This window comes from Poromitra crassiceps (assembly GCF_964638095.1).
Source record: "Poromitra crassiceps genome assembly, chromosome: 1".
Classification (NCBI taxonomy): Eukaryota; Metazoa; Chordata; class Actinopteri; order Beryciformes; family Melamphaidae; genus Poromitra; species Poromitra crassiceps.
Window position 1 is genome coordinate 84,933,072 of NC_139623.1, and position 72,089 is coordinate 85,005,160.

A 72,089-nucleotide genomic window follows, 5' to 3' on the forward strand; every position below is an offset into this window, starting at 1 on the left:
GGTCGGATGGCCGAGGCAGGTAGCCCAGCCAACAGAACATTGCAGTAGTCCAGGCGGAAGATGACAAGTGCCTGGACCAGGAGTTGAGTCGTGTCCTTCGTGAGAAGCTGGCAGATCTGATATAAAGAAGGAAAAGGAAGGGGCCCAGCCAGGACAGAGCCCTGGGGTACACTCGTGCTAAGAGCGAAAGGTCTGGATAGGGAGCCTCGCCATAGGACCTGGTATGAGCGATTTGAGAGATAGGAGGTAAACCAGGAGAGTGCAGATCCTGAGATACCTACAGTAGGTCAGAGAGGATGGAGAGAAGGATATGGTAATTAACTGCATCAAATGCTGCAGATAAGTCGAGGAGGACAAGGACAGAGGAGAGGGATGAGGCCTTAGCAGTGAGTAGGGCCTGAGTGACTGAAAGGAGAGCTGTTTTTTCCACGCTCCGTTTTCTCCCCAATTGTACTTGGCCAATTCCCCAGCTGTCCCGGTCGTTGCTCCACCCCCTCTCCCGATCTGGGGAGAGTTGTAGACTAGCACATGCTTCCTTTGATGTGCAGTCTTCTTGATAGAGAATGGAATTTTAACCACTCTACATCCGCAAATTGTGACATCCCCGCTGAATATTTGACTCTGTATATCGTATCAGAATGTGTACATTGAGATTCAGCCCTCTGACACTTCTTTTCACCTTTCACCGGTAGGGTGTAGTGCAGGGCGCATGGGAATTACATGGAGGCCATCAGGCCATGGCCTCCGTTGCCCCTCCCTCTGGCCGTGATGCCCTGAGATCCCTAAGGCCACCTTGGCAGTGCGCTGCTACCAGCCTGCTACTGTCAGTTGCTTTAAAAACATCAGTGGTCTCAGTTTAATGTAGCCTGTCCTATGCAAAGCTAATTGGCTAATTGGCTCATTTTAACACACATTTCAGAAAATCGCTCTTTATGATGTCAATAGAGCAATGGCCTTTGTGCCCTGACATGTGGCCTTGTGCCCTAAAATTTTTTTTGATGCTGAAGGCCAGTTGGCCTTGCCCCTAAAATGACGAAATTCCCACCCTGGTGTAGTGCATGGGAGGATCGTGTTATTCCCCTCAGTTCCCGTCCCCCCGACCGACCAGACGAGGCACTAGTGCAACGACCAGGATACATAATCTTAATCGGGCTTCCCACCTGCAGACACGGCCAATTGTGACTGAATGGATGCCAGTAACACTGGGACTCAAACCTGCGACCCTCGTGTTGGTATAGGCACTACCCGGACGCCCCGTTTCAACCTATCGTTGAGATGATAAGGTTGGATTTGTTGATGTTGTGATGTGGCTGGTGTTGCAGTGTATTGTGGGTAAGTGTGATCTATACAGAGAGTTTATTCAATGAAACATCTGTATCCAGCAGTTCCCCACATGATAACCCCAATGACATGACTCAAAGCCTAGTCTCGCTTCAAAGCCAGGGTCATATTATACACAAGTGCTCTAATAGCACAAAGCACAATTACATCATGCATTGGTCAATACTTTCATCTTTCTCTCCACTCCTTCTGACGTTTTCACATTCACGGGTACTGTGTCCCATCCACTCCATCAAACATGATTTTTGAACGTATAAAGTTCTACCTTCTCTTAAACTCTCTACACGACTGTAAAGGTCAGAAACAGATCTTGCCATTGCTGCTCCAGGCTGTCCAGGCTCAAGCTAGCAGCAGATTTGAGGCTGAAGCACAGTAAAAATAGTCTTGCAATGACAGAGGCAGCAAAAGCCACTGGCGGTGACTCGCTCATTTGAAGTGGGCCACAACCATCGTGCTCAACAGCATGGCTTACTCAAGGGGTGGACCAGACAGACAGACAGAGACACACACACACACACACACACACACACACACACACACACACACACACACACACACACACACACACACACACACACACACACACACACACACACACACACACACACACACACACACACACACGTACTTACGTTTGTGCAGCTATCTTAGTGAGGACTTTCATTAGCATGATGCATTCCCTAGCTCTTAACCCTAACCTTAATCACAACTAAATGCATAACCCTAACACTTACCCTAACCTTAACAATCACAACTAAATGCATAACCTAAACACAATTCTAACCTAACCCTTAAAACCAAGTTTTAAAATTCATATTGGTTCTCACTAAGATAGTTGTACTAAAACATGAACACACACATTGGCCAGCGCTCAGTCCTGGAGGTCTGCTCGCAGTGCCATCTGGGCGCCTACATGCTCCCAGATGTTCTCTCTGTAATTAGAGCCAGGCCCGGCCCGGCCCGGTCCAGCCCAGATCCAACCTCTCATTTAGCGAGGCCCTCCCTGAATACTTAAGGAGCTCTCCAACACCATGCGGGCCCTTAGAGGAACGTCTACTGGAACTGCAAACAGGTTTTTCTATTAGCTTCACTTAAAAGAGCTGGACGACTCGAGGTAAGGTGGCAATAACTGTCCTCTCATGGTTTATGGTGTGCAAAATGTTTCAGAGCAAGTGTAATGTATTGTGGAGAGGGACATTTTCCTTGGAATAATATTGTTAATTGCAAATGTGATGGGATTTTCCTTGTGGTTGGGCAGTATAGAGCAAAGGGAAGGAAAAAATAAAAGGCACTAATGCAATATACTGTTCTAAATGCATTGGAGTTAGTTCTTGCGTTTGTTTTAGGGCATTTCTGCTTTATTAGATCACCAATGTTTTTCATGCCATTGACTAAATGGATTTGATGAATATTTTTATTGTTAGATACAGTATATCCAGAATTCCATGACCAAATTTGCTGGGGACCCCCTGGAATCCATCAAGGACCCCTGGTGGTCCCCGGACCATACGTTGAGAACCACTGCCCTATAGGTCACAGGAAAGATATGACAGAGGAAGAGGGGGGTGAGGTCCGGTGCGAGCTTCCAGCACTGCGAGCAGGCGATGGTGCCCTATCAGTCCTGTCCTGATGGTGTGAATGTCTGACTAAAAGGAAAGCTACAGTAAGCCCTCTCCTTATCGCCGGTTGTAGGTGTTCAAAATGTCCATCGCCAACGTAGCGGCCAAGGCCATGCTATCTGATGCCCTGCTGCAGGACGGTCCTGGGTTCCAGCGGCTCAGCCACCTGGAGCTGGAGCTCCCCCTGGACAAGGTCATCAAGTTTGTGTCCGTGGGCCTGCCGCTACTGCTGGTCTCCATGGCCTTCGCTCGCGAGGTCTCCCTGGGTGAGCAAGCCCTATGTGCTTCTATCAGCTTTTTACAGGATACTCCCCCTACAGCCTACTGCAGTGACTATCATCCTTTTTCATATCAATGACCCCTAATTTAGTCCACAACTCAACACAATTAGGGCCACAGACCCCCATTTGATGAGATTTTGTTTCTCTGACCCAAATGAGATTTTTTTTTAAATTGTCAGATGTGATTTTGTCTAGACTTTCATGACTATAATTATGGTAGCAAGATAACGGTGAAACTATGATCAAAAAGTAATTTGTCTACATTCTCTACTATAGCCTAACTGAAATAATTGTGAAGTTTAACAACCCCATGTTGATTACCACTGCTCTACTGTATGTTCATTTTTATTCGTGTTTTTGTCTTTTTGTGTGTTTCTTCTAAGCTATTCTGTTATTCCGTGCAGTTATTCTCTGCAGTAGCCTATAGCCTTCTACTGTTTGTCAACTGCACCTTATTTATTCTTAATTGAATTCAGTTGAACTTATGAGAGGGAGTACTACTACTAAGTACTACTAATCTAACCATACAGTATACATCATTCCTGAGGCTTCATTAAATGAGGAACTAGACAAGAATCAAAATGTACGTGTATTGAAAATCTACAGTAGATGGATAGTAGCCTACAGCCAGCTACAACTCTAATGGTGAGAAATGGGTGAACTGTAGAATATTTGGCTGAGTGGTTTGACCCAAATTAGTTCAATTTTATTGTAGACTTTAAAGTCCTGAACCATAACCAGTAATACCATAATAAACCATAATAAGTAAGCACAGCTGCTCTGACACAGCAGGCTCGCAGTTCCATCTCCTCATCACCATCCATTCGTTCTTGAGGAAACATTGCAGATGAGAGCTATAATTACGTGGCACTCTCCTTCACAATGTTCCAACGTGCTATAAAACAAGACAAAACACTCAGAAACACCCAGGTTTTAAAAGAGGAAGATGAAGTGAACTGCTGACGACAACAAACTACCACAAAACACTGTAAAAGGCTTAGACAATTGACAATGCAAATGTATGGAGAGGACACACCATAGAAGACACCATAAAGTCCACTGCTCTTCTGTTTCTGGACTGTTTCATAGCAGAGGGGGCGGCATTTGACAACTGAAATGTCATTTGGTATTTCTCTTTAAATAGAAATGACCCAAGATGCACCCCCTACACACTACATCCACGGTCATCCCAAAATGGATGCAGTTGTCGGAACTAACAGATCTTCAATTGGCGCAGGGTAATTTTGTGTGCGTTCTGGCAGTCTGTGGACGGGAAACGTCTGGCAACACTGGTAGTCAAACTTGTTCCTATACTCCGCCTACCCACTCCCTGCCGGACAATTCTGGATATCATTAGTTTCTCTAAACTTTAGGGAAACCAATGTCCCTTATGAGAGCTGAATGGCCTTCGGTGGCAGCAACACCGACTGGAGATTGCTGCCACTGTATCTGTGACACCTACAGCACAGTGCCATTATAAATGTACTGCCACTGAGGGAACTGGTGGGAATAGCGTGATCCTGCTGGTGAAGCTCCTCGCTGTCAGGTGAAAAGAAGCGGCTGGCAACTGTGCATGTGTCGGAGGAAGCATGGTGCTAGTTTACGGCTCTCCCCAGATCGGCAGAGGGTGGAGCAGCTGCTGGAACTGTACTGCCACTGCATCTGTAACATCTACAGCACAGTGCCTTTAGAAATGTACTGCCACTGCATCTGTGACATCTACAGCACAGTGCCTTTAGAAATGTACTGCCACTGCATCTGTGACGTCTACAGCACAGTGCCTTTAGAAATGTACTGCCACTGCATATGTGACATCTACAGCACTGTGCTGTTAGAAATGTACTGCCACTGCATCTGTGACATCTACAGCACAGTGGCATTAGAAATGTACTGCCACTGCATCTGTGACATCTACAGCACAGTGGCATTAGAAATGTACTGCCACTGCATCTGTGACATCTACAGCACTGTGCCTTTAGAAATGTACTGCCACTGCATCTGTGACACCTACAGCACAGTGGAATTAGAAATGTACTGCCACTGCATCTGTGACATCTACAGCACTGTGCCTTTAGAAATGTACTGCCACTGCATCTGTGACATCTACAGCACAGTGCCTTTAGAAATGTACTGTCACTGCATCTGTGACATCTACAGCACTGTGCCTTTAGAAATATACTGCCACTGCATCTGTGACATCTACAGCACAGTGCCTTTAGAAATGTACTGCCACTGCATCTGTGACATCTACAGCACTGTGCCTTTAGAAATGTACTGCCACTGCATCTGTGAGATCTACAGCACAGTGCCTTTAGAAATGTACTGCCACTGCATCTGTGACATCTACAGCACAGTGCCTTTAGAAATGTACTGTCACTGCATCTGTGACATCTACAGCACTGTGCATTTAGAAATGTACTGCCACTGCATCTGTGACATCTACAGCACAGTGCTGTTAGAAATGTACTGCCACTGCATCTGTGACATCTGCAGCACAGTGCTGTTGTAAATGTACTGCCACTGCATCTGACATCTACAGTACCGTGCTGTTAGAAATGTACTGCCACTGCATCTGTGACATCTACAGCACAGTGCTGTTAGAAATGTACTGCCACTGCATCTGTGACATCTACAGCACAGTGCTGTTAGAAATGTACTGCCACTGCATCTGTGACATCTACAGCACCGTGCTGTTAGAAATGTACTGCCACTGCATCTGTGACATCTACAGCACAGTGCTGTTAGAAATATGCTGCAACTGCATCTGTGACATCTACAGCACAGTGCCGTTAGAAATATACTGCCACTGCATCTGTGACATCTGCACTGTGCCTTTAGAAATATACTGCAACTGCATCTGTGACATCTACAGCACAGTGCCATTAGAAATGTACTGCCACTGCATCTGTGACATATACAGCACTGTGCCATTAGAAATGTACTGAAACTGCATCTGTGACATATACAGCACTGTGCCATTAGAAATGTATATGACTCCCTTGACTAATAATGTCTCTCCAGAGCTGGTCTGCAATCAGCCGGATGCTCCTGATGCTAATTACCATGGGGATGATTGAGATCAGCATTCACAAACACTGACTGGTGTGCTGTAATTACAGGCGAACTTCTTCTGCAGCAGCTCCCATCTATTTGAGTCAAATGAGAGGATATAGTTGATTAATCGGGGATGGGGGTGGGTGGAACATGACGTGGTGTCTTGGCTGCCGATCTACCGGGTTGTCAGCTTCACAACACTGCTTGATTGCGCTGCTGTCTGCTGTCTGGCTTACTTGCACCTGGATTCTCGGCCAAGAATTCTCATACAAAGCACAAATATGAGTATGATGATCTGCCAATGGTAATGGGGGAGTGGGTGTGTGAGATAGGAGCAGTGGCAGAGATCTAGGCACACACTCGCTTTGCCAAATTGCTCACAGGAGTGAACAGTCACTGTCAAAGGGGAGAGTATTTTAGACAATGTTATGAGAGGGCAGAGTCACACGACACAAACATATATATGAATTTCCCTGGATGGATGCGTTTCTTTTTTTTAAGATGACTTGTCAATATACACATGCCCACATACAGTATGCACACCCACAGACTGGAAGAAGTCATATCCACTCTAAAAAGTCACAGGAGAAATAGTCTCTCAAGCCAGACTATCTCTTCTACAATCTTCGAATGCTCCACACAGGTACATTTGCCCATTAGAATTTGGCCAGAGGCAGATCGGAAGGAAGTTCAATGGTATTCGACCAATTACGACACATGTAAACATAACCGAGGCAGGTGATTGGAGAAATGGGCGGATGTCCCGCCTCGGGAGGATGTCCCGCCTCAAATGTGCCTTCAAATGGGGTCGTGTTGACCGTGTTTACGACATGAGTCCATATGAACCCCTCATGTGGTATTCACAACATAAGCGGAAATTTTCGGAAAGCTTCGAGTTCACGACTTATGTGTCTTCTTGTGACATTTTCAAAAAATGGACATGGATGGAAAGTTAATATATTGTAATTTTAGCTGTATAGGGCTTTTCATAGTCATTTTATGTCTGAGGAAAATGATGATATTCCCAACGCTCTCATCTTTTTTCGATTATGCCTTTGCATTTCCTGCATTAACGCATTACTCGCTCCCTAGCTAGCTAGCATTAGCCTATCTCAATTGTTAGCCTCTGTGGCTTAACTGCACATGCTCACAACGTGACCACTTGAAAGTTGATCCTATCATGTAGGCCCCACTGCCCTACACTGCCCCCAGTGGCGGGTACGCGTAGGCCTACCCCTATCAGAATCAGAATAACTTTATTGATCCCCGAGGGGAAATTGAGTCATGCTACAGTTGCTCACACTCAGGCATGAAAAATATAAACATCACACATTGTAAGAGGCATAAGGATATATCATAAACAATAACATTGAATAAAATAGAAGTTACTTAGCCTATCTGCTCAGGAGGTACTAATTGCAACTCTTTCACTCCACTTCTTATTTTGTAATGTTATATTCTCAAGAAGGTGGGTTATCATTGATTCATTGTATCATATAGTTTCCAAACATACCAAATATGCCAGGCTGGATTATAGGGAAATGTGTACAATGATATAGCATTGGATTGGAATGAGTACAGAATATGCGACATATAGTATGGGGTGGGGGGAATCTAACTTTGAAGCTACTTAAGGAGATGGGTGCAAAATCAGGGTGCAAGGGGTTTGAGCTTGATCAGTCGTTTGACTATAGGCTATCATATCCTCAGAAATCTATCTGATACAGTGTAAGTAGGTTGTGAAGTTTCTGAGGTAAATTATATTCAGTGCTGTGCCACCTTAGGGTTTAGTGAACTGACAGGAGTCAGAAGATAAACTGATAAGATGAAGATAGATTGCTTGAACAACTGGCTGAGGAAGGAAAAACATAACACTTTTGCACATTATGTGCAAGAGCCAACAGTGAAACATTTTTTATTTACATTTTTTACAAAATGTATTTGTACATGTAGAGGACATTCATTTGAAATGTTGTGCATGACTGGTACGCCCCACCCTTGGTTGGCCCTATGGGACGAACAACCATTGACACAAGCCTTACCAAGCAAACACCTAAAAAAATTTAAACAAAAAAACAAAAAAACATTATTTATTAACATAAAAACATATAAAAGAACCAAGACACTAAGGCACACATGGGCAAAATGCGGCCCTGGGGCCGGCCCTGGACCATCTCAATCTGGCCCCCAATGTCAAAACAACCCCCCAAAACTCAACAAAAGGCAGAATTATGTTAGTAAATCTCATCTGCTACAGCCATTGGATTTCGGGAGATTAACGAGAAATTACCAATAACAGCGGGAGAGAGGGTTAAAAATAGGGAGACCCCCGCGAAAATCGAGAGTATTGGCAGGTATGATCTCCAATGTGTGGCCCTTCGCTTACTTTATGTAAGGCAGTATGGTCCTCTGGAAAAAAAATGTGCCCACTCCTGCACTAAGGGCTCTATCGTCGCAAAGACGGTAATTTTGCATTAGCGCCCGTCTTGTGCTGGAATAGCGCCACGCAAAGCCCTAATTGTGGGCGTGTCGGGGCGTAATCATGTCGCGCAAACCTCCATATAGGCGTATTTATGCCCAAAACAGTATTCACACGTGTGAGCTCATGTCCAGTCCACGCCCCTTAAAAGCCACAGTCTACGGCAACCATTTTAGGGCATCCTCGTCATTCAGAGGTTTGGCTGGCATTCCTCAGTCTAAGCGTTGTCAGTTGTCATGCCTCCTAGTAAACCATGTCAAGTGTGCTCTGAAACACCTTCAGTACTCACACGAAAACACTGTCATTCTTCCTGCATTACTGTTTCACTCCTCACACGTCAGTCATCGCACATTACGGCGTCACTCGTCAGTCATCAGTCCTCACTCGTCAGTCATCAGTCCTCACTCGTCAGTCATCACTCCTCACTCATCACTCGTCAGTCATCACAAAAGGAATGACACTACAAAACAGGCAAGACAGTTAAATATAAAATGGAGAAAAACAATGTTGAGGGTGCAAGGGTGTCACCGAAAACCTGCAGTAGCGTTCAGTAGTATTCGAGCAACAACAATTCAGCAAATTGTCCCGGGAACACCTTGTTGAGGACTGATTATTTGCATGCAGACATTGGCAGAGCTGGGCTGGACAGGAGAGGAACAGGGAAAACACAGGGAACACATACACAGATAAGACCAATATACATCTTTGCAACATACATAGCACATAATAATAATAAATAATAATACAGTCATGTAAACACATTTTTTACTTTATTTCTAAACAAGTACAGGCTACATGTGAACTTTGCAGAATACCCAGACAGCAATGACACGTTGGCACAGCAGTGGCTCAACAGTGGCTTTTAACGGTGGCAGAACGTTGGGAGCCAACCCACTGGCGTAGCCAGACTTGGCACATTGGGTGCGCCACAGAAAGACAGGGTGTGCCAGGGGCTGAACCATTTGGTGGTGGCCACCAGGCCGCCACACAAAAAAAGTCTGGGCCTTTCAAACCAGATTTAGAGGAATATTAAGATAGGACCATATGACCATAACCATCATTGCTCCTTTTCACACTCATTATTAGCAGATAGAAGCACTCAATTAAATTGTATTTTTTGACAACATGTAAAACCACTTTGGTATCTCAAAAAAGTCTCACCTACTTTTTCCAAAGAGTGTTCTAGTCGGGAAAGAACGCAAGTTTGGTTGGCATCCAGGTTCGTCTACGCGTCAGTGTCCCCTGACTGCTGCTGCACAAACCACCGGTGTGTTTTTGGCTGCGTATATATATATATATATATATATACATATATATATATTATATGTACACACACACACACACACACACACACACACACACACACACACACACACACACACACACACACACACACACACATCCTCTTTTGTTGTCCTTTTGCAAAGCAAATTGTCCCCTAATCTAGAAAATACATTATTTTACATCTCCAAATGTAATGTGATACTGTATCATAATTAATAATTGATTGGATTTATGTGTCCGACCTAGTGCCACCGTCGGCCCAACCATGTATGCCCAAACATTTATACAGCTCATCGTGCCAACCTTTGCCAACCTCGTGCCAACTTGGCCCAACTCTGGCCCAACTACGTTTTCAGCTGCCGACCAATGCCAACCATTGCCAGCCTATTGCCAACGTTGTGCCAACGTGTCATTGCTATCTGGGTAGGTTAGTTTTGTCCTACCAATCTGTTTACAGCTGTTAGCATTACAAAGTTGTCCATTCTTTCAGTTTATAGTCTGTTGACAGCTGAGACTGAGAACGTGGCAAACATCACAACAGGCTAACCAAAACACACAATAGATGTTTGTTTTGGTTTAGTGACTAAATATAAAGGCTATGGGTGAGAGTCTATACAAGCTAGAGGCGTGTGTGAACCATGTTAGCATGTTTTTCCCACTACATGTAGCTCCATCTGTAAATATCTTCATGTAACATGTATTTAAAGTGAAATATGTTCCTGATATCCTCCACAATGACTGCAATTCGAGGTTTCACCCCCAATACAATATGGCTGATTTATTTAGTGGTGTATGGATGGACAATGTAGCACAGCAGCAATGGAGTAGCATCTTTACAGTAGGCAGGGAATGTCAAGTCAAAAGACACGCGCAGTATAATTGGGCCACATTGTAACATTGCCTGTTATGAGTGTGACTGTCTGGAGAGTTCAGGGCCTGACAGTAAATGAGTGGCAGCATGTTTCCACTTCCACAAAGCTGGGCAGATGTGGAGGCAGCCTGTAAAAAATAGAAGCCCCATGTTTCTCTTGTAAAGCTCAGAAGTGGAGGGGGCCACGCCCCTGACGTGTCCCTCCCAACCTCTCTGCAAGGGTGGAGCAGCCTTGGGAGGTGACAGATGGGTGTGGAGCACCGGTTCAAGCGGTTGCACCCATATGTGGTAAGGTGAACTAAATATATGGTGGAGGAGTCCAATTTTGGAATGGAGGGACCCACGGCTTTCAAATGCCAGGTTACCGTTGGGAAACATATGATTTCTCTGGCAAAATACTGTACTAATGAAAGGCAAAGGACATGCAGAAGCTCAAATATATCTGGCAGTGGACCTCCAGTACTGTGTGTGTGTGTGTGTGTGTGTGTGTGTGTGTGTGTGTGTGTGTGTGTGTGTGTGTGTGTGTGTGTGTGTGTGATATCAAGAGCTAAATAATTGCTTACAGGAGAATTGATGAAGGAGGACCAAAGGTCGGTGCAAAAAGCAATTGGACAATGTAACAGATTAACACTTGATCATTCTCCAGGGCCTCAGATCAGCTGTTTCCCTCCCAGCAACTTCACCATCAAGCAGGCCAGCTATGTAGACACGTACTGCTGGGACTCCCTCATGCACCATGAGTTTGACAGCAATGGGAACTTTGAGGAACGCTCTCTCTGGGTACACAAAGTAAGTCGAGAGATTCAGATTCATTGTTTTCCCCCTTTCATGTATGAGCAAATACTGTTAAACTGTTATTGCTGTAGGTTCTTAGGATGGACAAATCATGAAACTTTCCCCTCATCTTGTGGTGTGCAGAACTAAAATGTTAATGTAGCCTAAAAAAACACAGAACACAACACATACTTTCTTGCTGAAGCCATTCAGAAACTATTCAGGCTGACATTTTAGACCCAGTCATTAAATGGGTAAAGTAGTCCTATAAACAGAACTTGCGGTTGTTCATGTGTAATAGTTGGGTTATCATTGTCTCTCATTCTACCCGTCCATCCAGATGTTCCCCTACTCTCTCCTGGCCATGGCGGTGCTGATGTACCTGCCGGCTCTCATCTGGCGCCAGCTGGTCATGCCCACACTGGGCTCGGACCTGCTCTTCATTATTGAAGAGCTGGACAAGTCGTATAACCGCTCGGTCCGAATGGCCCAGAGCATCCTGGATATGCGGCAGAACACCAAGAACCCCCTGACTTTCCAGGCCGAGCTGGACAGGTAAGAGATGCTCAATGGTCTCTTTACTGTAAATAAAATGCTGTGTATGTTACATATTATTCATGATGTTTGTTTTTCTTATTATTCATGATGTTTGTTTTTCTTGAATAAACCTGTCTTGAGCGAGTTGATTCCCTCAAAGCCAGATTAAGAGTAATTAAATGCAACTTTAATGATTCCCCTGGTGAAATTGGGTTGCTGCAGCAAGTACATTAAGAGGATCCACCAAGGAAAATTATATAGCCCATGAAAAATATAGCCTATATGGATTAGATAAGGAAAATATAGCCTATAGGGATTAGATAAGGAAAATATAGCCTATAGGGATTAGATAAGGAAAATATATCCTATAGGGATTAGATCAGGAAAATATAGCCTATAGGGATTAGATAAGGAAAATATAGCCTATATGGATTAGATAAGGAAAATATAGCCTATATGGATTAGATCAGAATCAGAATCAGAATCAGAAAGACTTTAATGATCCCCGGGGGGAAATTGGGACAAGTTACAGTTGCTCGCACTCAGGCATGAATATCCACATAACACAACATAGCATAACACAGTATCACACAGTATCTCCCTAAACGAAAAACAGTCAATACAGTAAAATGCAATAAAATGCAATGCAATAAAATAGAATAAAGTAGAATAAAATAAAATAAAATAAAATAAAATAAAATAGGGTCAATGGGATAGTAAAAGTAAGAATTGTAGAATAGCATTCAATAAGTAGCTACAGTTACAATCTATGTACAGTACGTGTCAAATTGCAGTTATTGCACACTGGAATTAAATTAAATCAAATTGCACATTACGTGTGACGTACTAAGGCACAGCTATCCTATCAGCTGACTCAATCTCAGAGAGACTGAGTGTCTCCGAGGTGCTCTTCTTAGTGAGGCGTTAAAGAGTCCAATGGCCACAGGCAGGAATGATTTCCTGTGCCTCTCTGTGGTGCATCTGGGTGGGATCAGCCTCTCACTGAACGTGCACCTGTGTGTGACCAGCACGCCGTGGAGTGGGTGAGAGTCATTGTTCATGATGCCTGGTCAGCGTTCTCTTCTCCGACACCGCTGTCCGAGAGCTCAGCTCCAGCCCCACAATGTCCCTGGCCTTACTGATCAGTTTGTTGAGTCTGTTGGCGTAGATAAGGAAAATATAGCCTATATAGATTAGATAATGAAAATATAGCCTATAGGGATTAGATAAGGAAAATATAGCCTATAGGGATTAGATAAGGAATATATAGCCTATGGGAGTTAGATAAGGAAAATATAGCCTATAGGGATTAGATAAGGAACATATAGCCTATAGGGATTAGATAAGGACAATATAGCCTGTAGGGATTAGATAAGGACAATATAGCCTGTAGGGATTAGATAAAGACAATATAGCCTATAGGGATTAGATAAGGACAATATAGCCTATAGGGATTAGATAAGGAATATATAGCCTATGGGAGTTAGATAAGGAAAATATAGCCTATAGGGATTAGATAAGGAACATATAGCCTATAGGGATTAGATAAGGACAATATAGCCTGTAGGGATTAGATAAGGACAATATAGCCTGTAGGGATTAGATAAGGACAATATAGCCTATAGGGATTAGATAAGGACAATATAGCCTATAGGGATTAGATAAGGAATATATAGCCTATAGGGATTAGATAAGGACAATATAGCCTATAGGGATTAGATAAGGAACATATAGCCTATAGGGATTAGATAAGGACAATATAGCCTGTAGGGATTAGATAAGGACAATATAGCCTGTAGGGATTAGATAAGGACAATATAGCCTATAGGGATTAGATAAGGACAATATAGCCTGTAGGGATTAGATAAGGACAATATAGCCTATAGGGATTAGATAAGGAAAATATAGCCTGTAGGGATTAGATAAGGACAATATAGCCTATAGGGATTAGATAAGGACAATATAGCCTGTAGGGATTAGATAAGGACAATATAGCCTATAGGGATTAGATAAGGAACATATAGCCTATAGGGATTAGATAAGGACAATATAGCCTGTAGGGATTAGATAAGGACAATATAGCCTATAGGGATTAGATAAGGACAATATAGCCTGTAGGGATTAGATAAGGACAATATAGCCTATAGGGATTAGATAAGGAACATATAGCCTATAGGGATTAGATAAGGACAATATAGCCTGTAGGGATTAGATAAGGACAATATAGCCTGTAGGGATTAGATAAGGACAATATAGCCTATAGGGATTAGATAAGGAACATATAGCCTATAGGGATTAGATAAGGACAATATAGCCTGTAGGGATTAGATAAGGACAATATAGCCTGTAGGGATTAGATAAGGACAATATAGCCTATAGGGATTAGATAAGGAACATATAGCCTATAGGGATTAGATAAGGACAATATAGCCTATAGGGATTAGATAAGGACAATATAGCCTATAGGGATTAGATAAGGACAATATAGCCTGTAGGGATTAGATAAGGAAAATATAGCCTATAGGGATTAGATAAGGACAATATAGCCTGTAGGGATTAGATAAGGAAAATATAGCCTATAGGGATTAGATAAAGACAATATAGCCTATAGGGATTAGATAAGGACAATATAGCCTATAGGGATTAGATAAGGAAAATATAGCCTGTAGGGATTAGATAAGGACAATATAGCCTGTAGGGATTAGATAAGGAAAATATAGCCTGTAGGGATTAGATAAGGACAATATAGCCTATAGGGATTAGATAAGGAAAATATAGCCTGTAGGGATTAGATAAGGACAATATAGCCTGTAGGGATTAGATAAGGAAAATATAGCCTATAGGGATTAGATAAGGACAATATAGCCTATAGGGATTAGATAAGGAAAATATAGCCTATGGGGGTTAGAGAAGGAAAATATAGCCTGTAGGGATTAGATAAGGACAATATAGCCTATAGGGATTAGATAAGGAAAATATAGCCTATGGGGGTTAGAGAAGTGGGCCTATGACAGGAAAGTCGTTCGAATCCCCAGATCAGCTGGGAAAATGTAGTGATGTGAAAGACTAATGCTCTTGCCTCCCATGGCAGCTACTGCTGAGGTGCCTTTGAGCAAGGAGCTTAATCCCCAACTACCCCAGGGGAGGGCTGCGGTTGTGGTGGTCATCTCCCGGTGGCCAAAAGTAGAAGACTGTGGTTGCACTGGGCAGCTCCCAGTTGTGAATGTGTCTCACTGTATCAAAAGGAAGCAGGGCATATAGGCCCTTTTCACAGTAAGCCTTTTGAGCTGGTAAAGCAGGAAGTAAAGCAGGTGTAACCAATAGTATTAATTATGGTTCCATTCCATGTAGGTGTTCCAGTGCCAGGGGGGCCCTCATTAATGTTATTAGTTCCACCTGCTGTACTTCCGGCTTTACCACCTCAAAATGGTTGCTGTGAAAAGTACCTATTGCAGAGAAAGAACATCATGCTGAGTTGACTTTCCTTGCAACTATTCACAGAATGCCTCTCGTCCTTGTCTGTTTCCAGGGCCAAGAGGAAGCGATACTTTGAGTATCCCCTGCTGGAACGATACATGCAATGCAAACACAACTCCTACTTCCTGGTTAGCATGCTCTTCCTGCGTGGCTTCCTGCTCCTCATCTTCATGAGCGCCGCCTGCCTCTACCTGGCCTACTTCCACCTCTCCGCCTTCCTGCAGGATGAGTTCAGCTGCTTCGTGCGCACGGGCATCCTGCGTGACCAGAACTGGCTGCCCGAACTGGTCCAGTGCAAAATGACCGGCCAGCTGGTCTTCCAGGTGATCAGCGTGGCCAACGGCGCCATCTATGTCCTGCTGGCTCCCATCGTCCTCTTCAGCCTGGTCCGCCTCTTCGTCTGGGACACCACCTTCCTGTCCGTCTACGAGGTCCTGCCCGCGCTGGGCCTCATTAAGGGCCGTAAGCTGGGCTGCCCTCTGAACGACCTCAACGTCCTGCTGCTCTTCTTGCGTGCCAACGTGGCCCACCTCAAGTCCTTCGGCAAGGTGAGGGCACTGTGCTCGCTGGCGCCACCGCAGGTGGGCAGCGGCGGCCCGGGGCAGGGCCTGAACGCAATGCTGACTCAAGAGGAGATCGAAGAGCGTGAAGAGGCAGCCATGGAGCTGAAGGAGGAAGTGGATGAGGCCAGGGAGGAAGGGAAGCTCAACCTGGTGGATATCATGACTATTCTGGGAGCGGCACAGGGGAAAGTGGTTAACTGCAGCGAGCAGAGGCCTCTGGTGGAGGAGAATATGAGTCTCGGTACCGTAACTCTTATCTACACACTCAAACGCATTCTGCTTGTGGCTATTTTCATCTACATCATTTGGGATGTGCAGAAAATTATTAAATGACCTCCAGACTAATTTAATACAGGCTCTGAAAATGAATAGCAAGTACTTTAAATATTAGGCTGACTGAATCAACATGGTACCTGCATGCAGAATAAGGTCATATCCAAACAGACTGGAGATGTTTGAAGAAAAACACTTACAGCCATAGGGTTCAGTGTGGATTCAAGTGAAAAATTAATATAGCAGTCAAATTGCTTCTCTACAACACAGAAATACTCCATGCACACATCAACTGCTGTTTGTTGTTTTCTTTCTTCATTTTGAAATCAAAATGAACAGCCTATATTTCTAAAATAGTCTTTTGAGAGCAATATGGCTTAGCTTAGGAGAAGAGATAGATTTGTGGTACTTCCCCGCCCTAACTGCCCTCTCTGTCTCTTCACAGAGCCAAACCACCAGGGGTACCATGAGTTGAAGGAGACGGCACCATTTAGTCATTACTAGGCCACCTAAGGACTGAATCAATGTGATAACAATGGGGGGTTGGGACACTACAGTAGATTTTCACCAGTACTGTAGTTACAAAGACTGTGGAAAACAATCAAGGGTTTTTGTGGCCTGAAGACAAAAAGCCTCTTTTAGAAGTACAGGACAAATCCTTGTGGCAGGAAATGTCAATGGATTTGACATTCACTTTTAGCATCCGCTCCTCGGTTAGTTTAGCAACAGCCACTCCGGTGGATCCTGGCCATCTGTAGTCACTGTTTCCATCTCTCAATTCACTGCTATGAATTTGATGAGGCAGTAGTACAAGCATTATTCCCAAAATCATTACTACAGTATGATCATGATCTGCACTGCTGTAGCCTATATTGTGTATTTGTTACAAATGTGATTATGATTCAGTTCTCAAAGTGTATGCAAGTGACTTTAGAGACGGAAAAACAATGTTATTGGTAATTACGGATAGCTGTGTAAGTTATTTTCTGTGGTTGACTGCTCATGCAATTACATGGGGGATAAAACTCGCTAACAATTGTAATGGTTCTACTGCTTTCTTAAACTATTCTTTAAACCAGGTTGTACCTCCTTTTAAACTATTATTTACTTTTTCGTAACAATTATTATTTACATATAAAATCTCAGTTTTCTGTTTTGTGAATTGTGAAAAATTATGATTCTGAATAAATGTTTGTGTGCTGTTTCCATCACTATCATCAATGACATGGAGCAAGGATTGCTGATTAAGGTTTAGTTAACGATGAGAGCTGAGGATTTTTAGCCAATGGGTACTTTCAATTAGGGATGTCAACAGTTACAACATTTTCTACACGGGACCTTCTGGCAGCATGTAACCGGTTAACCGGACGTTTTTGTTTGTTTGTTTTTTACCGCATTTCCATTGCCATGCTTTTTTTGGACCGTATTTCCATTAACGTTACTGCACTTGTGTGAACACTTTAGTGTCACGTTAAAGTGATCATCTGTAGTTTAGAGGCAGCATTATCACCACTATCGTTAAACAGTTGATTTTTGATGAGAAATGAAACACAGTAAGACAGACTCACCCGCTTGCTACCGATGTTGACGGAAAACAATCCGCTTTTACATTCTGTTGAGCAGCAAAATGTCCAGACAGCAGTGTAATCTGCTGTCCCTCGTTGCCCAGATTGTGTATCAGCAGGGCTTTCTTTCTTTCAACGTTAGCATCAGCTAGCCCTAATATGAACATTTCAAAGGATTCATGCCAGCAAACCCACGGGATCGGCGGCTCACCAGGCAGGGCGAGGAACAGGGAGAGAGGTGAGAGCAGAGAATCCATCATCCTCGTCGCCAATGTTATGTTTAATAACTTGTGGACCACGACGTATAAACTGTTAAATGTTTTATTTTCATGCGGTCACATGTATGAATTACTGTAGTCCTGTGAAGTTATAAACACATCTCTGGCATCACAGCAGTATTCGTAAATATGAACTTTTCTTTTCTAGTAAACATAGTTGCACCAATACTGTACATGTACCGTAAGTCTACTACAAAATCGTATTTGTTGTTTGTTTTAGTTAGTCAGTCAGAGAAAGTAAATGTAATTCCTAAATGACAGCAAACCAGATGACACAGCAAGCAACCACTAGCTGGTAAATGACTAACACATCCACCTTCAATTGTGCTCTGGAGCGGCCCAAACCCATCAGAGTGGAGGCCTCATTGGAGGCCAATTAGACACATACGTGCCCTTCTCCAGAAGCAGACAGATGAGGATGTGGGACACTCTCCCTGCCTGCCTCACATGAGCCCACACTGCTGTTCCTCTGACACCATGTGTCACTATTTTCACAGCATCCAATGAGCACGGAGTAACTGCCGTGCAGCAACACTGCGGGCTGCCTGCAGAGTCAATCACACAATTATTTGGATGTGCTGTAAGACATAAAGGAAGACGAACTACCTGCTGGGGATTTGTGGCTAATGGGGACTATTGGAGTGTAGCAGGGAATAACCAATGCATTGTATCTCCCAGATACATACATTGTATCAAGTGTCCCTTTGGAAGTCCAATTATGGATGATGGCAGTCTAAATTCAATATTGTGTTGCAGCATGTTTGCTCATTGAGAAAGGTAGAATTTATGTTAGGATTTGAAACTGTATGTGACCACTCAATAGTACACCAGAGGCTTTCAACACAGAACAGGACACAGCAGATAGTTGGTGACAATGTTCTTGTTTGGACAACTGCTTGTTTTTAAATAGGAATGGATAGCATTCAAAGGATAACACAAATAGCCTACATGAACTTACAGTAGGCTATTAAGTTGGTGCTATATACACGCACGCACGCACGCACGCACGCACGCACGCACACACACACACACACACACACACACACACACACACACACACACACACACACACACACACACACACACACACACACACACACACACACACACACACAGTATGATGATATTGTCGTTCTTGTGCAGCTGCAGCTGGCTCGCTCAGGCCACATGATGGCAGCATTGAGTCATTCTGAGCAGACGTTGCATCTTTGTTTTGGAAGCTGCAATATTAATTTATGGCTGCATCACAAATGGGGTCACTGTTGACACTTAGAATTTCTGTAATCAAGACAAAAGAGAATGCCGTTTCATTCTAATCAGCCTTATCAGCCGTTTCCCAGGTCCAAGCTTCTCTGGCAAAGCGTTTGTGATCCAGCCAGCTTCCAACAGTCATAGAGAGGGGGTTGGCATTGCTCTGATTGGAGCACGCTCTTTTGGAAACAAGAAATTGCTGGTAATCTCTCGTCATCAAGTTCAGCTAGTCAGCAGGCAGGACACCAACTATCACTGTTTGCACTCAAAATGTTTCCCATATTGCTTTTAGCAGAATTTGATGAGCCGAAATGGGAGATCGAACGTCCTCCTTAGCATGCCTGTTTGGATAACAGTGAAGACTTTGGCTTTGTAGCCTACTATTATACAATTCGACGACTCTCTAGTCTGTGCTCTAGCCTTTCCCTCAACAAGCCATGCATTGCGTGACAAATCTTAGATAATGGATAGCAGCATGCAATTATTTTGCTCTCATCCTGTTTGTTGCCTCTGTACAACCTGTAGTGCCTCTAGCAGTGAGCTATGCTTTTAGGGGGGATTGTTTCTGACTGACCACATGGCATCTAATTTAGACTGATATGGAGTTTTAGTGAGGTGAGAGAAGCAAAATGATGATTATTCGGGATGGTGGATGCTGCCTTCAATGTCCAGAAACAATATCCTCAAATATAGCCGGTGCCCTACTACTGTTGTTGTGATTCCTTAATTTTCCATTCAGATGGTTGGCTGGATAAGAGTCAAAGGGCCCTATCTTCCCAAAAGCGCTCATTTAACGCCATGCGCATTGCAAATTGGGGGCAGGCACAAGCGCATGCCTGTTATAATTGTACTGGTCATAGGCGTGCCACATGCCAAAGCAGGCGTTTCAGCGCTAAAATGTGGGGATAGATGGCATTCTCCTATCCTCAGCAGCGCACAATTACTTTGCGCTAAGAGCTTTGAAAAGGACCTCTTACGCACTAAATATCTCGCTGCGCTGGGAGTGCACCGTAATCTCCGTGCAGCGCAGCGCAAAGTAAAATTCCTTTTGGATATGTCATTACGCACAGCCTTGCCATGCCAGGACATCAAATGATGCTGCTAAAATTGGGTATTAGCAGATAATTCAGTGAGGCAATCAACTATAACTCACTGAGAAACTTTTATCACATCGCAAAGAGGGAAATTAATTGAGAAAACTTGTTGGACAATGGACATAGGCTATTTACCATCATAATCCGGAGGGTCGTTGGCACCACAGACGATCTGTCAATAAGCTCTCTCCATCTCTGTCTGTCCTCGCACGAGTTAGTACATTCTATTACGCATGGAGAGAATTACAGCATATTGCATGCCTCGCGCAAACAGTAGGGGTCGACCGATATGTTTTTTTCATGGCCGATACCGATACCGATTATCGCGAGTCAAGCAGACCGATAACCGATATTTTGGAACCGATATACATTTGCAGTAAAATAGAAAATCTTGGTGTCAAAATTTTGAATAACATGACCCATTGTTAAAATGCATTTTCTTCAGTTTATCCAACTGCAATATTAATTGAAAATAGTCACACTATTCACATTAAGCAAAGTGGTGTGTGTGTGTGTGTGTGTGTGTGTGTGCTCAATCTAGTGGAGACTTGGGCATATTATCAAGATAAAGCTGTGGACTTTTAACAAACTAACACCGACTCACTACAGTAACAAAATAATAGAGGGTTTCCCTCCGCTTACACCTGATAACCTCACCCCCAGGCTCTCAAAGGAGAATACTGAAACAAACATGTTCATCCGTGCATCCGCCGACGTAATGTCTCATCCTCGTTTATTTGGTTCCTTGTTTCATTCCAAACAAACAGTCTGCTGACGAAATGTCTCATCCTCGTTTATTCGGTTCCTTGTTCCAAACACAGGCCGACAACAGAAAAAAAGACCGCTCTGCTTGCCCAGACATGCCTGCCAATGTATTTTTCGGACACGCAGCGCGACTGGATCAATAAAACAGCTTCGCTACTGACAACCATGGCCATTTGATTCAAAAAGAGCGACGCTACACCGTGGACACGCTACTATGGTTTATGGAATTAAAAACTAGTGCCCCAATGCTTTGTGAGGTTACTGTACTAGGCTATTGCCCTTTTCAATAGCGGTGGTGATAAGTTTGAGTTGCACTTGCACAGCACTGCAGGCACCAACGTTACTCAAAGATATATTATGCTATCAGTAGGCTACACAAATAATCTCTGTTATCTTGTTATCGTTATCACTGCAACAAAGTGCATGCGCGCATTTTCAATTAAACTGCTTCATCTCTCTCACTGATAGACAGACCTATCAATCTCCACACTTTGCACTGTGCGAGGCAGCGCTTCATACGAATCGCTCATAAGGTCGTGGTGTTTTTGCAATGTCAGCGTAGGTAATTATTATGTATATTAACTTTATTACAACTTTGGCATGGCAATATCTGCTGCTTTACCTTAACACAGTGTGACTGTCAGTCACAACAGCCAGCGCTGTGGGCGGGACATTGCTCCAGATCACACACAGAGAGAACTACTGTAGGAGAGGATTCTTCCAGGTGCAGCAGCCGCAAATTAGCGCATTTTTTTATTAAATTATGATATCGGCAAACAGCCAATGAAAATGCCAATACAGATAATCGGCAAAATGATGAATATCGGCCATAATAATCGGCCAAACCGATAATCGGTCGACCCCTAGCAAACAGCCATTGCGAGACAGGAATCTGATTGGTTTTGATTGACGATGCCCAGCATTGTCTGGCCACGTAGGCATTTTGGGGCGCAGATGATTTTGGCACGGCTCTAATTTGTGCCTGCGACAGGTGCCGTGAACGTTTCCGCATCCCTGCAGATAATTGCATCCCCAACATATTTCGGGGCTGTTTTAACTTAGAAATCAGGGAGGTCACGTCTACCAGACAATTATATCACTATTAAATCATTACAATTATGCTCCCGTGAGGTGGGGATGTTTTTTTTTTTGCTGCTGGGCGGTGGTGCAAAACTCGGCATACCACCTGGACAAATGCGCAAGGCGGACTGTTATCTTGCCTGCATTAAGGCAAAGCAAGCGCTAATAAGGGATATCGCCTGTACGAAGATAGGGCCCAGGGTGTTCACAGATCAGATTCTTGCAGTGTTCTAGTGTTAAAGCGGTGCGGACATGCAGAACGGAGGCTGATCACAGATCAGATTCTTGCAGTGTTCTAGTGTTAAAGCGATGGGGACATGCAGAACAGAGGCTCAGGCTGATCCTGTTAAACGTTAAGCACAGCGGAGGTGACCTCCAGTTTGTGACACAATCAATCGGGCTCACCTTCCTGTTCGGGGAACAACTTAATGAAGACAGATAGTTAAATTAAAACGGTGATGGCTGCACTGGGCAGAAACCCACACAGACAGTTCTGTTCTAGCTGTGTTAATTAGAAGAGTAGTGAAAAGGCTCGCCCTGTCAGTATCTGATGGGACTTATAAGATCCCACACAATGTAACATTTTGTGAAGATGAGTCCACCCCACACCCCAGTATAATTTACCAAAACAACAAGCTATTACAATTAATCTATGAACTATTAATTTAAAGTTAATAAATTGGAGTGATCATTTTTGCAGAAGATTCTTGTTTTTCTTGATTTTGATGAGGGTTATAGAGACAGTCCGCATGTCTGGGAACGCCCACAAAATGTTAAACGGCTGGCGCACGAGTGGGGTAAAACCGCCGATATATCTCATGGGCTGACTCACCAAAAGACGGTGCTGCGGCTCTAAACTACATGTTTGGGGGTTCTAGAGCAGAACACAAGACGTCTGCTCAGATGTGCGTTTAGTGCGGTGGTTAAATCCCCGATCGTGTCTGCCTGGGCTGGGCTATCAGTTAAATTCTAACTTTGCTGAATGGATAGAACGGGGGAATTTACCCCACCCTGACCCCGCCCCCAGCAAGGCTGAGCCAGCTAACCCAGCGTCTATTGTGGGCGTTCCTAGAGCCTGTATGGGCGTTCCCAGACATGCGGACTGTCTCTATTAAGCGGTCATTGCTTTGGTGTTTTGCACTTCATGAAGGCACTGACCCAATTAGTTCTGGACCAGACGCTAGCTCTCACGAGATACATCATCTCTCTCTGCTCTCACTAACGGCCTGTTACTCTCAATCCAATTCGCCATTGAGCTTTTACATTTACTACACATTACTTACTGTAGCTGGGCACTGAAGTGATATGAAGACGGTTTTCGAACAATGGAAGCCTTTTCTCCGAGGTGTGTGTGTGTGGGTGGGGAGGGGGGGTAGTGTAGTGGTGTATTTCACCACTACACTAAGGGCTAATATACACCGCCTTCGGAACAGATGCGGTACGGCTGTGAACAGACCCACACTCATGTAATCTGTCAGACGTATGCGGGATCCGCCAAAAATACAACAGGTGCGTAATTTTTCCATACCACATGCATCGCCCATCAATTAACATGGGCGAGAGTCGATGCAGCAGTTTTGCCGGATCCGCAACGCAGCCGTAACGTATCTGGTGTACATTGCCTGTAAAGCTGGCTTTACACTGTGAAACTTTCACACAACTTTAATTGGTTGAAACTGAGGTAAAATTATTGCAAATAATTTGCATGGTCTAAAGCAGTGGTTCTCAGATTTTTTCACCAGGGACCCCTAAACTGACAAAGATTAGACCACGGACCCCTATTTGATAGGATTTGCATCAACTGTATAAACAGCGGTGCCTCAGGAGGTCCCTGAAGATCATCAAAGACACAAACCATCCCCACAACAGCCTGTTCTCCCTGTTACCCTCAGGGAGGAGATACAGGGTTCCAAAAGCACGCACAAATCGCTTGAGGAACAGTTTCGTCCCGCAGGCCACGAGACTCCTTAACATACACAAATAGTGTAGTAGCCGTACTGTACCGTACTGTAGCTGCTACCATTACGTATGTCTAATGTTTAATTGTATGTTTAATAAGGAATATGCTATTTGCACCTGTATGTCAAATACGCCGAATTTAAAATGTTTAAGCACGTCTAAAGTCTAAATGACATGTGCACCTATGTGCAGTGAATATGCCACTGTCTCTGACTTGTCTTATCACTATACTGCCTTATTGCTTGTTGTGTCTCTTGTTGTTTTTGCACTCATATGCCCTGTTATATTTGTACTATGTTGTAAACGGAGTCCACAGCACAAGAATTTCACACGTGATACTTGTACCATGGAGTGACAATAAAAATCTTGAATCTTGAATCTTGATTTTGTCCCACGGTCCCCCATATAATAAGATTGATGCTTTTAGATGTTTTATTACAGAAAGTGTATAAAATGACCACTAGTCAAATAGTCACTGTGTTACTTCTGAATGGAGTTATAGTTCAAATAAATTACCCCCCTTTTGGCTGGGGCCCCCATGGAACCCCCTCAAGGACCCCTGGGGGTCCCCGGACCCACTGGAGAACCACTGGTCTAAAGCCCTCTGCAACACACTTGAAACTTGTCTGAAACTCAGCTGCAACAGTTGCAAAACTCTCAACTTTGTGAAACTAACAGCCAATCAAAATGCTGATAAGTAGGCTACTAATGCACTGATGGCTCTCTTCCTATTCTCCGGGACAGCCATAATGAAAGAAAATAGCCAACCAGTGGCAGAAGAAAACCTGATACAACACGTCTAAATTGATACATGTCCAGCTAGAAAATGATATAAAATAAGCTACAAAGGTGCAAGTTACAATGAATGAATGACACTCCCCACTTGATACAGTAATCTACTGTAGCAATTGAGAGAGAAAAGGAAAAACAATATGACGAAACATTACCAATCTAGCTAGCTGTTTTAGTGAAAGAAACTACCATGTTGCATGATGAGACTTGATTATTTTTGAATTGCTTTGTGTAAATGTCAAGTTGCATGGAAATTATGTTTAATGCAATTTGCAACCTGCAAATAGTTGCCTGAAAGTTTCACCGTGTACAGTAAAGCCAGCCTAACACTACACTACACTAGACTGTGGATGCATGCCCTACACTACACTGTGGATGCGTGTCCACTGTGGATAGTTTCAAGTGCAAAAAAGTGAAACGTCAATGGTGAATTGCATGTTCAATGAATGGAATTGTTCAATGGAACAAGGCTATGGCCCAACATACTGTAATGATAAAGACATGTGTAGGCGATAGTGAAACTTACCATGTAGTTCAAAAGAAAAGGTGCCACATCTGTTGCCTGATATCAGACTGAATTGTCAACTTGTTACACTCCATTTCCATCAGCAGTCTGACATTGCCTCCATTCCACCAATTTCCGTGGGGGAGGGAGATTCGATTTTCCCTAACCACTCACTAGCTATAGACCAACGGGTTAGTCCTCACCACTCACTAGCTATAGACCAACGGGTTAGTCCTCACCACTCACTAGCTATAGACCAACGTGTTAGTCCACTCACTAGCTATAGACCAACGTGTTAGTCCACTCACTAGCTATAGACCAACGTGTTAGTCCACTCACTAGCTATAGACCAACGTGTTAGTCCTCACCACTCACTAGCCATTAGTGATGCGTGGGTCAGGGTTAAAATATCTGAAAATGCCGACCCAACCCAACCCAGCAGCCCGCAAACGGCCAATTTAATGTAATATGTCTCTGGACTCACGATGAGCGCAGCAGAGCTCTCCAATGTGTCCAAACTCGTCTCCTTCTCTCTCTCACAGACACACACACACATGCGTGCCGGTGCGCGACTGGACAACAGTTTTAAAGCTCTGGATGCGTTGCGCGGCTGCTTTCATGTCATTGAGTTCTTTCTGCTTGTCGGCGTTACAAACTCAGCTATTATCGATCTTTCCTCAATTAATCCAAGGTCTTCAAATGGAGGTAGCAGGTAGAGGTAGGCTACAGAAACACTTCTTATTCCTTCCAATTTCTTTTAATTACATCATGCACTCTCAATTGGTCACGTAGCCTACTCAGTTGCAGTAAAGTTGACAAATAGATCACAGTCGAGTCCACACAGAAAATCTGCGGTGGCATTCGTTTTATGGACACTTCAAATAATAATTACAGCGAATAATCCTTCCAAAATGTTTGTTTTGAGACCACATAGGCTACCTCATTTGAAGCGTTTCTTTACTAGTGCAGCTGGTGCACTGCAGACGGCTTCAGACTCGCTGATTGTGTGTACGAGTTCACGTCTTAATAAAGGGTTACTCTGCGTGTTTCACTGCTCTAACTAAATTATTTAATAATGTTGCTTTGTCACGTTCTGAGCCTACCCCGCCCGCACCCGCCATATTTTCATAATTTGCCAACCCAGACTGCCTGCCGGGCGGGCCTACCCGCGGGACCCGGCGGGTTCTGGGTGACCCGCGCATCACTACTAGCTATAGACCGTGTTAGTCCACTCACTATAGACCAATGTGTTAGTCCTAACCACTCACTAGCTATAGAGTCTAGACCAGACCTGGGCAAAAGGCGGCCCGCGGGCCACATGCGGCCCGCGAGCGCCCCCTGTGTGGCCCGCGCTGGAATTGCAAAAAAAAAAAAAAATTTTTTACAGTGCACCTGAATGCAACATGCAAGGTACCCGCTGAATAAGTGTCCAAATGTTCATGTTATTCTGGGCAATACTCCACTTCTGTTATAACATTTCAGTGTGGTATGGAATATCTTTCAGTAATCTTTATGACTAAAAGGCTAAAAGTAATCTAATGTGTAAGAAATGACTGTTCTACATTGAAGTAAAAATGGAAATAATTAACTTGTTGGTTTTGGATTTATTTAGCTTCAAGAGTGCATTTTTGTTCGTGTGACCCTCAACACAGGCTTTGAGAATCCCGGGCCACTTACTGATACTTATGCTTAAATTAACACTCATATTCTGGTTTATTTAAAGAAAAACATTTTGGCTAGTGGAAATTCTAATTGGCTGGTAACTTTAACACGTTCACTGCCAATGGCGAGTTGACTCGTCAAAAAAAATCCAACGGTTGACTGCCAATGACGAGTTGAGACGTGTGCTACGTGGATCAATGCCCCCCACGTCTCCTATAAAAATATTGGAGCTACCGAACGTGTACAACCCATTCTACCGACCCACTAAGTGGCGACAGTGCTCTCCATTCTAGAGGAAGGCAAGCAAAAAGCAGTGTGAGGAAGCCATTCTCATGAAAATGGATTGGCGAAAACGCTTTCGCGCTTGGGAGCTGGCGGTGGGGTTTTGCAAATTTGCATAATAGATTACGGGTGGAACACACTTTGAAACACGCAGCATAAATAAGACCAGAATCGCAAAAGCTTCATCAAAGCTCTCAGAACCCCAAGAAACGAGCGAGCCCATCCACACTTGCCCAGCGGCCGCCAGCAGACAGGCACAGCAGCAGCAAAGCAGTGAGCCTGGTGACACGAGGTTACAGCAGCAACAGAAACGAGCTTGTGACACGCCCGCTGCAGCCAAGAAGAACACACACGGAGGGAGGAGTTTGAAGGAGAGGGGTGTTTCCTGCTGTTATGGAGGAAATTACTGTTCAAAACTATTGTTTAGATGTCTGACGTCTTACTGATGCCAAAAATGAATGGTTAAAGTGACTGTTCTATCGAATTTCACAAAAAGCCGTTTATCTCAGAATAAATTTTCAGACGCTGAAACCATGCTGTATTCAACTGCTAATGCTTACATAACTACTAACTCTACAAACTAACTCTTTTAGACAGAGAAAGCACACATTCTATTAGTTCTTTTGAGATATTGTGTGTTCACAAAATCCTAACAGAAACGAATCCTCGGCTCTTGAAAGATGAGCCAGAATCCTCAAAAAAACCCTCTGGCAGAAGCTAACTACAGTATTGAAAAACGGCTGGCAGTGAATGTGTTAACATTTTTTTTATTTTGAATAAAAAGGATACAAGACAAAACAACCACATGAAACAAGCGACATCAACAGTGAAAGGAAAGTGAGTTGACAACAGAAACCAAGTTATATGTTACACATAACTGAGGCACGTGACAGTGCCTTTAACGGTCGACCCGGCTCCGCTATAATAAACAAGAGCAGATAGAAAGAAAAAACTCTCTTTCTCTCTCGCACACAAAAACACACACATACGATAAAACAGACTAAATGAACAGAGTATACAGGGTCAAGTACAAAGGTAAAAGTGTCTCAGTCAGAATCTCTCTAGATATGAACACAGGGGTGACCATATTCTCTGAAAAGTATCAGATTTCTGATGTAGGTCATAAGTCAGTTTTTCTAGAGGTAAAAATATTGAGACCTGTGACAGCCATATGTTTACAGAGGGTACTTGAGGAGTAGACCATAATAGTAATATGCATTTTTTTGCTAAATAAAATAAAACATTTAACAGAGACTCTGTATCTTTGTCAAAGTTCGTAACTGGGTCATAATTCAAAAGATACAAGACTGAACTCATAGTAAATTGTTTTCCTATAATGTTTTGAATAATAGAGTGGACATCTCTCCAGTAACTTTGAATCTTGTCACAAGACCAAAATAAATGGGTAAGAGTTCCTGGATGAGCTTTACATTTAAAACACAAATTGGAAGTGTCTGGGAACATTTTCTGGAGGCGAACAGGGGTGAGATAGATTCTATTAACTCATTCATGGCCAAAGACGTCTTTGACGTGTTATCAGGAATAGCCCTCAGGGCCAATGACGTGTTTGACGTGTTTTTGTTTTTATTAGTGCAGCGCGTAGTTCAAACACTTCCCCAGCCTGTGACATGTTATCAGGTCCCTAGCCACAATTTTTTTTTTTTTTTTGTGAGTGAAATATTGCATTGTCTCCCCTGATTCTAAGTATAGTCGAATCGCTTGGTTTGAGCAAGTAAAACAATTTTTATAAGCAACCTCTCCTTCTTCATGGGATTTCATCCGCCATTCATTTTTCCATAAACCTTGCTTAAAATGCTTATAAAAATTGTTTTACTTGCTCAAACCAAGCGATTCGACTATACTTAGAATCAGGGGAGACAATGCAACATTTCACTCACAAAAAAAAAAAAAAAAAAAACTTTTTACATTTTTAATTTTTTTTACATTTAATTTTTATTTTCTAATTTCGATTAAAAGTCGACTTTGGCCAGCGAATTTCGAATAGTGTTTTTGCTAGAAATGCCCATCCCTAATTGAAACGCCCCTCGGCGCGCTGCACGAGCTGATCGGCTTGTTGCAGGGCAGCGGACATCGATCGTTCGCGGTAGTCAAACCCGTGACGCACAAATCACACGCACGCACAAATCGCTTGAGGAACAGTTTCTTCCCGCAGGCCACGAGACTCCTTAACATACACAAATAGTGTAGTAGTCGTACCGTACCGTACTGCAGCTGCTACCATTATGTATGCCTAATGTTTAATTGTATGTCTAACAAGGTACATGCTATTTGCACCTGTATGTCAATTACGTCGAATTTAAAATGTCTGAACACGTCTAACGTATGCACAATGCCTAATGTTTAATTGTATGTTTAATAAGGTACATGCTACTTGCACTGTAATGTATGTCAAATACGTCGAATTAAAATGTCCAAACACGTCTAACGTATGCACATGACGTGCACCTATGTGCAATGAATATGCCACTGACTTGTCTTATCGCTATTCTGCCGCATTGCCTATTGCTGCTTAGTATTGCTTATTGATGCCTATTTCTTATTGCCTATTGCTCATTGCTTGTTGCCTATTTGTACTATGTCGTAAACGGAGTCCACAGCACAAGAATTTCACACGTGATACTTGTACCATGGAGTGACAATAAAAATCTTGAATCTTGAATCTTGAATCTTGAATCTTGAATCTTGACCAACATGATCGATCCTGGTCCCTCGACCCCGTTCCTGTGTCCCAGCCCGAAAGAGACGAGACGGAGTCACAACTGTGTGAGTTGGAGGAGAACAGCAGCCTCGCCACAGAAATGGCTTTCACACAGAGCGAAGCAGCACGGCCACTTTCCTGTCGAGGGCGAGGAAGACTGGATTCCAATGCGACAGGACCCGGATGATCTCGCGGTAAGGAGTGTGTGTGTGTGTGTGTGTGTGTGTGTGTGTGTGAGAGAGACTACACTGATCTCTGCATTCTATTCTATGATCACACTCACTCACACTGAGTAAACTGTATTGTTGAATGTAAAAAAAAGCACTTCATGTATATATATATATATATATTTTTTTTTTTTCATTTGTGTCATAACGAATAATATTTACATGTCTGATGTCAATACAGTTCAAAATAAAAGAATTGAGAGCGAGTTCTGCCTGAGATTGTGTGATTTACAAAAATGCCATTTTCTGCAATTTATCTTCTCAGAGAGACCTTTTTGGTGAAAACAGGGTGTATATAAATGGCTATAAGTAGAGTACAGAACATGCTAAAAGCTCACTTTTTTTCCCCTGGTGAACCCAGAGACGTACATCTTCATTTTGAGGTATTGCAAATCACTTTGGTGCTAATAGATAATTTACTGTGGGTCTTGAAAGATGACCAACAATTATGAAAATCTTTGGCCTGTGCTAAATATTGGCAGTCCTAAACTGGCCATGAATGAGTTAAAGAACTTATAATTTTGTTCAGATACACTAAGAGGAGTACATTTAGGAAAGATCTTATTGCAGATTGCTGACCAGCTCTCTGTGCTGAACGTGGTCCCAAGGTCATGTTCCCAGACAGACTTCAAAGCATCAAATGAGGATGAGCTGGCCATCGATAGAAGAGCATATATATATGCAATTTTGCCTTGAGAGCCATCAGCTGAAATAAGACACTTCTCAATCTCTGATAATTCCAGATGTAATTTTTCTTCCCTCAGGAGAGACTGTGTAAAGTGTCTTATTTGTAAAAATGTATAAAGATCCCTATTGGGTAAATCAAAACCATTTCTAATCTATTCAAACGATTTTATATTGTTCTGTGAAAAAAGACCAGAAAAATCAAAGAGGCCCTTTGAGAGCCAAGTCAAGAGGCCAATATTTCCAATTTGTGGGGGAATGTCAGGGTTGAGAGCAATAGCGGACCAAAGAGAAATACATTTAGGAATATTTAAGTATTTTCTCACATCCCTCCTAGGGATGTCGAAAATCGTCATTTTTCTTGACCGACAACCGACAGTCATTAGCCGACAAGTGTCGGTTAACCGAGAAGATTAAAATGCGCATTTTGACTGTCTGTGCCCCATTAAACCCTTACCATGTTGGCAAAGCTGAACTTTGGATGAACTTTTGCTCCACCACCTGCGAGGGGGCAAAGCCGACTGGAGGAGAGGAGACTCCTATTTAATCAAAATGCTATTCACCAAAGTTTTCTATATATCCTGTGTGCACTGAAGTCACAATGTTATAACCATATGTCACGTGAAACATGGATTGTATTATATCGTTGAAATGTATTGTGTTGACTGAGGGATGTGAACACGCGTCTATGGACTTCCAAGTGGAAAATGTAATCTCAATATGAATGGATTTTAATTGTATGCTGAAATAGTCTGTGTTACATGCACAAAGTTTGAAATGACAATTGTATTAATGCATTGTTGTGTGCTGAAGTAAGCCTGTTACATAACATGTTTTCAGATGAGAGTGGCAAGAGAGTGTCATTGAGTTCAAGACCATAGGAGGTGTCCCATGCAGTTGATGGATGTTTTTAGATAAGGATGGTTTAGAGTATCATTGAGTTCAAGACACCTAAGGGAGGTGGCCCAGTAGATGGGCAGGGCCACCATTAGGAGAGGGATCATGTTGGATCCAATAAGAATTGAAGTCATTGAGTCAGCAAAAAATATAGACACACCCTCGACAATGACAGATAAAAGGACCGGACCTCAGAGCCTTGGTGCTCTCCTGCCCAGGCAGGGAGTCAGACGGGAGACCGTCACTTAGATGCGCTCGAATCCACCAGGGATAGAGCATAGATGCTGTAGGCAGGTCTCATTAGATTAAGAGAAGTTCTGGAATTAGGGAAAAAGAAGCACTGTCCGAGTGCCCGTGCAGGAAATCCCCTGTGAGAACACGGTTGGAGCACGAAGACCAGATATAGACTCCACAAGGGAGAGAGAGGTGTTAGGCAGGCCATTAGATTAACTCATTCACTGCCAACAACGTATGAACACGTTTTCAGAATCCAGCTGTTCCCTGCCAACAACGTGTTTACACGTTTTTGGCATCGATTTTTTTTTTTTGACGGTGGGTTGTGCATCTAAGCCTTTTACATCTCTTATATAATTATTGGAGCCACCGAACGTTTACAACCCATTCCACCGACCCACTAAGTGGCAACAGTGCTCCTGGCTAGAGAAAGGAAAGCATTTTTTTAACTTGTCAAGCCATTCTCAGCCCAGCCATTCTCCTTTTCGCGCTGATTGCTGGCGATGCGGGATTGCAAATTTACATAATAGATTCAGCCGATCTACTATGATCGGGTGATAGATTACAGTTGGAGGAACACACTTTGAAACACGCAGCATAAATATGACCAGAATCGCAAAAACTTCTCTCAACCAAAACTCCAAACGAGCGAGTCCTTCCCGACTTCCTCAAACAGCGGCCCAGACATGCAGGCACAGGAGAGCAGCAAAGCACTGACTGGTGACAAGCTTGTCCGCCCACGGAGGGCGGAGTTGAAGCAACTCGAGAGGGAGGGAGAGAGAGAGAGAGAGAGAGAGAGAGAGAGAGAGAGGGAGGGAGAGCGAGAGGGAGGGAGAGAGAGAGAGAGAGCGAGAGGGAGAGGGAGAGAGAGAGAGAGAGAGACAAAAATGAATGGTTAAAGTGACAGTTCCATCCAATTTCACAAAAAGCCGTTTATCTCTGAATATTCTTTTTCACGCTAAAACCATGCTGTATTCAACTGCTAATGCTTACATAACTACTAACTCTACAAACTAACTCTTTTAGACAGAGAAAGTACACATTCTATTAGTACTTTTGAGATATTGTATGTTCACAAACTCCAAGCTGAAACGAATCCTCGGCTCTTATAAAATGAGCCATAATCCTCAAAAAACGGCTTGGCAGAAGCTACCTACAGCAAAAAAAAACGTCTGGCAGTCAATGTGTTAAGAAATAAGTTCGGAATTAGGGAAAAAGATGCACTGTCCGAGTGCCCGTGCAGGAAATCCCCCGTGAGAACACGGTTGGAGCACGAAGACCAGATATAGACTCCACAAGGGAGAGAGAGGTGTTAGGCAGGCCATTAGATTAAGAAATAAGTTCGGAATTAGGGAAAAAGATGCACTGTCCGAGTGCCCGTGCAGGAAATCCCCCGTGAGAACACGGTTGGAGCACGAAGACTAGATATAGACTCCACAAGGGAGAGAGAGGTGTTAGGCAGGCCATTAGATTAAGAAATAAGTTCGGAATTAGGGAAAAGGATGCACTGTCCGAGTGCCCGTGCAGGAAATCCCCCGTGAGAACACGGTTGGAGCACGAAGACTAGGGGCCCTATTCTCCCACAGGCCTTCGGCACTAAAACGGGCCTTAACCGCAAAAAAACGTGCCTTGCGCCTGTTTTGGGACGATATCAATATGGCTTTACGCTGCCAAATGCGCTTTAGGCCGAATGGGCGTGGCGCAGTCCCAGAATGGGCCAAAGTGGGCGTGTCGGCCTTAAATCTCGGCGTACTGATATCTTGGCACCTGCCTTAAATTTAGCGCTTTGCGCCTTTGAAAACCAGGCCTATTCACTGCGCCAGTGCACTTGTGCCTCTCCCCTGTCACCCTTCTCTGTCTCTCTCTGAAACCAGGCCTATTCAGTGCGCCAGTGCTCTTCTGCCTCTGAGTCACCCTTCTCTCTCTCTCTCTGACTCCCTCGCTCAAACAGACACAACACATAGCAGCACCCAGCTTCCCATAGGAAATAGCAGTTGTAAGTTTACTGCCTGTGAATGTCCACTCCCAGCATGCAATTGGGTCCTCCATTTCGCTACTAAATAGCACCAAATGAGCCGAAATAGATATAAAAGGTAGATATAAAATAATGTGTAATGGTAAGACAACCTGCAATTGTCGAACATTTCAATATTGGACCAAATAAAACATGAAATGAAACACCACCCTATGTGAAACATATATGTCCTCTTGAGCCTATATATACCCTGTGTGGATTTAACGTGATTTAGGTAAGTGACAGCGGAACGCGCTTCGGAAGCTTCTACTGTCATCTGCTATACTGTGATGTGCGCTCCAATAACTTCGCCCTACTCCACATTTAGTTTTACAATAAAAACACATTTATGCAATGACTTTACATAATGTAGGGTATATTTATGTGCATCATTCTACCTGCAGCAGGGGAGAGAAAACGATATCTTTCTGGACAAACTTTCACCAATCTAATAGGCTATATTTTTCTAGCTGATGCGTTTAGTACATTATTTTCACTTTGATCTTGCTATAGTGTAGCGTATTTACATGCTTGCAGTATTGAAACTGCAGTTAGATTGGTTTGAGAAGCATAATAATATGGAATAATAGCCTATAATGCAGACAGACAGGCTGGATGAAGGGAGGGGGGGGGGGGGGGGGGCAGAGCGTTTGGCTTTCGTCTGGTTTTGCGGGATCACTGGAATTGGAGCTAAAAAGGCAAGCGTGCGATTCGTTTATTGCACTTATCCAATGAGCATGACGGTGCATAATTTTACGCCTAAAAGGCGTGGTTGTAATGCTTTGGGCTGCATCTAGCGCCAGCACGACGATATCAAGTGCGCCTTTCCACGCCCACTGCTTTGATCTGCGCCTGCCGCTCGGCCTAGAAACTGCGCCGATGCAACGATAGGGGCCTAGATATAGACTCCACAAGGGAGAGAGAGGAAATCACCAGAGCCACATTAGATGGGAACAAGATACATATCAGAGATACACAAGGTTCCATTTAGACAGGTTGGCCATTCCAGATAAGAAATCGTTAAAAGCCAAGAGTGATACTTAAATAGGGAGAGTATGATGAACTCCATGTTGAAAATTAAGGTAATGAACATTGGATAATGATGTCATCTATATTGGACAGAATGTAATGGACAATAATAGTATGCTTTGTAAGGAGAAGTGTTAACTTATATATAAAACCTATAAAAACCAAGGATTTTTATTTATTTATTTTTCTTCTTCAAAACATCATTGAGAAGGGTCCACACATCCAATAAGGTAAGAGGCATGATTTTGGGTTCAGATAATTAGCCTCCTCCATGCATGTAGAAATGACGGAATGATCTCGGGCTTCAGCTCGTTTCTCACAGAGAAAATATGTACTGGGTGATTCTACTATATAGGTTAGTCAATTCTTTCACCCTGGAGGGAAAAAGTGCCGTAAGGCCACCTGTATCGGTAGACTGCCCACCCGATGTTCGGGGAGGAGGGGGTAGAGGTCCTAGATTAAGACCCGGAGGTGGACAAAGGATTAACGTGTTGTTACTCATCGGGGGGAACTTACGTGTCTGCCTTTTTACTCTGGGTATTTATAGTCGTATGGGATAGCCTCTATTAGGAAGAGATCCGCTGGTTATCACGGTCTCTCGCCTCCGTGATTTGGGAGTGCTCCGATGACGCTATTCTAGCTCTCAGGGGAGGGGTCATAGGTCAGAGGTCGCTCGCAAATCATTACAACCACAACAAATGCTTGATTTTTTTTCATTAGAAAGAGTTTATTTTTTACATCTACAAGCAGAAGGAAACACATTAACAAAACGAAAAGACAAGTTGAATCCTCCAGCCATCTAAACAAAAACATTCCTCCGATAGGCTATACTGCTTTGAGCTGCACGCTTTGCATATTAAGGACACGTCAATTGACACGCAGCCGCCCCGTGAAGTACTTTGAGTGGACGACAGCCCAGGGGCTGCAAGGCGCACTGACAACGCGTGCATTACTACAGTATCTTCTACTTTTAGCAATATATAATACCTGCTTTTGGTCTCACTCCTTCTCCCTCTGTCTTCACGCACGCAACGAGGGCTATGCTCTCTCTATCTTGCAGGGCTCCACATGCAGCTGTCAGTAGCTGCTTTCACACCGGCTTTGAAAGTGTCAATGAATGCAGTCTACAAACAATCCGTCTCTCGTTGTGAAACAATTCCTCCGAACTGCTCTGTGTTGGACAGTAAAGACTAACGTTAATTGTTACTTTTCAATCGACGCATGTCTGCATTTTTGTAACACGGTAAAAAACTACCGTTTGATCATTGAGTGCGAGCGTGTGCATGATGAACATGCAGAGAGGGAGGGAGAGAGAGTGAAACCGAATGAAGTGCAGTGCACGCTGAACGCTGTGAGATGAGCAAGGTGTCGGGTTTCAGGCCATGCGCTCCTGTCCTGACCAAACTGAAAACCCGTTTCAGCGGCTGGAACACAGAAGCAGCAGAGTGACTGGCTGGCTGTAGTCTGCACAGGGCAGGCAGGGCGACGCGTCAGGGGAGAAATGTATCACACTTCTCCTGTCTGGTCAAAGCAGAGGGGGGCGGGGCTGTGGCGCATGTATGGAGCGGACAGAGAAGTCAGTGCTGCTTGACAATGCACACGGCTTTTCTCTCAAACATTTGGAAAAGCCTTTCTCTAAATTAATGTTGTTCTGGCAGGAGCTTTTAATTCCTATATCCTGCTGCTACAGTAACTACTTGTTAACATTGCTTACAGCGGAGGAGGAAAAAAAACACCATATTGGCAACACGTTGTATGCCAATTTAATATGCAAATTAACCGTTTGACCGACATGCTTAACCGACCAATGACGTTGTCGGCGGTTAACCGGTTAACGGTTAACCGTCGACATCCCTAATCCCTCCAAACTAAAAGTGTATTATATACAATCATATTACTTGATAGAGACTCCACCTGATCAAAGTTATAAATAAAAGGGAGTGACTTCAGCAGCCTTGGATGGCAAGCATATGACTCAATACTAGTCCATAAAGAGTCATGCCTGTCCAAAAACCAGTTTGACATGTTTTTAATTTGAGCTGACCAGTAATAAAGCTGTAGATTTGGCAGCTCCACCCAGGTCTTTTGAGTTAGTAAGCGTAGAAAACTTAATTCTCTGCTTTTTGTATTTTCATATATATTTAGAAATATGATGATTAAGTCTTTTAAAAAAGGTAGAAGACAAAAAACAGGGAAGGCTCTGAAACAAGTAGTTCAAACGGGGAAGAATGTTCATCCTTATGACATTGATTCTCCCAAAAAAGGAAGTTGGTAAAGTCGACCATTTAACCAAGTCCTCTTTGATTTTCTTAATCAGAGGTGGATAATTAGCATTGAATAGATCTGTGAGGTCAGGAGTAACTGAAATACCCAAATATTTAAAACCTTTCTCTGACCAATGAAAAGGAAAATGCACAAAAATGTCGGCCTTAGAGGGAATGTTTAAAGGCATTGCCATTGATTTATCTAAATTAATTTTATAGCCTGATAGCTTACTATAACAAGCGATGGAATCCAGAACTATGGGGATCGAGGTCTCAGGATTGGTCAAGTATAAGAGAACATTGTCAGCGTATAACGAGATACAATGCTCTACCTCGCCTACTCTTACACCACACATATTGTTATTGGATCTGAGGGACTCTGCTAGGGGTTCAATAACTAATGAAAATAAAAGAGGGGATAAAGGACATCCCTGTCTGCACCCCCTGCCTACTGAAAATTTCTCAGACAACAGTCCATTTGTGTTAACAGCTGCCAATGGATCGGAGTATAGGAGTTTAACTAAGGAAATGAAGTTAGAGCCCAGGTTAAACTTTTCCAAAACAGAAAATAAAAACGGCCACTCTACTCGATCGAATGCTTTTTCTGCATCAAGGGAAACGATCAAAGCTGGGTGTTTAAGAGTATTAAGATGGTGTACAATGTTAAAAACCCGCCTCAGATTATCAGCACCATATCTGGACTTAACAAAACCTGTCTGGTCTTGTTTAATAAGGTGAGGAAGTAATCTTTCTAATCTGCGAGCTAGTAGTTTGGCTACTATTTTAAAGTCTACATTCAGTAAACTGATTGGGCGGAAAGATGAGCAATCAAGAGGATTTTTATCTTTCTTTAAAATTAAACTAATAGAAGCCATCTTCCATGTATCTGGCAGAATTCCAGACGACAGATTTTTAAGTACAGGCATCAGGATCGGACAAATCGCAGGCCAAAATGCCTTGTAAAACTCAAGCGAATACCCATCAAGGCCTGGTGCTTTTCCAGAGGGCATAGATTGAATAGTTTCCCATACCTCTTCTTGACTAAAAGACACATTCATAAATGAACGATCCTCCTCTGTGGCAGTAGGCAGAATGATTCTATCTAGGTAGGAACTAATGTCAGAGAGTGAACCCGTGCACTGAGAAGTGTAAAGAGTCTTGTAAAAGTCCCTGAAGGTGTTATTTATCAGAAGAGGGTCACAAGTGAGCGAACCCTGAGTTGTCCTAGCAGATTTTATCACCCGATCGTTACATTCTTTTTTTAACTGATAAGCAAGTAAACGACTGGACTTGTTACCAAACTCATGATGTTTTTGTTTAGTGAAGAGCATTAACTTATTAATATGACAAGTATGACCTAAATTGAGCCTTGTTTTTGCATTAATCAATAAGTTCCAATTATTTTCGGTTGGAGACCTTTTATGTAGCTGCTCTAAATGCATCACCTCCTCCTCAAGATCCTTCCGTTTTTTTGCTAAGATTTTTTTCTGTAGGGATGTATAAGAAATAAGATATCCACGTAAAGTGGCTTTAGCTGCATCCCACATAGTTGCAGGAGAGACAGGTGAAAATGTATTATCTTGCCAGAAATGTGAAAGTTTTTCTCTGACAAATGAACAAAAGTCAACATTATTCAGGAGCGAGGAATTAAATTTCCAATGTGAGGATCTGGGAATTGTGATCCTAAGATTGATCTCCATATACACTGGAGCGTGATCAGATAACACAATAGAGCCTATCTGACAGGAGCTCACTGTGTGTATATAATTACTGGGAATAAAAAAATAATCCAGTCTGGAATAAGATTTATGAGGGTTAGAGTAAAATGTGTAGTTCCTGACTGTGGGATGCAGCTCTCTCCATACATCTAATAGACCTGTGTCTTTGCACATATTGTTCAGAGTACAAGAGGATCTTGAGTTGGTCAGAGGTGTGGTGGAGGACTTGTCTAGCTTGATGTTCATTATACAATTAAAATCGCCAGCTAAGAGGCCAAGACCTTTAGAATGTTGGTTAAAGAGCAGTACCATCTGTGACATAAATTGAGGAGAGTCCACATTAGGAGAATATACATTTAAGATAGTAATATGCTGGCCGAGAATAGAGCCTGCAATCAAAATGAATCTACCTTCTGCATCGTGCTCTTCTTTTTCAAGTATAAATGGAATATTCTTATTTATAAGGATTGCAGTGCCTCTTTTATTTGAGTTATAAGAAGAAAAATAGATTTGGCCGACCCAATCTGTTTTAAGTTTTAAGTGCTCTTCACTAGACAGTCGCGTTTCCTGAAGTAAAGCGAAAGCCACTTTCTGTTTTTTTAAAGAAGTTAGAATTTTTTCCCTCTTAATTACATGACCAATCCCTTGAACGTTCAATGTAACAAATTAAAATGAGTCTGACATAGAGAGAACAGTGTGAGCAAAATAGTTAAATCATGAAAATGCTGGCTGAGAGTATACAACTTCTATGAGACCCTGTTACTAAAAAAACAAAACAAAACAAAAAACAAGCAGACAACGACAACAAAGACAACGATAACCGCAACAACCTCCCTCCCCAACCCTGACGCCCAAAGACAGGGTACCACACAAACATAACAGTCACCAAACAGTCCCAATTACGACTGACCACCATATCAGCATGGTAGCTTGTGCCCTTATCACCACCCCAAACGCACTGTTCATAGTTCAATATGTTGTCCCCTCAAGTAAATGGGGAAAATGAAATATATATATATATATATATATATATATATATATATATATATATATATATATATATATATATATATATAAATCAAAAACAAAGCAAAAGAAAATGTCCCTACCTCACAAGGGCAGCAGGCCTGACCACAGAGGCCAGCGTCTAACTGAGTATTAATACTGACATTTAGCTGTAGCTGACCACAATAGCAAGGCCAGCAGTATATGTCCAGCCTACAAATATGATCACAGAGATGAAGAATTGATTTAGGCTAGAGAGGACGCAAATATATAGGCTATATAGATAATAAAATCAAACAAACAAACAAAAAATATAAAAAAATAAAGTTTAATCATTTACCTATGGGCAACCATAGTGACCTAGCCAACATCATGTCCAGCCTGCAAACGAGACCATAAAGGTAAAGTGTTTATACTGACTAGAGAAGAAGTGGGGATGAGAAAAGAGAAAGGGGAAAAAAAAAAAAAAACACACACACATTAAACTTAGTCCAATAAGGCCAGCTGTGCAGCCCACAAAACTGGCCAGAGATTGAATAGCAGCTGCAGATACTTTAGGCTACACACACCGCGACCCCCCCCCCCCCCGCCATACACGCACACACACACCCGTAGCTCACAAAACTGATCACAGAGATTGAATAATAGCAGTTAGGGTAGGCTACGCCCGCCCCCCCCACACACACACGCCCGCAGCTCACAAGACTGATCACAGAGATTGAATAATAGCAGTTAGGGTAGGCCACGGGCACCCCCCCCCCCCCCACACACACGCGCGCGCGCACGCACACACACACGCACACACACACACACACACACACACACACACACACACACAAAGCTGCCCATAAATCAAATTACTCTGACTAGATATTTAACATGGCCAGTCATCTAGTCCAGCCTCTAAACGTGATTCCATACCTTAAAGGAGGACTTACCTCCAAAACACTTTTTCTCAGCTTTTAACCAATATATATGACTTTGGGGGTGATGTGTGAAGAATTCTGGTCAGAATTTCCACATTTGACACCAAACTGTTGCCATTTTACCATTTGTATAATTTTTCAGCAGCATATCTGGCATAAGCGCCCTCTAAGGGTGGAAGACTGCTTTTTTTTTTTCTCTCAAATGAATGGGATATTTGACACGTCGTTACGTCACGGTGAACCAAAGACTATGGGATTTCAAGATAATTACTCCCCTACCCCCCCTGTACCCTTTCGGCTCCTCAGAACTCCAAGCCTATTCCTATTGAAGTTTGCTCTTAAAATACTGAACCAAACGTCGTCAAAGTTGGCACATGTCTTAATTATAGTTAGTTTCCCGCTGAATGTGTCACTACTTTATTAATATCTTACCTGGATAAGCTCGAATGATGATGTATATATTATCAGTCCGAGTTGGAAGCAGCTGTCTCCAGCCCAGGCAGGCGGGAGTGGGCGGGAGAGAGTCGTACTGTAACCTCATGCACTAGCACCAAGCTCCGGGGGCGCGCGCCTCCACGTTGACTCGTGTGTGTTTTGCTGCGCCGATTGGGTTTGACCGTTTGATCAAGCAAGTAGCTCCTGTGCTCTTAAAATACTGAACACCACGTTGTCATATTTGACATATGTCTTCATTGTAGACAGTTTATCGCTGAATGTGTCATTACATTATAAATATCTTACCTGAATAAGCTCAAATGCTGATAGAGGATTATCACACCGAGTCTGGAGCCCTTTCTCCCGGCCAGGCAGCAGCTCGTAGGCACCCTGCCTTTTAGAGCGCGAGCACGAGCTGCTGTGTGCTCAGGCAGCGGGGACGCGCGGGCGGAGCTCTTCACATGGAGGTCTGATGACACTGCCCTGCGCTGCAGTAACTTTTAACAAGAATCACGAAAAGCCCCAAAACGCAAATTAAAAACGGATTTCATTGCGCGGTTTATCGCTAGTTGTACGAGGGAATGACGTGGAGAAATCTCGCATTGTGTTACCCCAGAGTGGGGGGTTTCTCCTATTGTGCGGTGTGCTGCTGTAACGAGCCCATGTCACTTTGCTCTCGTAACGTAATTTGACACCCTGCCATAGAGATACATGCAGAAAAATAATTAAATTTCTAGTTCGCCACTGAATTACCAAATTGATATAACTTTCAACCATTTTCAGATTTTCTGTTTCCATACAGGCCACCAGCGTTGGCTAGTTGTTGATATTTATAAAGATATTGCCCCTCTCAAATAAATTATTTTTGAGGCAGTAGGCAAACTGTGGCGTCGATTTTCGAAAAAAAATCTTGACTTGAACACAGCCAAAGAGTCTAGTATAGACAAGAGTATATGTCATTTCTTGGTTTTTTCCATAGGTATTTTCAAATCACTGTTCTAATACATATCTAGGGGGTAAGTCCTCCTTTAAGCTGGGCAAAGAGATATGCCTGACCAGCCAGAAGAAAATAGGAGAGAAAAGAAAAAAAAAGAATGAAAATAATTTGTCCTTGAATTATTTCTTCAACTAGCCATAAAAACATGACCAGCTACTGTATATGGCAGCCTCCTGTAGGCTACAGCTGCCGTGAGTAGATGTAGGCTATTTACAGTCAAAGAGTCTATATTACTAGAAGTAAGCCTACATTTGTGAATACATACGGGGAAAACAGACGGGAACAATGTTATTTCTCCTCCAATAATTATTCCAGCGACGAGTCACTTCAATGTTTCCATGAAGGTTCTTGCAGATTCAGGATCATCAAACAGGTGTAGTTTCCCATCAGTCGTCATGCAGACACCTGAGTCGGGCTGGATATGCGAATCCCCTGTATATGTTACGTAGGGCCATGGCTTTTCCCACTGTATCAAACTCACGTCTCCTTCGTAGGACATCAGCAGAGAGATCAGAGTAGAAACGGAGGCGTGAGCCGTCGTGAGAGACATCGCGCTTCTTCATTGCGGCTCTCAGAACAGCATCTTTTGGAGAATAACGCAAGAAGCGCACCAGTATGCTTCTCGGAGAGCCATTAGGGCCTGGGACAGGGGCAAGTGATCTGTGAGCGCGTTCAATGTCCAGCAGGAGAGCTTCTGCGGGGAGATCCAGCCAGAGAGGAAGCATATCCTGAATGAACTTGATGAGTGGGATTAGAGGTCGACCGATTAATCGGCCGGCCGATTAATTGGGGCCGATTATTGGCATTTTTAATTAATCGGCATCGGCCTGCAAAAAAAAAAAAAAAAAAAAAAAAAAAAAAAATTGGCAGGCCAGGCCAGGCCAGGCCACCGGGCATTTGCCCGACGTGCCCGATTATGCAGTCCGCCACTGAATGTGAGTCTTCTCATGCACCCATGAGCCTACTGTAACGTTACGTTTCCTCAGTCACACCATCTTCTGCAAACACACTTCTCCCATCAAATGACAGCAAATCTAAACAGTTACATTATTATTATTATTATTATTATTGTTAATGTATAGAACAGTGCATGAATGAGTTATCTGACATACTGCTCTCTCGCTATAGCCTACCAGTCACTACTGAAATCTATACCGCATAACCCAATGTATTTTTCTATTTAATAAAAAGAATAATCAAAAACATGTTACTGTACTGGCTAAGATAACATCTTATATTAGATGTAGGCCTACAGTATAATGTTATATTCGATTTTCAATGTGCATGAATGGATAATGGAAATCTAGGCTACTAGATTTCTTTAAAAAAAAATACCAACAGAAGAATATTGCACATTTTTTGGGGGCGCTACCCACACATTTAGCTGTGTGTTTCTCATTCCACGAATGCACAATCCTTACAAGTTGTACCCCGTTGTAAAGGTGACTAATCAGGCTTTCCAACTATATAAAATACAATACCAATTGGTATTATTAAAGGGTAGAAATAATCGAGCAAAATAACGTTTCCAAACTTTTTTTGAGGAGTTTATTTTAATCGTATTTTATCGAATGAAAAAAATAATAATAATCGGCATTATATATCGGCCATCGGCCGCCCTGCTCTCTAAAGATCGGCATCGGCCATTGAAAAAGCAATATCGGTCGACCTCTAAGTGGGATGCTGCCTTCAGCTCGTTCGGGTAGGTTAACGATCTTGATATTTTTGCGCCGACCACGGTTCTCCAAGTCATCAATTTTCAAACGTAGTTGATCCGTTGTTTTCTGCATTGCGGAAAGCTGCTTGCTTTGAGAATTATACCCGTCCTCAGTGGCAGATATTCTATTTTCTGCTTCATCCAGCCTCTTCTCAGTTTCAACCACCCGGCCGGTTAAGGTTGCAATAGATCCTTCCACAGAGGAAATTGAGGACTTAATGTCTTTCAATGCACCATCTATGCCGTCCAAACGAGAGCCAACCGATTCGTCCATGCCGTCCAGACGCGAACCCACTGCTCTGATTTCTGAACGCACTTTCTAATGCACGCACAGTGAAGATGTTGGCGGCGTGTCCCTTCGCATTTAACGTTAGCCATGTGGCTTTTCAGTCAGCAAGAAGAATAACAGAAAACGTGGATTTATTTTTTTATTACACATTTCTTGGCAGGGATGAATGGTTAATATGCATTACGTCACGGTCAGGCAGTGTCCGGGGCAGCAGCTCGACAGCGTCAACCAGGGGAGAATATGCTATAACGTTAGTTAATAAAGATGCCCAAAGTTTCATTTGATATAGCCTACAACTTGTAGCAGTTAACAAGCAACTTTGACGTCGGCACCACTAGTCTCTGCCTCGGTATTTCTCGGATCTGCACGGGCCGGGTCTCAGATTTCTAATAATAGACGGGTCCACTCCGGGCCCGACATTTATCGGTTCTGAACGGGGCCGGGTCTCAGATTTCTAATAATAGACGGGTCCACTCCGGGTCCGGGCACAAATGTCCCAGGTCCATTAGGGTCCGGGTCCGTGACTTTGGACCCGTGAAGACCTCTACTAGCTATAGACCAATGTGTTAGTCCTAACCACTCACTAGCTATAGACCAATGTGTTAGTCCTCACCACTCACTAGCTATAGACCAACGTGTTAGTCCTCACCACTCACTAGCTATAGACCAATGTGTTAGTCCACTCACTAGCTATAGACCAACATGTTAGTTCACTCACTACTGTAGCTATAGACCAACGTGTTAGTCCTCACCACTCACTAGCTATAGACCGTGTTAGTCCACTCACTAGCTATAGACCAATGTGTTAGTCCCTAACCACTCACTAGCTATAGACCAACGTGTTAGTCCTCACCACTCACTACTGTAGCTATAGACCAATGTTTTGTGAGTATTTAATTTTGATCTGCTCTTCTGTAATCTGCCCATGGCGTGTAAGCCCCTTGCGCTGTGTATCTCCAGGAGGTGATCGCTTAGCAGTTGCACTCGCTCATTGAGTGCCAGCCACTTTTGGAGAACGGACGCTCCCAGTGCCAGAGTTTTCAGAGCGTTTTCAGTGATTTCTCGAGGCCCACAGAATATTGTGTGATATTACTATGTAAACACCGAACACGCACAAAGAACGAGCTGGCTCTATTGTATCATCAGCAAAAAAAAGTTTATTGATACCATTTTCCGTTCTTTAGTTATGAGCCGGAGAAGATAGGTCGTTTTGAGCAAATACAGGCATTTCAAATTATTAGCTGAGATATTCCGCCTTTTGTGAAATGCAGCATTTCAAGCACATTCACTGAGTCTGAAGATAATATTTTCTGATGTAGTGACGTGGTGTAGTTGTGTGATGCCCTGCGTGCCCCTCCCCCCCTCCCCCCCTCAGCTGCAAACTCCTCCCCACAGTGTGTGCCGGGCGGCTCCCAGCGCGACAGGGAAGAGCCAAACCGGACTGCTGAATGTTTTGGCGTCGGGTGCTGCTTTTCTGGTGGCTAATCGTGTGGAGAAACTATACAGCCAGACAGACAGAGACAGAGGGGCTCAGTTGTGGGCGCGGATTGACTCCTGTTCGCAGCCAACGTCAGCTCCAGACAGAGCAATCTATATGGCTCTGGCTGCAGCATGCATCGATTTCTCTTTGATCACGGCTTTTTCCTCCTGTTTCTCCGGACCTGAGAGCACTGTCGCCACCTAATGAGTCCGTAAAATAGGTTATACACCTTCAATAGCTGCCTCTCCTCACCCTGTGAGCCCCATGGCTGGCCCAAAACACCCAGGGCACCGATCCACCCCCACCCCACCACCCAGCCTGCCTACCTGTCCAGCTCCCACCTTCTCCGAGGGAGACCCCCCTCCAGCACCCCGGGCTATTCAAAATGCATTCAAAATGCAAATGGCACAACACCCGTAGTTTCCGGCCAGTACAGTAACCGCTTTTCCTGCAATTGCACGCATGCAAGACCAGCTTCTCCACAGCGCGGATGGCGTGACCGCAGTCAATGGCTCAAACAGAGTGGACAATTCTGACATAGGCTATTGAAATAGGCTAGAAGTAAAATCTCACACATTCCTACCCTATTAAAGAAACAAATATTTTTAGATGTGTAGGCCTATGTTATAGCCTGTATGAACGAAACGTCTAATTACAGTAAGCGCACGCTTTGGGACATCACTGCGTAATTGCGCGGCGGCCCTCTCTCTTCCCTCTCTCGTTCTCTCCTCTCTCTCTCCCTCTTTTCTCTCTCTCTCTCTCTGTTTCTCTGCTTGCTCTCAGCAAGAAAGAAGGCTTTTAAGGGGAGTGATCTCACCTTGTGAATCCTGTTATTATGGGCATAAACATGCCTATGGAGGTTTGCGCCGAGATGATGTGAAGCCTAGCGGCCTGACACGCCCACAATTAGGGCTTTGCGCGACGCTATTCCAGCGCAAAACGGGCGCTAATGCAAAATGACCGCCGTTGCGAAGATACGGCCCTTAATGTCAAGAAAACAGTGTCAATCTGCATTTCGTCCGGAAGATGCCTCACATCAACTGACCTAGAACTACAAAAAAACAGCCAACAAATTGATCAAGTTCATGAGGTCAAATATCTTGGTCTAATGTTAGACCTCCACCTGAAATTTGACAAACATGTTAAAAAAAAGTCAGTAGCACTGTAAAGGCAAATCTGTATACATTTAGACTGATCCGAGATTGCCTAACTTTTGAGGCAGCCAAAATATTTCTGCACTCAATAGTCCTCTCACAAGTTGTTTTTGTTTTTCTCTGTCTGTTTTTTTCTGTTTGTATTGTTTTGTTATGTATGGAAATTGAAAATTGCCCAATAAAAACATATAAAAAAAAAAAAATAGTCCTCTCACATTGTGTAACCTCATGGGCGCAGGCTAGTCCTACTGTGATCAAACCCCTAGAGAGGCTGTACAACCGTTCACTGAAAATACTATGTAGGAGGCCGTTAAGATCGCACCACTGTCACATCCTGAGAGAGATGAAGATGCTAAGTTTTGACAACTACATTGCATTTGCCGACGCAAACCTTATCTGTGTGTGTCTGAATGGCCAGGCTCCTCAAGTTCTCTGTGACATGGTGCGACCGTTACAGGCATCTGGACGGTCTACTAGGAATGCCACTTCAGGGAACTGTAAAGTGCCATTCCGGAAAACCTCATTTGGCCAGACATCCTTTTCGGTAAAAGGGGCAAAAACATACCATCGGATCTTAAAATGTATACAGATTGCCAACATTTCAAAACTAAATTGACTGTGCAATATGCTTAGAAGTCATTAGGATGAAGTGTTGAACCAAATTGAACTAACCAGTGTTTGATGTCTTTATTTTTATATTACACCGCTGGCACAATTTCCCAGTGGAAAGCGCATGTTGGCAAGGGACCACACTGTATGCTCGATGTGTTTTTTCCTGTCTGTTGCATGTATTGTGTCAAAACCTCTATACTTGCGATATGTGGCTGTTGTACGGCACTATTTGCCCAAGACAAATTTCCCCTCGGGGACAATAAAGTTAATCTCATCTCAAATTAAAGGGTTTTTTAAAGGATTGTCAATAATGTGCTCATGTGTAGGGTGGGGAGATGTGTGTGTAGTATAGTTAAAGCAGCTACGAGCAACTTTTTGATTGTTTTTTATTGTTATTAAACAGTATAATTATAATATTGATGCATCACATATTACCTATAATAGTAGCTGAGACCAAAGCCGTGTGAATTGGAGTTTGCTCTCTTGGTGCTTATAGAGTCTCTGTCTGCTTCATCAATGTTACACCCGGACCGTCTACAACCGGAAGTGAAACGAAACGGTTTACGGCAGCTCCCTGCTTCCGCCGGTTCTGCCTAGCAACGCACCATAAACAAGCGAACGCCAGCTAGCTACAACCAGGGGCTAGCTACTCTCGCGAACACCTTCTAACAGTTTGTTTGGAAGTTATTTTGTGGTTATGGCCAAACTGCGAGATCATGATTACGTCGCCAGTGCAAATTACGTGGCCGGTGCAAAGAAAAAAAGGAAGATTATTCCCCGTACCGACCAACAAAGAGAACGCAAGAGGACGCATGATAAATCACGCGATAAAACACGCATCAACATAGGTCGCGCATTCAGCAGATGGGAGAGAATTTCGGGATATGAAGGGTTTCAAAACAGACGGTGAAGTGGCTGTTTTCCTCCTAGACAGGTATGTGATATGTATATTTTATTTCTGAAATACTGTAGAGGACGTGATTTTGCTATTTACGTTGTATGCTACCATGCGTCGGCTAACTGGAGCTCATTGTTACTGTATTTCAGCTATCGACCAATGCAATCAACACCATGTGTGTATGCTTTTGTTATAAATGAAGCCTACTGTATGTTCCATTGTATGCCTGGTAGATAGCACCACAGCATGATGGATGCAAAAGGCTAACGTGATGTAACGTTACGGTGTAGGCTGCATTTACTGTAATACAGATTTGGTTGATAACGCTACTTTTTCGTTTGCCATTTCAACCATGCCAAAATACGTTACATGTTGCTGTTGGTAATCAATGAGTCTAGTGGTATATAACATAATGTTACACGGTTGGGGAAGCCATTTACCCGCAGATATATTTAGCCTACAGTTGATCTGAAATTGGAAGAAACTCTCAGCCTCTTCACAAAGAGCTTGGTAAACCTAGTTTACCCTCTTGTATCAACGTTTTTGAAGATACAATGGTGATGATAACGTTAGCTTTCTCGACAATATTACTATTACCGAGTGCCCTAAAGAGTTTCACTTGGTGCTAACGTTTGGCTATTACAGTAACTATGAACGCGACTGTAACAAAGTTTACTAGTTTTTCCAAATACTTTTCAACATCCTCGTCTGACATAATCTATTACGTAGCCAAAAAATAGGTAGATTACCTCGTCGCTCTGCATCCTGAGAAACAGCAGGGTTTGGAAAAAATGAAAAATAAACTTGGAGCGTCTTTCATTCATTCACTGGTCAAAGGAGAGAATGAATGGAGGCGTGGAGTGTTGTGATGTTGTCGGGAGCCGGGCAGCCAGCAGTTTTACGACAGTAAACAGTACCACTTTTGTTCAGAGAGGGGCGCCAAAAACAACCCAATGAAACAGTGAAAAGTTGCTCGTAGCTGCTTTAATGATGAGCTAATTGACCATTGTGTTTGTTTGTGTGTGTGTGTATGTGTGTGTGTGTGTGTGTGTGTGTGTGTGTGTGTGTTTGCATGTATGATGGAAGTGTGGACGCTTGTGAGGTGAGTGGTGTGTGTGCGTGTGTATCTTATACCCATGTGCAATTTACTGTGTATTGGATCTTTGTTTTTAACTTTTTTTCCTTTTTATAGGCCCGTCTAGCGACAAGCATTGGAAATTAGCAAAAGCTATAAATGCTATGATGTGCTGCATTGGATGACTGTATTGCAATTGTCTATGTTTAACACATGTTTCCCTATCAAATAAACAATAAATGAAATTAAATTAAACGTGTTAGTCCATTCACTAGCTATAGATCAACGTGTTAGTCCACTCACTAGCTATAGACCAATGTGTTAGTCCCTAACCAGTCACTAGCTATAGACCAACGTGTTAGTCCACTCACTATACATAGACCAATGTGTTAGTCCCTAACCACTCACTAGCTATAGACCGTGTTAGTGCACTCACTAGCTATAGACCAACGTGTTAGCCCCGTCTGTGGGGCTGATTGGCTAATCGTTAGTCCCCCCCCCCCCCCCCCAGTGTTCATTGGATCGATAATTCTTCAAGAGAAGCTGTGTTTCATGTCATGATGGCAGAAACAGCGGGTGCAGGAGACCCAGGCAACTACATCTCTGATCCTTTTATCTTAGAAAGGCAATGCTGATCTTAATCAATGAATGGGGCAACAAATCTATGCATATACATTTCAGGAGAGATGTTGTTCATGTTTCTATCACAGAGGACCTACATGTACATTTCCCCCCAACATGTTTCTGACTTCCATCTGCATAGTAGATACATCAGCCATCAGGTGAAGAATCGAGAGCTGCATGTGTTCTTTCTACCGGTAATCGTTAGTGGTTTTCTTACACCCTGACACCCCAGATGGCTTTAGTTTGTTGTAAAAAAAAAAAAAAACTTCACTGAGCAAGATTATTTTCCAGGCAGGTAAACCACTTGTCACAGTGGACTATTGGAAGCAACAAGCTAAATGGACATTGATGATGCTGGCAGTCAATACAACCCATACAATCGCCTTGAACACCTTGAGGTAGCCAGTAGTTTGAAGTGACTCATGATTAGAAAAAAGAAAAGAGAGTCAAACGTACAGAACCCCCTCAATAAAGAACAACAATAAAATGTCACATTGGCCTTTCAAAGCATACATTCAAAACGATGACATCCTCTTTAAAATCTGTTGCCAGCACGCCATAGAGCGAGTCACCGAAGCCTTTTTATGGACATTTATCCAATTGATATAAGGTACATGCTTAGGATACAAGGACATCCATCACAGCACATTACAGAACACATTTCTTGGCAGCTGACTGTGTCTAGCACCCTCAAATGCACACACAAACATGCGTGCATGAGCGAGCGAACACACACACACACACACACACACACACACACACACACACACACACACACACACACACACACACACACACACACTTCTCAGGGGTGTGATGTATAAGAGGGCTTGCCACTGTTGACGGATGAAATGGATGCAGATGGGGTGACACTCTGCACATTCATATCAATCTCTTCCCTGCTCTCCCGTGATTTCTCTCTCCCTAAATCAAGTCAACAGTCACCGCGGAGCTCGCTCTCTCTCTTGGCCGCATCAGGTAGACTGCCATGGTCTTTTTTGTGGAGAGGCGATATGCAAGCTACACCACACCTGCTGCCAACCCCCCACCCACCCCCTCCATTCAGCCTGGCCCCCCAAGACTCATTTCTCTAGCCTCGTGGTTCATTTTAAAACCAGCCGAGTGGTGCCTGCCGTGCCAATAACAAATCCACACCATATCGCCTGCAAACCACTTGGGAGAAAATGAAAAGGCCTTCGGAGGTTTTCCGCAAGAGGCCTTTTGTGTGGAAGGTGAGCAAAAATGAAGCGCAGGAGTCATGTTGACATGGGAAACCAAAGTGGAAATGCCTTATCTTTTCAGTAAACAGCAATCCCCAGGCTTTCTTATGCTTGCAGTCATTCTTGGTCACAAACAAATATGATTCGAGGCTCCATCACGCACTCCGACATAACCCACAAAGCTATACCGCTCAGGGTGCTCAGGCTATAGCGCTCAGGCTCACCTAATATGCAATATGCCATTGGAGGGGTTATGGAGGGTGCAGTCATAGTGCATTTGAGAACTTAGCTAAACAAGCACAGGTGCACACACACAAAAGGCAGCAGCAGAAGGGAGAGTCCAGTCTTGAGGTAGATCCCCCACTCCCTAAGGTAGCTTCAAGCAATTGACTGCGGCACACGGAAAGCAAGATGGATGAGCCGTGGAAAACGCCCTGAGAAGTTTGCAAATTACACACAAAGATCCTTCAGAGAACGGCAGCGAGTCTGCAGCACGAGCAAATCCTGTAAGTTGGCTATGGTCTTTCCTACTGATATAACCGGACGGACATCACCACTAATTGAATTTGCAGTTACAAGGCAGAGGTCAACTGTTTCCGTCATGTACATGAGTTTCAGAGGGAACTAAAAAGGAGCGTGTTGAAAAACATGACATGACTCATCAGACTGAGTGGATCTGACACATTTTCACAGCATGTGAAGAGCTGCATAACGATGTCCCCGGTCCAGCGTGAGTACAGGGGCCAATGCTGAGCGGGAGAGATCTGAACATTAAGGATGTCAGCACACTGTGGTGTGTGGTCTGCTTCCTCTCATGCTGTCATTTCCATGGGTTGCAGCCTCGGTGTGCCCATAATGAAATCCATCATGTGCAATATCTAACACACATTTTGTCAAAGTTTGGAAAGCCGTATATCACACTGTGTACATTCAATTTACATCTAGCGCTACGTGCGAGGAGAGAGCAGGGAAAGGGAGGAGGTGGGGAGGGAGAGCGGGGGGATGTGGGGGAGGAGAGAAGATTGAAAGGGAGGAGGTGTGGGGGAACAAGGAAGGGGGGGAGGAGAGAGCAGGGAAAGGGAGGAGGTGGGGAGGGAGCAGGAGAAAGGGGGAAGAGGAGAGAGAGCAGAACAGGATATACTGTCGCTGGGCGATATGGTCAATAGTCACACTATAACACCCCAGTTCAGTGAGTGAATTATTTTAGATTTCAGTTAAAGTTAAATTAATAATTTGAATAAGAGTGAAGGCAATTTTTTCATGGAGCTTTGAGTGACATCATCACTGAACTATAGCCTCAGCCTTAGGGCAATCAGCCTTAGGGCAATTAATCTGCCCTAATTTTAAAAATCCAGCTCCCCGGTCTCCCAGGTCACCCGCACGGTGCAGGAAATCATCGCTTGGATACATTATGCATGGCATGGATGTCCCTCTCCAAAATCTCGCGTGCGCGCACACTCCCCCGCCTCTTCAGAATGCCACATTTATTTTCAACTATAGCCTACATTGCAGAAAAAACACACACCTTGATTTGAAAATGAGAATTCGTTTGTCATGGGGCTACTCCGACTTCCCCAACATGTAGTTTCAATTACAAGCAGAGTCGGATTCAAGAGGAAACTGAGAACATGTGTCACTCAGAAAAAGATTCTCTTAGATTGATTTCATTTTTATGTTTGTTATTGCATTCTGTTATTAGTTATGTCTGCTTTATGTTGATGATTTTCTTTCCAATTAATACTTGTTTTTGCTTGTGTTTGTTTTATGTATCTGTGTGGTTTAGAATTATTTTCAACTACGGAAATCAGTTTATTGCAAGTTTATTTTCTGTGTAATGTTTCTGGTTATTGTTGTATTATTTGATTTCATTATGTATTTTTATTTTCAATTTTTTGCTTTTTCAATTTTATATTGTAATTTTAGACCCCAGGAAGAATAATCGCTGCTTGAGGCAATGGTTATTGCGGATCTTAATTAAAGAAATAATTCCCGACCATACAGGTTTGTGGTGTGAGGTAACAGTAGATTGCTATAACAGTGTAGGCTATAACAGTAGATTACTTTTGAGAAAGTTGTGCCAGTAACCTCTTTCCCTGCAATTACATGCAAGACCAGCTTCTCCACAGCGCGGATGGTGTGACTGCAGTCAATAGCTTAAATCGAGTGGACAATTCCGATATAAGCTATTGAAATAGGCTAGAATTAAAATCTCACACATCCCTACCCTATTAAAGAAACATTTTTTTTTTTAAATGTGTATGTTATAGCGTATTAATTACAGGAAGCGCACGCTTTGGGACATAATAACACCATGGGGATATTCACTGCGTAACTTTATACTAGGAGAGGCCGCCGCAAGCATCGGTCGCGCCGCCATCACTTCATAGTCAAAAAACTCCCGTAAGGCTGCGGCCTCTGACAAGATCCCTGGGTGCGTGGTCAAGAACTGTGCAGAACAGCTGAAGGAGGTCTTTACAGACATTTTTACCATTTCACTGAGCCAAGCAGTTGTGCCAACCTGTCTCAAGAGCGCCACCGTGGTCCCCGTACCGAAAAAATCAAACCCTGCTTGCACCGTAGCTCTCACACCGATTGTAACAAAGTGCCTAGAGCGACTCGTCATGCAGCACATTAAAACCTGCCTCCCTGTCAATCTGGACCCCCTCCAATTTGCATATAGATCTAACCGCTCCACTGATGACACAATAGCCAACACACTCCACCTCATCCTGAATCACCTGGATGAGAAGAACACTTATGCCAGAGTCCTCTTCATCGATTTCGGCATTCAACACCATCATTCCTCAACAGCTGGTGGAGAAGATGAGGCTACTGGGCGTTGACGCGGGCACCTGCAACTGGCTCCTTGACTTTCTGACAATGAGGCAGCAGTCAGTCAGGGTGGGAAACCACACCTCCAAACCCACCTTCATGAGTACAGGCAAATTCCTGGGTGTGATCTTGTCGGACGACCTGACATCATCGCCCAACACATTGGCCATTGTGAAAAAGGCCCAACAGCGGCTCTACCCACTCCGCAGACTAAAAAGGGCAAGCCTCCCCATCCCAGGGCTAACTTCTACAGAGGCACCATCGAGAGCATCCTCACGTAGCCTACTGCATCACCTCCTGGTTCGGTAACTGCACAGCAGCCGAGAAACATCAGCTGAACAGGATCGTCAAGACGGCGGGGAAAATAATCGGCTCTCCTCTCCCCTTCCTGCTAGACTCTAGAGACTTTCCAACAACGCTGCATTAAGCGAGTCTCTAACATCATCAGAGACCCCCACCACCCGTCCTGCAGGCTGTTCACCCTCCTGCCATCCGGGAAAAGATACAGGAGTATCAAAGCTCGAACAAGCAGGATGACGAACAGTTTTTTCCCCCTGGCGGTGCGAACCATGAACTCGCTTCACCCCCCGCAAAAACGGCCACTACCCCGTATTGCCCACTAACTTGCACTGATCACTTCAACAACTGCTGTTGTGTGTGCGTGTCTGTGTGTGCGTGTGTGCCTGTGTTTGTCCTTTTTTATATTTTTAAATTACATTATCGCACTTTAAATGTGACACTTGCACTAAATTTTTTATCCCCTATTTATTTTTATTCTATCCTGGCCCTTCTGACCTGTTAATCTAAAATCGTTTTATCCCTCGTAGTAGCCTTTTTACATAGAATGTGTTTTTTTCTCACCTAAAATTCCTTGCATTTACTTTAGTCTCGTCTGTCTAACTAAGTTGGCACTGCTTATCCTAGCAAAGTACAATTTTCGTCTTTGTTGTATGCACGTAGCCTATAACAAAAATGACAAATAAATGAATCTTGAATCTTGAACTGCGCGAACCACCTTTGGTGTGTTTCAAATGGATCGTTCCATCAGCACCAATTTTCATTATTTTCTAATGGTTTATCTGAATCCGAACTGGTTCATCCTCCAATTCTCTCCCTCTCTCGTTCTCTCCCCCTCTCTCGCTCTCCCCATCTCTCTCTCTCTCACTCTGTACCTCTGCTGGCCCACTTAGCAAGAAAGAAGCTGCTGTCACAGACTTGACGCTGTAGCTTTTAACCCTTTAATGCGTAACATATTCATACCCCTGTTACTACACAACTGGGGTCAAAAATGACCTCAATTAATTTCCTATGTAATTTCATGCATGGTTGAGGGTTTCTTTGCTATATATTTTGAAAACTATTTATTTCATCATTTAATGTCCCAAGTATTCATTAAATATCATGTTTTTCATTACAACAAATCATGATTTACATGTTTACTTGGTTACATTATGAAAAAAACAACTTTTTGTGGTACTACATCAAGTTTCCACACATGGCTCAAAAACGACTTATGTATGCAAGTATGATTAAAAACAAGCCAATGACAGACTGTAATAATAATTTTGTTAAAATAAATATTTTAGCAATGATTTGGACCAAACATGATTTCACATTTCAAATATTTTTATTTGTCACATTGTTACAAATAACAGTTTACACATAATCTATAACCGATAACACTAAAATTGAACTATAGTGTACCTGCAATGTAACTGTAGTGTAATATTGAATAGTGGTGAATGTGACAAAAGATTGAAACAAAATCACTTCAAAATCACTTCAGTGCGTATGGGTCACAAAGGAAAGCTTCATGTTTGTGTTCCTTGCACACAGGCCTGGTGCACTGGGCACACCACCCATGTAGTCAGGGTGGTGTGGAGTGAATATGGTGAAGACATTGAGGGTGGCAACATCCAGCACATTGTAGCAGAGCGCCATAGGGCATCTCCGCGTTCTGCGCTTGCAGGTGTTGCACACCATTTGGTCCATTAGGTCCACTCCTCCTTTTAAACATCAGCTTACCTTAGGAAGAGCAGGATTTATGGTTGTCAACAGCACTTGGGGGAAATGTCTGCTGCATCTGTGGCTGACTCCTTCAAAATGACTGACAGTCCCCACCACCTTCACCACCCCCTTACTGTATGTGACACTTTAAATTAGGATCCATGCAAACATGAACACAATAAATAGTTCCATCTGTTAAAATTGCATAGGGTGGCTGCTTTTGACTGGGATCCCCCAGCAAAAAGCACTAGTAAAAATAGTAGTAAAAAAATTAAAATATAAGAAAATATGACTTGTGATGATAATACAATTTATTGAATACATGTGATATTACATGATAAAATACATTTATTTCAAAGATGGCAAAGAAAAATTCAGCCTAGCATGAAATTACATAGGAAATTAATAGGGGTAATTTTTGACCCCAGTTGTGTATTAAAGGGGTAGTGTTACAAAAATTATGTTTCAAAAAGTAAAAAAGAGAAAATGAAAGTAAGTATTTGTGATGAACAAAAACAAGTTACTTGAGGATTACCTGGTACCCTGGATAATAAAATTATTTTTTGCAAAGATATGGAAAATGTAAACCCTGCGGGGTCATTTTTGACCCCAGTTGTGTATTAAAGGGTTAAGGGGGGTGGACATGATCCATGACCTGTGAATACTGTTTTGGGCCTATATGGAGGTTTGCGCGAGATGATGCGAAGCGCAGTGAGCCGACAAGCCCACAATTAAGGCTTTGCGCACCGCTATTCCAGCGCAAAACAAGCGCTAATGCAAAATTACCGCCTTACTGGCGATAGAGCCCACAGAGTCCACATCGAGACAGTTGGCATGTGTGGGAACGCCCACAAAATGTTATATGGCTGGCGTGCGAGTGGGGTAAAACCGCCCATGGGCTGACTCACCAAAGGACAGTGCTGCGGCTCTAAACTACAGGTTTGGGGATTCTAGAGCAGAACACAAGACGTCTGTTCAGGTGTGCGTTTACTGCGGTGGTTAAGTCCCCGATCGTGTCTGCCTGGGCTGGGCTAGCAGATAAATTCTAACTTTGCTGAATGAATAGAACGGGGAATTTACCCCACCCTGACCACACCCCCAGCCAGGCTCCCAGCGAGCATTTTTCGGTTGAAAAGACATTTAAAAAACGTTTAGGGTCAACGTTGAAAAAACGTACAAGGAAGGTTTGAAAGTGAAAGTTTTTTCACCCACTATTTGCAGACGTTTATTGAACGTTCAGATTTAGACCATATTTCACCAGGATCTTAAATTAAAAATGCAGCAGCGCACACGGGATTCAAACCACATTCTCCCACGTTCAAGCCACTACACCCTGAGCTATACATTTTCTTATACTATGCAGAGAGCCGGGCACATACATACTCTATCTCGCACACAACTTGTAGACTACACGATTGTCAACGATCGGGAGGACAAGTTATTTTATGTGATGTGTACGAGACTATTATATTATGTAACAGACTAAAATTATGTTGTGTGTGTGTGTGTGCATCTATAGTCTGTAGGCTGTACGGCTTCAGAGGTTAACTTAATTTAACACCAGAGACTCAGGAGGTACACAGAACCTCGTATACAATATGTTACAATAACATAGCGTGCCCAGAGCACCTCGTTCCGCACTTGGTGCAGACCGATGCAGACTTGCTTTGGTTTAGTCAGTCACAGCTAGTATAGCTAGTGACTAAGTACTTGCGCATGCGCGTTGCTGCAGGAACTGAATTCATTATTTTATAGTATTGCGCTAAACTATTAACCATAGTTGTGTCCTGGAAGCTTTTTGCTGGCACCACATAGCCTATATAGTCCCATATTTATGATATTTCATGTGACATAAAATGCGTTGAAATGTAGTTTTCGTGTAGACCAGATTTAAACTCTCAGTTACACAATAAAATGGACAAATGCCAATTCACACACTATCAATATTGTCTCTATTCCAAGCTACAACAAATGTTTCAACAATATGATGACCAAATTGTGTTTTTATACACGTTGACATTGTAACCGCATTTTAGCCGGTTGAAAAGAGGGTGAAATTAGGTCTTAGACATTCAAACCCAATATCACCCAGATTTAAACTAAAAATCAACATTGAAAAAACATTTTGTGCTCGCTGGGCTGAGCCAGCCAGCGTCTATGACGAGGCATCGCCTCAACCTATTGCCAAATTTATAGATAGATAGATAGATAGATAGATAGATAGATATGAAATGTGGCACACACATCCAGATATTCATTTGAATGGATTGAAAATCTGTTTTTCTCCTAAAGGCTTTTATTTAATTTTTGTGACTGCACCAAATTTGGTAGCCTACATACTGTACATACGCAGACTACATTATATACTATCTACAGTAGGCCTACATGTATACATTACATACACACTATTAAAGCTGAGGGGGGGTGTACTGCCACTGCCTTGTATGGAGGATGTTATTCTGTCTATCTGTTCTGTCTATTCCCATGCAGTTTGGTGGTCAGATAGGCCTTGGGCTGAAAACAATTACTCAGATTTTGGTGGTGATCCAGATAGGATTTTGGCCATTAGGTGATTATTGTTTTCTTCCCATGATTATGAAGCTAAAGGTGATCTTGATTCTAAATCCTATGTGTGGGTTTACAGTGAGACACATAATGAAAAAATGAAAGCATAGAAGTTGAAGTAATCATAAAATCATTATTGAGAATGAACAAATACAAGAAAAAAAAATACAGAAAAGGATTAAACATAATTTTGGAACAGATAACTAAATGAATGGATGGATAAGCTGATATGATCTTACCAGCTAGCAGTGCTTACATGGCAGCTGCTCAATGTCCTCCAGAAGTGGAGCAGAGAGCTAGCCTGAGAGCAGATATTGCACCACCTTTCAGCGCAGCATTATCAGTGTCATGAGCTGACAGCGCTGACTGAAACACAATGTCAGCCCCCTTTTCTCTGACATCCCACATCCTACCTGATGACAGCTGCACTTGACTTTGACACCTGCAGGTACCTCAGCAGCATGCTGACACTACGACTTAGCAAGTAAGGGTGGAGGTGACATCAGTGTGTTGTGTAAATGCGGTTTGAATCTCACAAATTGTTGACTATAATAACCTGTAACTTTTTCATATAAGTAAAGGCTGCTAAAGGCTGCTTGGTTAGTATTGTAACGATTCAGGTATTCGTCCAGGAACCAGGAGACTTGTAGTTGGTACAGGCTTTTATTCACGGCTCATTCTCATAGCTCCTAGCGGTAGCTGCGCTCCTAGCTATACACGTCTTCCCAGCTCTCTCACATAGCTTGACTGGCATCACCACGAGACAGGAAGTGCCACTTACCCCCCATTCCCCCCAGGAACACCCCCACACATCAGTTCCTAGCTACACGCCGAGACACCCCATTACATGTCAAAACCCCGGGTCGCTACAGTATGAAGGAGTCATGGCTTGATCCAGGATAATTTGCGAATGCATGTGTGATGGTACAATCAGCATCGCAAATCACCTGGATGTTGATGGAATGGGTCCCCTTACGGTTCACGTATGTCAGTGCATCCTGCGACGGGACACACAGTTGCACATGGGTGCAATCGATTGCACCCAGAACCTCAGGGAACCCATATTTAGCCATGAACCCTATCCATGACCCGGGCTTGGTGGTCAGATGTACCGGGCCATATGCGCATGTCGGACTAGGCTAACCGTAACTGCATGTATGGCCGAGCTGATGGTGGATTGTGCCATGCCTCCAATAGCACTAGTTGGAATGTCCCGGAGGCATAGAAATATAAAGCAGCAGTGACTTTTACAGCCACGGGTAGGCTATGGGGAGAGCTGGAACGAGTCTCCAGATCATCTGCCAAGAGATGGCAGAGATCTGTGACTGCCTGCCGGGACTGCCTGCCGGGTGAGCCGCAGGTTTCTCCGGCATTCGTCCTCGCTGAGTGGGCAAGCAGATAGGCTACTTCAATAGTTTCTTTAAGCACAAGTGACATAATAGAAATAATAATAATAATAATAATAACAATAATAATAATAATAATAATAAAATAATAAGGCAATTCTGGGCAAGTGAAAAAGAAAATCTGGAGAGGTGTAGGCTACCTGAGGTTCAGGTATCTTGTTCTTTGCCGGTAGACCCTTTCCCGCCCAATCCTTAGTCCCATGATGAGATCCATTCCCCCTTCATAAATGTGTGGATTAATAGTAGATTAGTGAATGCACTGACATTTAACCCATTAATTAAATGACTGATTCTGTTCAACTTACAATTCAATCTTTCATTTCTCTTCAACAGCCGACAGCTTGGGTATCAGATGTTGAATCCAAATATGCAGCAAGGTTTGAAAACATAGCCTATATATAGGCCGTCGAACAGGTCCAGGGAATCCACTGTAAATTACAATTAATTACCACCGCTCTCTCATAGGTTGTTTTCTCCCGCTGCTTACTGTAGCGGGAAAAATGCCTATCACCCTGGAACCCATGCCGCCCTTTCAGCACCTCGGACAGCTCCGCATTTCCCTCCACTCCCGCCTATGTGCACTGGTCCGCCCAGAGATAGAACATGGATAGCCTACTATGGTGTATTTATTTATTTATTTATTTTGCATATTATTTTTGATATCCCATTAGACTATTCGATTCTATTCTTCCATTTTGACTAAATACTTTGGTTAATCTATTTAGTTGACCTTTTGATAAAAAATCATGCATCAAAGAGTTTGCTCACACACACACACACACACACACACACACACACACACACACACACACACACACACACACACTTTTTCTCTTCTACAGCCCTCTCTTCCCATTTCCCTCCACTCCCCGCCTATGTCATCCACTGGTCCGCCCAGGGATAGAGCATGAGGAGGCCTACTATGGTGTATTATTTATTTATTTATTTATTTCGCAAATTATTTTTGATATTCCATTATACTATTCTATTCTATTCTCCCCTCGTCCTGTTTAGAGGAATTCTGTGTTTTTTCTGGTTCACGGCAGCAGGGCCTTCTTTTGCGCTGAGCTGCCTTTCAGTTGACGATACCACAACGCAAGCATTTAGCGGAAACACGCCTGTTTGGGCTTGGGGGACGCCCACAGCGCAGGTCCCGCCGCAAACCTGGATGGTATGATGGCGGGAGCGCTAATTTGGGGCGGAATGCTATCTTCCGTGCCTTAAGGCACGCGCAAAGCGATATTTAGGGATAGCGGCTGTCGGAAGATAGAGCCCAAAGACTCTGATTTCAATATGGCTAGCTGTGATTCAAATATTTAAATTATAGTCATTTTGTTTTGATATACATTTATTGAATCTGTTACATGAATTAATATGGTTTATGGCTATGCACTGATTCAAATAGTATCATGTTTACATTCTGGAAGTTGACATCGTCCAGAGGTGGCGGTTATCCACCAAAAGCTGTTTGCCAACCGCCTTGAAACTAAACAGAAGAAGACATTTGTGTGGAAGGGCGGAAATAACACGAAGAAGAAGAAGTCTTTCCTGTCGACGGCCATTTCGTGATTGCCAGCCCAGCCTGTGGAACGGTAAGCAAACTTCAATCATCCTATTTGATCTGCCATTTAGCAATGTGTGTACCATGTTGTACTAGTGCAGATGATATTGTAACGACCTCTGCATCGTCAAGGAACAGGAGACTTACGGTTGGTACAGGCTTTTATTCACAGCTTTCAGAGACAACTCTTGGCGGTTGCTACGGTCTTAGCTAGGCACCCAGCTTCCCAGCTCTCCCGCTTATTCTGGCCTCACAGGGGGAAACTTCCCACCAAACACAGTTCCGGGTCGAAAACACCTGCCCGCACATCCGTTCCTAGTCAACCATCAAAACCCAGGATCACCACAATATTGTATCACATTAATATCGATATATTGACGATGAAATCATGACTGTCAGCTGCCAAGTGCTGAAGCCAAGGCCTGATAGTATACTAGCACTAGCGTCTACGCTAGCGCTATGCTAACGTTATTGCTAAGAACAATGGGATTGATTATGTCAATGGTTTGCATGTGGAAGAGATAGCTACTTTCAACTGTAGCAGACAAGGAATCTGGCTGCTTGTAATGAAAGCCTGTTAGCACGCTTACGCTAGCCCAGTTTGAAAAAAAAAATCATGTTCCATCTACAGCAGTTCATGAATTGCTTGATGAGCTATACTTCTAGTGTGTCTGTGCCTCTGTAGCTTGTTGCTGTCTTCCTGAATTATTCCAAAACAAAAACCTAGAAGTTGATAACTTAAGTACTTGACGAAGACTTGAAGAGGGCAGACATTCGAAATCAAATGGTGATACATTTTAAAAGACATTTCTTATTATTACTATTTTAAACTGCATTAGCTTTACTCAAAATGGACTGGAAAATCTAGTTACCCTTAAAGGTACCCTTGGAGAGTGCGTGGTGCAGGTAAAAAAATATATCATTTACATTTTGGGATCAAGATTCTTATGGAAATACCCCCCAAAAAACACAATTAAAACATACCGCCAGAACATAAATAGGGGGGAAAAGGTGGCATTGTAATGCACATGCTCAAACAAAAGGGCAATCTGGGCACATAACACCTCTATCACTCGGGCTGTTGTACTTACTGTACTGCAGAAAACTTTCCAGATTGTATTATTTATATCAGCTGCGAGCCGCCAATGAAAGAGTCTAGAGCCGCCATCGTCTCGCGAGCCGCGCAAAGAGGACCTAGGATCTAGACTGTTTGAGCCCACAAGTGCAGCTTGAGACCAAATAGGGATACATCTTTGAAATGTACTAAATCTCATTTACAAATAATAGCTGATTAGTCTAGCCCTTAGAAGTTTCTTTACCCGTTTCAGACATGCTTAAAAGATCAAGGGGCATGTACAAGGACAAACAGATTGCCCGTTGTGCAGAGCTATCTGGCTCTTTCGGGAAAGAGGTCGACAGGATGTTTTCCGAAGCCGGAATGGGGAACTTCATTTCCCCAGCTGTGCATGCATCATCACATCGAAAGAGCCACAGGGAGGACATAGCCACGTTTGTTAAAGAGTTGCAAGGTGATGGAGAATGGGAATTAACAGCCATATACTGTTAATACTTATTAGTAACTATGTTTAACTGAGAGTAAAATGTATGCGAGCACATTAAACTATTGATTGTCTGAATAAAGAGGCTAATGTGATTTCTATTTTCTACATCACAAGGAGACAGACTCTTTGAATACTTGCCAGGAAGGGTGCACAGAGGCTTCCAAGGGTTCTGCTATCCACAGGGGATCAGGGAGCCGCAAAAGATGGCCCTCCAAATGATGCACCTGGCAGAGGCGATGGATGACCGGCAGGATCTTCATGACATTTCATAGAATTAAACATTGAGAGAAAAAGGCTCGCACACTTTTCAAAGGATGAAAAAAAAAAAAAAAATGTGGCTTTTAATTCACCATAAAGTGCAAAACAAAAGTGAGGTGATACAACAAAAAAGAGAACGTTTCGGTCCTCAGACCATCATCAGCCCTGGTATCAGCTGCTTGTAACAAGCTTAAGTAGGTTTGAAGCCACAGGGAGGAGTCTGTCATGGCTGGGGCAGCACATCAATGATTCAATCAGGGCATTGGGCCTACCCGAAACAAGCTGCAAGCAGAGAACCCACACTACACAAATATATACAGCAAATATACACAGCATTACAATGTATATCATGTACAAACAACTGAAGAGTATACATTTTCCATATACACACGTGTTCATGGTTGTAGGATCAAGACCTATGGAGAGAGGGAGTATTGTGCTGCCACCACTTTTTCCTCTCGAGTGGTTCATCATGGCGACTTTTTCTGAGATTAGAGGCATGACGGATGTTATAGCACAAACCCACACCTATACTGAAGACGACATTCAGAGTATCCTATTTCTACATGTTGAGCTACCTGAAAATCCCTCCATGAGCAGTGATGACCTCACGAAAAGGCTGAAACACCTATCAATGAAGGAGACAAGACTGCAGCTTCACGGAACAACATTGAGCGAGTATGTAAGAGCGAGACGTATCCCCAGAGGGCTGAGGATCCATAAGGCCCCCACACTAGGACACACCAGTCCAGATTTCTGCACCAAGTGGTGCGAGATTTTGAATAAGGCATCTTTGGATCTCATGGTCCTGATAATTGAACACACCCAGTCGGAGCTCTCTGACACTCACAAACAGATCAACGAGGTTCAGGATAATATCCGTTCCGCCTTGGATGAGGAAGTCTTTAGGGCCATGGAGAACGAACTGAAAGCTACAATCTCCAAGTACAGAGAAACCACTCACATGACCAAGATTAAGACATTCAGAAGGGTTATGATGGACTACAAGGACGACAAAGTCTACCCATGGAGAACCCAGGGCCCCATTGCCACCAGACGGAGGAAACAGGTCCGGTTTTATGACCAGTTCCCCTACACCTCCGGCTCCAGTGCATCGGAATATCCATCAGACTCTGATCGGGATTTTTTAGAAGAGGACAGCCAAGATGGCCCTCCACACCGCCCAAACCGCTACCACATGCGACAAAGAAGATCAGATGTGGCAGGCGGGGCTCCAGGAGGAAAACCCAGGTCCCAACAGCGACAGAGGGGCAGCAACAGAACTTAACCTTTAACCTTCAACTACCTTCAAACTTCAACTACTGTCTGACAAGCTGGTCACAGGCCAACCAAACAACATGCAAACCATTAGAATAATTATACAAACAGACACTCAAAACACTAGATAAATAACCAAGACACTTCCACCACTGCTCAAGTCTTGTGCTAAATCCGGCAATTTTTACACTCTGATTATGTTCTTTGTGTCCATTAATTTTGCACTGTCCCGTCCAAATAAACAAATCAAATGCTCAATCCTGGACAAATATAACACACTGAGCTGGGAGAACAACATCACATTTGCAAACACCTGCCTTGTCTATAAAGTAATCCATGACTTGGCTCCACCCCCACTCAAAGCATTCATCAACCAACAAACAGGCACATTTCACAGCACGAGGGGGGCTAATAGAGGAGACTGCATTATCCCCCTAAGGAAAAGTGCTTTCAGTCAGTCTGCCTGGTCAGTCAGAGGGTCACGAGAGTGGAACTCTATTCCAACTCGCATCACACATCTCAACACCTACAGATCCTTCAGCCATCAATTAAAACAGTTTCTACTCAACACACAAACCTGTCGGCACTGAAAGCAACATCTGTATGTCTGTACATTTGGTTGTAAACACTGTCTATGTCCCTCTGTGTTGTCAGGTCTGTTTACTGTTGTAGCCTATGTGTAATTGCTTTTAACACTTGCCTGCTTGGCTTATCCTGTTTGTTATTTTGTTGTCTCCTATGCATGTACCTGTTGAGACTGCTGTGTCTTTTTACTCGTGTCCTTTTTAACCTGCGCTATAGCTCTGCTCTGTGTATTTTTACAGTGTACTTCTATTTTTATTATTTTAGGAAGCCTGTTGCAACACCTTGGCCGGGGACTATGGGTGGAAACTAGCCTTTTGGCTAAACCTGGTGTATTTACATTGAATTGTTGATTAATATGCTCTGTCCCCTTTTTCAATAAACTGAACTGAAGGAAATGTCAGGCAGAGACAGGAACGTTTCTACATGCAATATGGGAGTGCAAACTGGTTTACCCGTTTTGGGAAAAGTAATAGAATACATAGGGAAATGGTTGGGTTCGGAGGTGCCTGTGTCACCAAGGTTATGCCTGTTGGGGGACCAAACAGAAGTGCCAAATATATCGAAGTACGACTTTGCAGTGATAAATGTAGGTGTGGTCACGGCTGCCAGAATGATTCTCAGATTATGGAAAAGTACATCCTCTCCAGATTTAAAAAAGTGGGTAGAATTCATGTTAGAAATAGTATCATATGAACACATGTTGGCAAGAGTCAATGATAGAAATGAGGATTTCAAAATTGCATGGGACCGCTTCTTTGCTCATAGCACGACTGGGACACTGTGATGTGGCTATATTATATTATATTGCTTTAATCATTTTATTTATTTTTTGTTGTGAATATATCACGAAACCAAGTATGTTCATGTATTACAGGCCTGGAAATGTATAAGTGAAAGTAAAAATGTTTGTTTATGTTTATGCTGTCTATGTGTGTAAATAAATAAAAACTTTATTTACAAAAAATAAAAAATTAACTGAACTGAACTGAACTGAACCGAACCTAACTGACCAGACGCTGTCGGACTCCGAGCTTCTTATGCTGAACAAAGGTCTGTCTTATGTTCCCCCTACTCCGGCTAATCCTTTTCAGACTAAGGTGGAACTGTTCAAGTTCTTTCGATCCATGAAATTGAAATACTTCTATAAGAAAGATAATGTTCAGGTTTATACACCAATTTCCGTTGCATGTTAGAAGCACATTTTGTCCTCCTGTTACAAACAGCTGCATTGATACATTCTGTAAATTGGTTGAGAGAGATGTAGCCAAACTATTCACCACTCAACGCAGAGATTTTAAAGCAGGAGAGAGAGAGAGACGCTTGCAGGCCTGGGTAAAAGGAGGGATGTAGTCTGGAAACCTGCTGACAAGGGTGGTGCCTGGTTCTGTTAGACAAAAAATGCTATGATGATGAAATACACTCTCAAATCTCAGATCCCTTATATTATACCAAATGTGATGGGGACCCTACAGCAACATTTAAACGTGAGATTGATTCCTTTCTACAGGACTCATTGATGGAAGGCCACATCTCTCAATTAGAGTGTAAGTTCCTGACTAAAGATCATCCCACGATACCTGTTATATATGGTCTACCTAAAGTACATAAGTCCCAAGAGAAACCTCCTTGTCGTCCCATTGTAGCCAGCATTGATAGTCTTCTAGAACCTCTATCACTCTATCTTGACAGATGTCTACGCCCCCTTGTAGTACAATTACCTTCCTATCTGAAGGAAACAAAATCATTAATTGCCTCACTAACACGGATCTCCAAACCTCTACATCAGAGGTGTATGTTATAAGCATGGATGTAAATTCGCTGTACCCTAAGTCCTAATGTACCTAAGACAGAGGGGTTGGAGGCCCTAAGGCATTTTTTAGAACTTAGACCTTCCACTGATCCACCCACAGATTTTCTAGTCTCTATGGCTGATCTTGTCCTGACCAAGAACTACTTTCTCTTTGGGGAGCAGTTCTATCTACAGTCACATGGGCTCTAGCTTTGGCCCTGACTTTGCTAATCTGTATCTGGGGTATCTAGAACACAGGTTTATCCTACGGAAACAAACCATTTTCAGAACATATCCTCATGTATAAGAGATATATAGATGATTGTTTTCTTTTATGGCAGGGCCCATTGAACACCTTACATGAGTATATGTCATACCTCAACAACATTGTCCCCACCATCAAATTCAGTGTTGAGTATACAGTATAGCACTCAGGAGGTTTATTTTCTAGACACCAAAGTGCACATTAAAGATAATCAAATCTCCACCACTCTCTACACAAAACCAACATACAAGAACAGCATTCTACATGCTACGAGCTCTCATCCCACTTCTCTAAAGAAAGGTCTCGCTTTCTCTAAATTTTTGAGACTTAGACGCATCTGTAGTGTACGCCTTTGAGTGCAAGATTGAGCGTGGTGAAGATCCTCCTCCTGAGATCTTCACAGACAACAAAAAGAACCAGCCTGCTAAGGTCCAGCCACCCTCTCCAGGTGAGAGCCCTGCACTCACGCCACCTTTTCATGGAGGACTTTGAACTTGAGGCTCAGAAAATGTATGTGAACTTTTGTGAGAGGGCCTATACCCTACTAGCTGGCTGGATACAGCCCTAAAGAAAGTCTGTCACATGGATATCAGCCAAGCCAGGAATCGGGGTTCTAAAACGTATTCATGTGTCTGTACTACTACCTACTCTCCCTTAAGTGGGGATATGAATGGTGTCATTAGGAAACATTGGGATGTTCTTTCTGTTGATCCCGTTCGTAAGAAACTGTTTTGTGACCCTCCTCTCTTCTCTCACTAGAGAGCCAAGAATGTGAGAGACCTCCTTGTACGGGCAGATACTACTGTCCACTCTGTTCGTGTACAGAGACGTTTGGATGGGATGACTGGCTTCTTTCCTTGTCACAACTGTGCAGCATGTGAGAATTCCAAGAGGTGTTACACCTTCACTAGTCAAGTGACCTCGAAAATTTATGACATCAGGCAATACGCTCGTTTGAGATGAGCAAATTCTGCGCAGATTCGACCAGCGCCTTGCTTGCCCCGTTGCATGATGGTTAGAAAAGTTGTCCCACTTGCTCCGCCTGACCGACTGCGTGAGTCACGTGACTCTCGCGAGAGCCCGACTGCGGATGACAGAGGATGACGAGAAACGCATCGACCTGAGCGCTCATTGGCCATTCTTCTTCTCCTTTGATGTTCATGACAGCTGTCACGGTGTCATAGTAGTACTGCCATCTCCTGGAGTAAATTAACACCTACACACTGTAGGTGTCAATTGACTCGCCTATAGTGCGAAGCCATATGTCAAAGTACATTCTATGCAAAGCAATGTTCCATAATCGCCTGAAAATAAGAACCATTGAGTTTTCATCACCTTTGAATGAGTCCTTTTTCACCAAATTGAAATACCCACTTATCTGGTTTCTGTCATTATAATTCCACAAATGTATTTATGTCACCTTGACATTAAAGTGTATCAATAAATGACAAAATAAATAATTACATTAAAATACAGCTTGATCTTTGATTGCCTTCCTTGATCTGATCCATTTGGCATTCAAAGCAAATAAAAGTACACGTCAAACATAAAAATACATGATAAAAAAAAACAGGGATCACAAGAGATTAATGCCTGGATAGTCCATTAAGCTGGTAAAAGCCTGCTTAAATGGGGTCCAATAATAAGGAACAGAGACTAGACAGGACGACACATCAACAGTTAAAACAGCTCCTGATCCCATGTTATAACACAGTGATACTGAAATTGGAGGCTAATAGCCCCAATTGCAAACAACTGGGATAAATTAGTATTTGCAATCATTCCTCATCCCTTGCACCTTATAAAATGTGAGAAAGTGCTCCAATGACATGCAATTGAATGGTAGGCTATATAGTCCCAATTGCAAACAACTGGGATAAAATTAGTATTTGCAATCATTCCTCATCCCTTGCACCTACATTAGGTGTGGTTTCTCATTATGGCTAGCATATATAAGACAAGAGGCTCGCCTATGTCCAGTACAATTATGACAGGCATGCGCTTGTGCACTCCCCCAATTTGCATTGCGTCCGGTGTTAACTCATTGAGTGCCAATGACGTCTAAAGACGTCAATTCAAATAGTAATGTAGAGTGCCAATGACGTCTAAAGACGTCAATTGCGTTTTTTGACGGTGGGACGTGGATCAAAGCCTGATGCATCTCCTGTACAAATATGGTGGATGTTGAAGGTGTACAAGCTATTTTACGGACCCATTAGGTGGCGACAGTGCTCTCCAGATTAGAGAAAGGTGAGGAAAAACAGCAGAAGAAGCCCTGTGATGAAACGGAAACCGATGCTGGAGCCAGAGCCGTATAGATTGCTCTGGCTGGAGCTAACGTTAGCTGCGAACAGCAGTCAATCCGCTCCCACAACTGAGCCCCTCTGTCTCTGCTGCATAGTTTCTCCACACGATTAGCCGCCAGAAAAGCAGCACCCGACGCCGAAGGGCCAAACAATTCTCAGCAGTCCGGTTTGGCTTTTCGGTGTCGCGCTGGGAGCCGGTGCACAAAAACGGAGCGCTCCGAAAATAGACGCAGGGTGCGTGTTAGGCTGTGTGTTAGTGTGGGGATGAGTTTCTCCCAGCTCCGCCGGCATGCAGGCTGTGTGTTGGTGTGGGGGTGAGTTTCTCCCAGCTCTGGCATGCAAGCTGTGTGTTAGTGTGGGGATGAGTTTATCCCAGCTCCATGCAGAGATTCGTCGCCTGACGCAGGTAGCAGAGATTCGAGCAGAGCCACCAGAGACACTCCCACGGAGGAGGAGTTTGCAGTTGAGGGGGGTGGGGCACGCAGGGCACCACACAACTACACCACGTCACTACATCAGAAAATATTAGCTTCAGAGTCAGTGATGTGCTTGAAATGCTTCATTTCACAAAAGGCTCATTATCTCAGCTTCTAATTTGAAACGTCTGTTTTTGGTGAAAACAACCTATCTTCTCCGGCTGATAACTAAAGAACGGAAAATGATATCAATAAACTTTTTTTTGCTGATGATACAATAGAGTCTCATCGTTCTTTGTGCGTGTTCAGTGTTTACATAGTAATATCACACAATATTCTGTGGGCCTCGAGAAATCACTGAAAACGCTCTGAAAGGGCTGGCACTGGGAGCATCCGTTTTCCAAAAGTGGCTGGCACTCAATTAAAGAGCGCAAACGCTAAATTACCGCTTTTGCGAAGATAGGGCCCCCGGTCTTGCAAGAATCTGGTCAACTTCTCCTCTCCTGCAGCATGGGCTGATTTTAAGTCTTTTAAGAGGTGGCAACAGGGGCGGTTTTAGCATCAGAGCTTTGGGTGGGCTCAGCCCCCCCCGGCAAGAAAATTTTGTACAGTTTCAAGTAGAAATGGATCAAACTGGCGCACTTTGAGATCAAAATGAAGAGACTAGATCTATGAAGAACTACACACATCAATATCTTCTTTACCGTTCTGTGGTTTTACAGCGATGAAAAAATAATTGTTTCCCTATATATACTATATATATTCTGCATACAGGTTACTATATGGTAGAATTATGCTTGCATAAATAATACCAAAATCACTTCAGGGGAGTTTCAAGTAAAGTAACATTTTGCTTTGTAGGCAAAACAATAGTAAAATTAAATCAAAAGGGAACTTCCTAACTTATTGGCTGGAATAATATTCCGACAAGATAATAATATACTGTAAGCACTAAAGCAGGAGTTTCGATTCTGAAGGGCTTAATTTCATTCAGATAACAAGGGACCCGTTTGAAAATATGTTTGTCACTTATGCCCATATGTTTCTCAAAAAACATCGCATCCATTTACACCCGCGTTACTGCGAGCTAGCATGACATGGCTGGTTGGTGCCATGGTAGCCTACCTACCTTCCTCCAGTCCACCTGTTTGTCTGGCAGGCACAGCGACAAGTTCTTTTGTTTAGCCTACGAAACAACGTTACGCGTTAATTTGCATATCAATATGCGCTAATTAAGTAACTACTAACGACTCTG

The 72,089-nt window shown here is 43.2% G+C and overlaps 1 protein-coding gene across 2 annotated transcripts; it reads left to right on the forward strand.

Annotated features, from left to right (window-relative positions):
• Nucleotides 1-2,394: 2,394 nt before the first annotated feature.
• On the forward strand, nucleotides 2,395-17,747 carry LOC310773904 (pannexin-3-like). Of its 2 annotated transcripts, XM_083633902.1 has the most exons (6): nucleotides 2,395-2,455; nucleotides 3,034-3,226; nucleotides 11,576-11,718; nucleotides 12,044-12,258; nucleotides 15,770-16,521; nucleotides 16,999-17,747. In XM_083633902.1, the coding sequence occupies exons 2-6, from the start codon at nucleotides 3,043-3,045 to the stop codon at nucleotides 17,055-17,057; spliced, it is 1,353 nt and encodes a 450-aa protein (XP_083490028.1). In that variant the 5' UTR covers nucleotides 2,395-2,455; nucleotides 3,034-3,042; the 3' UTR covers nucleotides 17,058-17,747. The 2 variants fall into 2 exon arrangements, with proteins under 2 accessions (XP_083490028.1, XP_083490027.1); XM_083633901.1 differs by lacking the exon at nucleotides 16,999-17,747 and having other exon boundaries at nucleotides 15,770-16,791.
• The last annotated feature ends 54,342 nt before the right edge of the window (nucleotides 17,748-72,089 follow it).

Coding starts and splice junctions, on each gene's coding strand:
- LOC310773904 (XM_083633901.1), top strand. CDS start 3,043: ATGTCCATCGCCAACGTAGCGGCCAAGGCCATGCTATCTGATGCCCTG. Junction 3,227..11,575: donor CGCTCGCGAGGTCTCCCTGG/GTGAGCAAGCCC, acceptor ATCATTCTCCAG/GGCCTCAGATCAGCTGTTTC. Junction 11,719..12,043: donor GCTCTCTCTGGGTACACAAA/GTAAGTCGAGAG, acceptor CCGTCCATCCAG/ATGTTCCCCTACTCTCTCCT.